This window comes from Gossypium hirsutum, chromosome D08 (assembly GCF_007990345.1).
Source record: "Gossypium hirsutum isolate 1008001.06 chromosome D08, Gossypium_hirsutum_v2.1, whole genome shotgun sequence".
Classification (NCBI taxonomy): Eukaryota; Viridiplantae; Streptophyta; class Magnoliopsida; order Malvales; family Malvaceae; genus Gossypium; species Gossypium hirsutum.
The window spans coordinates 38657612-38729700 of record NC_053444.1 but is presented as its reverse complement, the minus strand read 5'-3'; the positions used below and the strand labels follow the sequence as shown (position 1 = coordinate 38729700).

The window sequence follows — 72089 nt, the reverse complement described above, 5'->3', positions numbered from 1 at the left end:
CCCTCTGTGGAGCAATCTGTACCCTTAAATTATCCCTCAAGCTATCCTCAAAACGGACGTATTTCTCATACCCAGACGCTACCATGCCTCGAGTGTAACGACTCAACCTCAGAAACTAGGCCACTGATCTCTCACATTGCGTGAAATTCATGAACTCACGCCTACAAGCATCCACATAACTCACCCCCACAGACTTCCTCTAAAAAGCAGTGTTAAGGAAGTCCCAATTCAAACGATCTGGCTGAGTACCCTCCTCAATCGATAACCACCACTGATATGCCTCGTTGCGAAGCAAAGAGACTACACCCTTAAGTTTCTGCTCAAGAGTACAGTCTATGTCGTTCATGATCCTTTTACTGGCCTCTAACCAATACTCTGCCACAGTAGGGGAGACTCTAGTGACACCCCTAAACAGCCCAGCACCATTAGACTAGAGTTGTTCAATTATCAACCCCCGGTCCCTAGATCTAGAATGGGGTCTAGCAACCCTTTCCAATACCCTCAACATGGCTTGGGACAATGCTTCGTCCCCAGTCGAGTGGCTTTGAGACCCAGTCTTAGTAGTAGGTGAAACCGGTGTCTAACTCGTGCCTAGGTTTGGCATACTGCCCAAAGAGGAAGACTCAGCCTGAGTCCCTCTGCGGCCCCTACTGCCCCTGCGAATACCATGACCGCGACTTCCATAAGTGCTCATCGTATATTTCAAATTTTATTTGTATTATAAAATTTTATGTATCAGTTCCAGTATTTATTAGCAGATACTTTATGGGTATATCATCAAAAGTTCAGAAACATTTTCAAAGTTTTCAGTCTTTAACTAACTCATTACAGTTTCAAAAAGTACTAACTACAGTGTTTTTAGAGTATTCTATCTAAGTTCAAAAATACTTATAGGATCGACGCCGGAGACTCAGTGTACCACATACTTTCTTAAGATTATCTAAATTTTTTGAAAATCAGTTCTTTTTGAAACACAATTTTGGAACCCAAAATTCACAGCCCGAGTTTTGCAACCTGGCTCTGATACTACTAAATGTAACACCTCAAACCCAGCCTAGATGTTACGGTCGAATCTGTAAATTTCACGAAGAAAGGTTTTAAAAATATAGTTGTTATGATAAATCCTTCCGGCTTTATAACTCATATTCACTTATATCTACTGTCAAAAGCGTTATTTAACTATTTTATTTGCCAAAACGTGATTTACAGTGAAAGTTCTAGAAAACGTTGTTTTTTATTTTGAAAATCCTATTCGTAATTTGTAAAACCTTTATTTTAGTAAAAACCATGATTTTAGGTATTCGTCGCAAATAAAATGTTTAAACAAAAATCCAAATCCCCAAAATTAACCAAATAGTCCAGATAGTCCAGTTATTTACAAAACTCCAAAAAATAATTCTTAAAAATAAAAATAAAAACCATAAACTTAAACAATTAAGAACTCGTGGTCACTGTTAGGCTTTGTCACACTGATCCGCCTAAGTCTGTGGATTACCTGAACAGAACAGACAACAGATGTGATTTTTCGTAAACTCAGAGTGTAACCCAATAGAATTAGACATGCAATACATACAGAAATCTTATATATAGTTAGATACAGATTCAGACACTTGTCCTTTCCAAATACGAATAACAGAATCAGATAAGTAGTAGAGATATGCAGAATCCTACCCCCATCCTCTACGCACTATCTCTGACCATCCCATCACACCATATGGGGTTAAAAACACCCACCCATCCCTACACACCATGTAGTGTTGATGCGACACATTACATATAATATGCAGTCAAGCTGCCAGAATATAGGCGAAGTGTCGCCATACAAAGCACTTCCTCCACATATACAAATACGAAAATAATAGATATAGTAATATCATGCATAACATGGTCATGAACAGATATCATATATATACTTAATCAGAACAGATATACTCATCAATATCCTACATAAGGCGAACTATTAGAATATCAGATCACATAGTTTAGGGTTTGGTTAGCCTTTACCGACCATATAGTAGGCTCACAATCGATTGGAATGAACCGTACGACCCTAGGTAAAATTTTAGAATTATGGGCCCACAAGCCCGTGTGGCTTGCCCATGTGGCCCATACACCTACCCTAAAACCCACATGCCAGTTGGCATGCCCGTGTGGGCACACACACCCAACTTGGCCTATCTCGTGTGGCCCACACGACCATACCCACACCACCATACGATCGTGTCTTGCACACGGCCATGCCCTTATCAATCACACGGCTATGTCTCACACACGACCAACTACACGACCAGGCACATGCCCATGTAGCGTCGATAGTAAAGTTTTTCTACTTTCGTCGAAGCTTAATTTTCTACGTTTTGGGAACACACTTGGTTCGATTTTGATGCAAAAACACCTCCGAGCCACACAACACCTAAAACTGACCAATAAATCACTGAATTAGTAAGTTAAATTGATACCAAACCGAACTACATCAAAATAGAAAACCTCTTAAATCCACTAAAACCCTTTCCTTCAAACGGGTAATGGTGATTTCATACAAGTAAAGCGCCGAACGGAAGCCCCCAGCCCATTGATCTTCTTCTAAACACCAAACAAACCCAATTAACCAACGATTCACTAACTAAAACAATAACCGCACTTACCACACTTACCAGAAACGCACAATGAACACTAAAAAATTGAGATACGAAAATACGACAGCAGATAGAAAAACAACAAAAAAATAGAATTGCTGGAAAGGAAAAGGAAGGAGAAAGTGGCAGAGAACAGAAAGAAAAATTAACGTTAGAGAGGGAATTTTTTTAAAAATAAAATAAAATAAAATAAAATAAAATAAAATATGTTATCAAATCCCAACTCCCTCACAAACCACTCAACCTCAACTACCTCAGAATCCCAAAACTACCGAAATTCTACCATGGAACCGTGTAAAAAAATATAACATCCACGCTCGTGGAGGGATTTGAACACAGGACCTCTAACACACTAACTCCTTGACCACTCAAACCAGCAGACTCATTCTGATATGAATTAACAAGCAATTTTATATAAGCCCACTCAACAAAGGTAAAGTTTAGATTCTAAAATAACAAAATTTTCCAAAGAGTGAAACTTAAATCTAAGACCTCATACATACACCTAGAAAACTTAACCTTTGAAGCAGATACATATTTGTGTCAGAATTTACAAAAACAAAAAAATTAAGCGGGGCGTTACAATTAAAGCTGGTGATGTTCCAAATGCTTCAAATAGTGGACCAATTTAGTGGGATGCCTACTAAAGATCCACATTTGCACAACCATTTATTCATAGAAGTAAGTGACTCAATAAACTAGTCGAAGTGACTAAAAACACACTAAGATTAAGACTTTTCCCATACTCGTTCAGAGATAAAGCATGAGCATGGCTGAATTCTCTACCACCTGATTTCATATCCACATGAAAAGAATTGGCTGAGCAATTCTTGATGAAATACTTCTCAGCTAGCAAGAATGCTATGTTTCAAAATTAGATCACTACGTTCCAGCAACTCGATGATGAATCCCCGTATGAGGTTTGGAAGCGATTTAAAGAATTATTATGGAAGTTTCCTCATTATGGTATTTCACACTGTATCCAATTGGAGACTTTCTACAATGGTCTCAATGCGCATGCAAGGATTATGGTAGATGCTTCTAGAAATTGAGCTATTCATTTGAAGTCCTAAAATGGAGCCTACGAATTTATTGAAATAATTCCTAACAACAACTATCAGTGGTTGACTAATCAAATAGCCATAAGAAGAAGATTGGCAAGAATACATGAAGTTGATGCAGTTACATCCTTATTAGTTCAGGTATCTTCTATGTCCTCCATGCTTAGGAACTTTACTACTAACGATTTCAATGCTAACATGATAGAACAATAGCCAAGCTAGTTTTAGAACATCTCCTGTGTGCACTATGGAGATGACCACAAGTTTGAAAATTTCCCATTAAACCCAAGTATATTTACTACATGGGTAACCAGAATAGAAGTGGGCCAAGTCTATAATCAAACTTCTATAATCCTCATGGAAAAATCATCTAAATTTCCTATGGAGTAATAAAAGAGTTGGACCTAGCAACTCCTGTATTCCATTCAGACCAAATCAAACGTCAAGGTTTCCTTAACAAGTTCAAAAACCCCTACCCATTGAACCATCAAGTAACCTTAAAAATTTGCTGAAGGGGTACATGGTAAAGAATGATGCCCTGATCCACAACCAAGCAACAATATTGAAGAATTTTGGGAATCAGGTAGGACAATTAGCCAATGAACTACGAAATAAACCTCAAAGTGTTTTGCCAATCGACACTGAAAATCTAAGAAGTTCAACTAAGGAGATTGTGAAGCTATCACATTGAGGAATTGAACGATGTTAGAGCCCAAAATTGTCGAGGTTGAAGACGAGCCTATTGTAGTAAAAAACAAAGAGGAAGTTCAACCGAGTGTTGAAACTCTCACTTTACAGAAATCAAATTCTTTGATCCCTGATAAGGTAAACCTGTAATCAGTTAGTTCTGATGTCACACTCCAAAATTAGGCCTAGTAGTTTTGGGGGTAATTTAGGGATTTTAGCTCAAATATGTTCAGAACATCGACAATCAACTAGAGCATCGACCACACGTTGTAACGACAGAACACCCGTCGACAGCCTAGCGGAGGAGATAACCGCCTCAAACTCTGACGGTAATCCCGTGAGCATCACCTCAATCTTCTCTTCATCAGAGAGACGAGAACCAGAGGCATCTAACATAGCACATAGATCTTTAATTTTAGCAACATAAGCTTTAATGGAAAGGTTACCTTTCTTCAAAGAATGAAGCTAATGCCGAATGCGTGACTGCTTTGCACCAGTGTCAGCCGCAAACAAATTTATCGCCATGTTCCACATATCACACGCCGTGGATGCATCATCAAATGACGATTGAAGAGATGTACTTACAGTTGATAACAGCCATGAAGTCAGAAGCCTATCTTGCTGTAGGAACACTTGTGCTGCCGGATTTGGAGCACGCGAACCATCGGGCAGAGGCATAAACCGCGACGGTGGAACAACGGTGCCATCTAAGAATCCTGTAAGTCCATATCCATCCACTATTAATTTGATCTGTTTGCGCCATTGAATATAGGTGCCTTCATCAAGCTTAACCACTTCATGCCGAGGAAGACCAGTCGTGACACGATCGCCGGAGAACACTGCAGAGCTAGACTCACCAGTTACGAAATCAGCGGAAGCCATGATAGACAAGATCCAGAATCAAATGGCGATTGATGCCATGAAAGAACTAGCCAAACAAAAATAAACGAGGGGATAAAATGAATTTCTTTCTCTTGTATTCAAAATTGCTTACTTCTGAATTCTCAACTTACAGTATTTATAGACTTTGTTGACTAGTCTAAACTTCTCAACAACCTTACCAGACTTATAACTAATTAACAACTTCCTATATTCTAATATTCACCAAAAAAAAGTTTCATGTGTATAATTGCATCAAACAAAGTTCATGTATAATTGCATATTGAATCAAAGTTTATGTGTAATTTCGATATTTATCCCTTTTTAATATTATTAGATTTACATTATAGTTGATATTAAAAGTATGTTTGGGTAAAAGTTTTGGAGGAAGACTTTCACAAGATTTTTAAAATTCTAAAAATAACTTGTTTGGGTAAACACAATAAAGAAATTTAAACTTTTTAAGAAATTTCAAAAAATGTTTTGAGCAACTTAAATTCTGTATTTAAATTCTACCTAAAGAGCGATTTTTCAAAATCCCTTTCAGGTCCCACAATAAAATAAAAATCAATATTTTTAATTTTTAATTAATTTCAATATATAATTTATAAATGGTTTTCATAAGTATAGGTCTACCAATAAGTTATAAACATTTAATAAATTATTTTGCCAAACCATTTTGAGTATGATTATAAGAAATGGGATGTTCAACATAGATTTCAGCTAACAAGCAATAATCTTAAAAAGCTTTAGAAGTAAACTCCCCCTGATTCTTTAAATGTACTGACTTGATAGGATGGTAAAAAAAAAACTTGACCTTAGTTTTATAATTTGAACAAAAAATTTAGCAAAAATAATATTACGAGATGAAAGTAAACAAACATGTGACCATTGTGGAGAAGCATCAATTAAAACCATAAAATATCGAAATAGTCCACATGGTGGATGAATAGGGCCACAAATATCTCATTGTATTCTTCATAGAAAAGTGAGAGATTCTAAAGATAACTTAGAAGGCTTAACAATCAATTTACCTTAAGCACAAGAAGTACAAAAGCAATCATTATGCAAAAGAATTTTCTTATCTTTTAATAGGTGTCCACGTGTATTTTCAATAATACGTCGCATCATGGTTAAACCTGGATGATCAAGTCAATCTTGCCAAATCATAAAATTTTTAGGATCTGAGTACTTTCACTATATAAAATTTGATTCAACCATTCTTATCTTTGTGAAAAATATAACCCAGATGAGAAATTTGAAAGTTTCTCTAATACGAACTTCTAGTGTGAAACTGTAAAGATAATATAAAGATATTCTGCATCTTCCTCATTTTTTGTTTCAACATGACACCCATTTTGACATATATCTTTGAAACTTACTCGAGCTCACACCTAAACTCAAGCAAGGAATGATACATTTACAAATCAATCTCTTCACTTTAGTTCTAAATTGTACATGAAAGTTCTATTCATCTTTTAGGTCTTTAAATGGTTATTTAAGGCTTATCAGACCATTTTTAAGATTTCTCTAAAATTTGGTTGCAATCGGAGGTTGTTTAGGGTTTGTTCAGGCCAAATTGAGCAAAATCAGGGTAAACCTATAACAACCTGAATTTCATTGGTACCAAAAAATGCAGTTTTGAAATCTTATTTTTGTAAATCAAGTCCATAAATATTAAATAATAATATTTACGAATTTAATATGAAAATATATTAAATATTTTTTTTGAATTAATAGTTAATCAACTCTTAGGGACTAAATTGTAAAGTTTAATTGTTATAGAGTTGTAATTTTCCAAAGGTTTGTGGACCTAAATAATAATTAGCCAAAGGTCCAAAATGGTTATTAAACCATTTATAATTGAATCTTAGTGGATGATGATGTGAGAAACCATTAGTATTAATTAACATTAGGATTAGTGGAATTAAACTTGATTAAGTTTAATTAAACCAAATTAATTAAATTTTAATCAAGTATATAAGATAAGTAAGTGGAGAGTTCTCCATTTCATGTGTGTGTCATCCAAAATGAAAGAAAAACAAAAGAGAAAAGCTTCCATACCTTTTAAACATTCGTCCAGTAATTGGAAGGTAAATTCAAGTCACTTTCTTGTAATTTTATAGATTTGAGGTCATGGGAGCTTTATTTAGCTAGCACATGCATCAATTTGTAAAATTGTCAAAGTATTAGAAAATTGTTATTGTTGATTTCTTGAAGAATTAGGCTTGTAATTGATAGATTTTAAGCTTAGAATATGAAAGGACTAGATTGTAAAACTAATTTAATTTATTGTTAACTTTGTTATATTAAAGACCAAACTGAATAAATGTAAAAATTTTCATGAAATTACGTTAGAATAGAAAATATAAGGTCCCTAATGAGAATAGATGAATCAAATTTTAATGAGAATATATGAATCAAAAGTAATGCTTATCTCGAGTTCATGGACTAAATTGAATAAAATATAAAATATAAGGGAATCGAAAAATAGAATTATATGAAATCATGTATATTATGGTATAGTATGAAGATTGGTGATATAAAATAATTGTATAGATCAATAATTAGATCGAAGTAAAGTTAATCGAGGAAAAGTTAAAATTGCATATTAGTCCGTAAAGTATCCTCTTTTCACATTTTGAATAGCTAAGTTCATATGGAACTTACTAGCTTATTTTATGTTGTGTGATTTTGTGTTTGATTTCATATATATATGTCCAGATATAATTAAAATTCTAGTGAATTCGGCATGTATGGCTAATTATGAATTGACTTGAAATGACATGTGATTATTGGTTAATATGTAATAGTACAGGGTATAAATGTGAAAGTTGATTGATTACAGGACATGTAAATGAATTATGTGATCATCTACAGGGATTGATAATGACATATATATATGGAAATTATGCTTGTGTGAACTTAGTAAAAGGTTAAGATATGTTTGGCATGCCAATAGGGTTATACGCGTGCTTGATCAGAGATTTTACAGGTTATAACAAGGTCTAGCATTTGTTGTAGATTCTCGACATTTGTGTGAGCAACCTTGATATAATGTCAGCTTGCGTGAGCAACTTAGTCACCCGTGAATCTGAGCCCGTTTTACTATAGTTCGATCGAGCGGTATTCAATTTAATTGAAATGGAAAACTTGAAAGTGAATTGGAAATAAATGATATATGATTATAACTCAATATGTGACATGTGATTTCCTTAATGTTAGTGATATTACTCATGATATATAAGTATGGCTAACCTATTTAGTTGTTAATGTTGATATGTATCTAGTTGTGCCAATATGTGTCAATAATAGACATTTTGAATGCCAAAATGATTGGTAGTTATTATTGGAAACATGGAAATATACACACTTTTTCATGCCCTTTTTAACTCAAATTCATGCAGTTTCGGTAAAATTCTTGTCAAAAATATATAATAATCATAAAATAATTAAATTGCACTCAAATTATGAACATGTTGAATTTTAATTAATTTTATATCAAATTTTGATTATTTTTTATTATTTTCGACAGATTTGCACAAAGGGCGAAAAATGGCTCGGCAAACACTACTAGAAGCGCAAAACCGAGAAACAATTTTGAAGCATCAAGGAAAATTAAATTTTTAGCCTAAGATGGTCCAAATAATGTGTATTAATTCATAATATAATTAATTTTAATTTTAATCCAATTTAATTTGGGTTAAATAAATTATTATTAATTAATTATGAAAAGTGACATGCTGACCCAATCAGCTTGTTTGGCTGATTATTTGGCTTGCAAAATATCCATTGAAGACTCCTTCAAATTGCATTCAAACCCCTCCACTATTTATGCCTTTCTAGATTTTCCCTTACCTTAAAATAGCAAGTTTGAAACCTTCAAACTTGCCACATATGTGGCCGGCTGATTTTTACTAATTTCAGCAGCCTTATCAACCTATAAATACCCCCCTTGGCTGCTCACTTCAAACACATCTCAAACTCATTCATTTCTTCACTTTTCTCTCTTCATTCCTTTCTATTGTTCTTCATTTCCTTCCCTATTCCTTTGCTGATTTCACCTATCGAAAAAGAGTAATTCAACCACCATTTGGAGTAGCATTCAAGTGTTCGTAGAAGCCTCGGTTCAACAAGAACAAGCGAAGAAGGAGGAGCGGAGCAAACTAGTCAAGCCTCGGAGAAACACCAGATTTAATTCTTGTTCCCTATCCTTTTAATTTTGTTGTTGTTATGATGAACATGTCTATGAATATTTGTGATGTTGATATGTTTAATTTAATTAATATAGCTTAAATTTAATTCGTGCTAGGTTAATTTCATTTCATCTGCTTGAGTTATTAAAATTGTTTTGGTGTTGTTATAGATCTCAGTAAGATGTTTGATTAAGTAAAACCTTGACTAAGTTATTCTTGCATTACAATTGTAAGGTAACTAATGAATACATTATTTAAACGGATTGAAATTGTAATTATTTGACACGATACTTAATTAGTGCATGTTTAATCATCTAAGGTAGCTGAGAGTTAAATTAGCAACGGTATCTAACGATACATTAGTCTTGCATAACTTGCAAGATTATTGTGATTAAACTATTTCAAGGTAGAAATACATTGTTACTTCACGTAATCTTTTATGTGCTTATGAGATTGAATTAATTGTTTGAATTGGCATAGTGATATGTACAAAAGATTATTTTAATTTCATAAGTATGTATGTGCATTAACACATTTGCTTATTAAAATTTGTTTAATCGGTTGAATTGACGTAGAGATATAGTCAAGAGATAAATGGATTTTGGTAGGTAAATATGTTCATAAGTTAGCAAATTACCGAGTTGCCGTGAATTTTTTTGGTAACAACATGAGCATGAGTTTAATAATTCTATGTTAAGAAATGTAATTAATCTAACACAATTATGTCATCTTGATTAAAATCATCTTTTGAAATCCTTTATTAGAACTTTTATTTTATTTTTATTTATTCTACTTCGTTAAAATCCTAGTTTTTAATCACCTCTTCAAATCAAAATATTTTGCTTCACCAAAGTGTTTTTAAAATTGCATTCATAAATAATTCTTTTCACGGTCCCTGTGGGTTTTATAACTTGACATTTACTTGTCACTTTATTACTTGTTGCGATTGTGTACACTTGCACATTTCTATCGTTCCAATTATACTTTAAATGATCAAGGTAAGTATAGTAATTCCATTTGAGCTTACTAAGCATTTTCAATTCTTACTCTAGTTGCTTCATTTCCTCATAGATTGTCACCTTGCAAAAATTGCCGAGCCAAATCATGCAAAGAACACACTATCAACGAGACAGTAAATATAAGTTCAATTTGGATCTAGACATTGTGGCATGTATATAAGGGCTCTTCAGTGTGCAATTTTTCATTCTGGAGTTGATAGTTAAATGGTAAATGTGGTGATGATTGATTTTGAATGCTTAGCATGGTATATAACTTAATGATGCATATTTTGGTCATGTTGATACTATGAGAATGATAATCTTGCTTTTGAATGGTTTGTCATGTTAAGGTTTGCAATTGGACTAATTGAAATAATTAGATTGGTTAATGAATTAGAAAGAAAAGTTGAATGTTAAACTTGATACCTAGCTTAGTGTATGTATGAATAGTTTAAGCCAAGTTCATTGGGTTGCTTTGCTCCTAAATTTGCAAAATGAAATATGTTTGAATTGGTAAATGATGTGTTTTGGAAATGGATAGTTGATATGGGATTGCATATGGCAAATGTTGGATGGTTGAAGTTTACAATGTTGAATGGTTGAATTGGATGATTTCCTGCTTGAATTGGTTTAAATTGGCACGGGTTAATAGCATTATACTTGTGAAGGGTTGAATGAAACCATTTTTATGTTGGTGTGAACCAAACGAATATATATTAAAGTGTTAAGTTACCAAAATAGGGGCAATGTTGCAACCTCTAAACTCCGATGTCGCAACATGGGTCGGCAGTAAGTGACATTCAGACGTCGAGATGTCTAAATTAGTGACGTGACTCTTTGTTTAACAGTGTCAGGACATGAGTCTTCACAATTTGGTCCTTATTCATTCTCGGGTTAGCAAAAGAGCTTTCGTAAGCTCATGTGGCGCCCTGTGTAACACCCCTAACCCGTCTCCGTCGCTGGATTAAGGTTACGAAGCATTACCATACAATCGGAACATTTAAACATCATAACATTCAATAACCTAAATATATTATCATTCATTCTCTTACATTTTGTCCCTAAATCGAGCTTTCGAGGCTGTAACACCCCTAACTTGTATATGTTGCCAGAATAGGGTTACGGAGTATTACCATACAAACGGAACATTAAAACATTCATTTCATACATCATTTCAAACATATTATAACTACATTCAATCACATACATAACATCCCTTAATCGAGCCCTCGAGGTCCTAAAAATACATTAGAATCAATTTGGGACCAAATTGGTAGCAATTATAAATTTCAGGAAAAAGTTAGAAAAATATAGTCTAGACTTGTTCATGGGTCTGGCCACCCGGCCCAGACCGAAGGCCCACCCGAAATGTGAGAGGGTTTGGGCAAAAATATAGTCTTGAAAAATGGGCTTGGAAAAAAAATGAAGCCTGCTTAAAATGGGTTAGGCCTCGGTTAAGGCATTTTTGGCCCGGCCCGGCCCGAATTCACTAAAAGACAAAAAAATCTATTTTTTTGTTTTTTAATATTATTTTCTTATTGTTTTCTCCCTATTTTGCCACCATTTTACTATTATGTTGCTATTGTTTTGTTGTTATTGTTTGGATATTGTATAAAACTTATTTTATTTTTAATTTTGTTATTTTTTTAAAGATATTTGTTAATTTTGTTATTATTTTAGAGGCATTTGCTTGTTAATTTGCATCTATCTTAGTGTTATGTAAGTATACATATTTTTTAAAATTTATTTTCAATTTGTTGGGAAATATTTATTTTGATGTTTTTAGTATTTTTGATGTAATATACATTTTAAAATTATATAAAAAATAATATAAAAATTAATATGGTCTGGCCGGGTCGGGCTCGAGTTTTAACATTTTTATCCGGTTCGGGCTTGGGCAAAATTTTAGGCCTATTTTTTGGGTCGGGCTGGGGTTGGGCCTAGCAAACGAGAATAAATTTTTAGTTGAGCCCGGCCCGACCCATGCACACCTCTACCCGTGTCTCAAGCCGTGTAACAATCGAAATAGGGACACATGGCCATGTCCCCGCCTGTGACCTTACTTGTGTAACTTTTTGAGTTGGGTTACATGGCCAAGCCAGATGTTTGTGTGCTAGGTTTTGTAACTCTCAAAACAGCCACACAAGCCCGTGTGCCAAGCTGTGTGCTAGACCGTGTAACAGCCTGACTTGCATGCCATAAAACCTACAAGGAACACATGGCCATATTGCCTGGCTATGTGTCACACACGGCTGAGTCACACACTTGTGTCTCAGGCCGCGTGGACATGAATTTGCCCAAAAACAAGCCATTTCCAACACCAAACCATGCAACCACCTAAAGGTTTTTAGTACACCATACTAAGGCATTAAAACATGACCCAAAACCTATACAAAATGACCAAATCAATAGTCCAAGATCATTCAACCAATATGCCATACAAGGCACCTCAATGTCAACAACCAAAACCTACCAAATCATGCAAACTTTACCAAATACATTCATCAACTACAAATTCCAAAAACATACTAAACATATAACCTATAGTAGCTCCATGAATCAAACCATCAATTGATACCAATAAACCATTCTCATTCATTATCAAAAGTGACCAAAAGTACCTTCTAAAGTAAGCATCATAACCTATTATGCATATATGGAATCAAAACACAAACAAATTTAGTGATTATTTACTTATTAATCAAATACCATTTTATAATATCCTAAATACGTTTCAACCTAAATTTAACTATTTAAGTTTATACATGCCACTACCCTAGGAGATACAAAAACTACCAAAGTTGGTGGATAGTATAAGCTGAAGATTTGATCCGTCCAACGTGTTAGCAACAATGATCTACAAAACCATCCACAAAAATTAATAAGCTTATAGAGATTAGTAAGAACGTAGCATATCATTTAATCTGTCAATAAATTGATTACAGTTCATATGTTATTCAATTCAGAATTACCAAAGTCTAAACAGAGTACAAAAGCACCTCCAGGGGTACCAAAGTACAAACAGGGGCACGTTTGTGCAATTCAAGGGTACCGAAGTAAAAAAGGGGACGCATGTGCAATTCAGGGGTACCGAAGTACAAACAGGGGCATGCATGTGTGATTTAGGGGTATCGAAGTACAAACAAGGGCACATATGTGCAATTTAGGGGTACCGAAGTACAAATAGGGGCACTTATGTGAAATTCAGGATTATTCTTCTAATAACGTAATAATTAAAGCATCACAATACAAGTACAAAAATAGAAAATTCATTACGTATTAAAAATACTACGAACTTACCTCGACAATTAAAGTGTAAAAACGGAATCGATTATTCCGATGCTTTAGCTTTTCCACGATCTAGATCGGTACGTGGCCTATCTTGATCTAAATAGAAAAATTCAATCCATTTAATTCTTCTACTATTCAATTTAGTCCATATTCCATATTTCAAAGATGATACCTTTGTTTTCTTTATTTTTTATTTATGATAATTTTACTAATTACTAAATTAACTTTGGCTTTTAACATTAAAATTACTTAATCTTATGTCCATCTTTGTCCACTAACATTATAAATGGTCTAAGTAACATCTAAGTACACTCAAATTTAAATTTCATACCTAATAGATGCCTTTAAGTAATAGAACTCCAGTTTTGCACCTTTTACGATTTAGTCTTTTTTACGCAATTAAACATGCAAACGTCAAAATTTCTTAACAAAATTTTAATATAACCCTACTAACATTCCATAGACATTAAAATAATAATAAAATAGTAATTTACTTGTCAGATTTATGCTCTCAAAACCACTATTCTGATTTCACTAAAAATGGGCTATTACACCAAAAAATTATTATGTAGTGTAATGTGAATGTGGTTTATAGTTAGTTGCATGTATGAATGATTGTATGATGCTTATGTGATGTTAGTTTCACTGATAACGGTCATAACACTCCATAGCTCAGACCTGACGATCGGGTTGGGTATGGGGTGATACAAAACTAGGGAACTTGTACCTATACTCACTATTCCAAGTATCAGTAGACAATGTTCATTTTTTCTCTAAGGAGTACTTGTAACAATACAAGTTATGCAAGCATCGATTATTTACAAGGAACCTAAATTATGCACAAAACACTCATTTTCATGCTATAATCAATCTAATTCATCCCCAAACATCCATCAACCAATTAAAACCATAAAACATCTCAAATTATCATATATATCATCATATTTTTAAGGCATAACCCAACTAAATTTCCTACACTATCATATTTTTTAAGCTTCTTTAAGCAAATTTCACTAGTACTCATAAATATACCTAGCAATACCTATGCACATGCCATAAATAATTCCAAAAGAAATATTTTATAATAAAATTAATATTTTCACCTAAGCTTTAGAAATATTTTATAACACATTAAGTGATCTGTCGTAATTTGGTATGACAAATTAGGCTTCCCTAGTACACTTGAGGATCTTGTTTTCAAGCATAGTAGCGTCTTTTCTATAGTTTTTTGTAGTTTTTAGGTTTTGAGTTAATAAGTACAAATGCCTTGTTTTTCTTGTTTTTGAGACCCAAATTGGCCAATAGTGCCATTAGGGGGCCTAACATATGATTGAGTGTTGTAGAAATGTGTTGGAGGCCGGAATCAAGTGAGAACATCACTAAAGGAGAGGGTATCTCCTTACCTTGGAATCACAATAACTCCAACTGGCCCCAAGGATGGAAACCACATACAATGATGCCACGATATCCACCGTAGGGTATCGCAATATCCACATACTTTGGCAACCCCTATTTCAAGACTGTCAATGATGTCGCAGCATCCATCCCATGAGTATCGTGATATCCACATTGCGAAGGGACAAAAAATGACACAAAGAGTAGTCTTTGTCCAATCGAAGCACCAATCATTGAAGGCCCATTCAAGGGCACTTTGGGCACAAAATTAGGTCAGAGATAGCTGCTTAAATCAACTAAAATTTGGCTGATACAAAGGAGGCCACATTAGAGTAGTTTTAGCTTGGGGTTTCTTTAGTTTTTCTTCCTCTTCTTTTAGGGTTTCTTAGTTCCATGTTTTTACATGTAGATTTATACTTTCCTGCAACTTTTCTTCCTGTTCTTAGTGTTCTTTTAGTTAGTTAACACTGTGACTTGGTTTATTTGCACTTTCAGTCTCTATACCTTGGTTGTAATGACATTTTCAATTTTAGTTAATGCGTTTCAGTTTCTTCTAAGTTTAATCTGTTAAATTTTGTTTCTTTTATGTTTCTTTCTTTAGATTTTTATGTTGTATGCTTCTCTTTACATTTCCTTTAAGTTTTCTTGCATAAAAATCCAAACTTTTATATTTTTCTTAAGCTTCTCTTTAATGGCTTCCATGTTCTACATTTTTATGTTCATTAGCTTTAATTTTAGTATGGGTAACTAAACTTTTCACTGGGTTACTTGATGGAGATGTGTTGAGCTGATTTTTGATTGAGGGACCAAATTGTAATACCGCTGTCCACTAAGATTATGTCATTGATATCAAGTTTATTTTGCACTAACTAGTAATAGAAAATTATATTTCAATAATTAGAGAGAGAGGTAATAGAAAATATGCAATACAATACTGAGTCATATTAAAAATTGAACTTAAAGGTATTAAATATGAGAAAATAAATATTTTTTAAGCATTTCTATCGTCAATAAAAAAATCAACTTGCCTCAATAGTTCTCAAAAAAATAAATCAAAAACATCAAAACCAACATTTAAAGAAGATTCATAATTAGGACTAGTAGGTTTAGATAAATTCACTTCAACATTATTTCTTTTTTCTTTTAGTGAAGATTTGTAAAGATCAACTTAATGTTTCAGAGTGCGACATATTCGAGACCATTGATGTAATACTCTATACTCGATTGCAGGGTTCGAGCTACAGTGTGTCACATTCATTGCCAGAGAAACTAAGATCAATTCACAATTAAAGTTTGCAATTTGTACGATAAAATCAAATTAAATATACATTCCTTAACATACCAATGCAAATCTAAGTTTCATTTATGTAAGCACCTAATAACGCACAACAATCCACCATCTATTAGGGTTGTATAAATATTTCAATTAAGGCATCATCACATATCTCACATTTATTAGACTATAAGAATTATAATTTTGATATACTTTTATGCATATGCATATCAACCATATATATATTACTACTAGAATATAAAATATAACATTTGATTATAACGTTATTCAACTACCACAAAACCTATCCTATTAGGTATATGCCAAACATAGGTTGTAACATCCTAAATTTTAGCTTGATAGAATGAGAAATTATTTTAAAGATGTGGAAATAGCCTAGTGGTTAAAAGAAAAATAAGGAAGCAATGTAATTAGATCAAGGTCTCAGGTTTGAATTCCTTCCCATACAAAATAGCTCAATTTTGCAAAATTTCTCCTTTTCCTTATTTTTGTGCTTCCCATACCTAGTAAAACTAGGTATAAATATCACTTTTTACTTTTTTAGCTTTTAGTCATTATTTTTCACCCTAGCCGCCCCTCCCTCTTTCTCTCCTTTTCTTCCCTTCAAAATTTCCCTTCGTTTCCTTCGTGTAATGCTGCCCAAGTCACCAAGATCTACCATCCCGTTTTTCTTTCTTTTGGAATGGGTTCTTGCACCATTTCCACTCCTCTCATTTGCTACCATTTTCTATATTTTCCAGCCCTAAATCTGTAATTTTTAACACCCAAAATTGATCTCCATTACTGCCCAAGGAGCTCTATTGCCGTTTCTTTCTTTTAACAAGAGTAAGTGTCATTTTTCTTTCATTTTCTTGATGAATATTTCAATAAAATACCCAATTTTCTAGATCTGTAATTGGGGTGATTTTTTATGATTTTATAAGTAATTTTCCATCCTTTAAAAGTTTTTTTAATTGGCTCTCAAATCAGCCCCGATTTGCCATGTTGGTGGTGGTGCGTTACGCCTAGAAGCACCAAAAGGGAGTTGCTATTTTTATAAAATTTACCATCTATTTCCAGTAAGATCTTGGTCTCGTAAAACCCTCCTAATCAAATTTTAATCATATGTGACTTAGGGAAATTTGATCTTGATTGTTCGTCCACTCAGACCTGACAATCGGGAAGCATAAGTATGGTAGTTGCGGGTTAATGTGAGATTTTCAATTTTATTATTGGGAGTGGTATTAAATGATTAGATTAGGGGTTTAAATAATAATTTAGCGACTTATTTTTAGTATTTTAATCATGTTAGGTGCTGACTTAAACACCACGAATCAACAGTGAAGTCGTTAGACGTTCGCGCGTACGACTCACATCAAACTAGTGTAAGTAACCTACTTGTTTTTGGATTAGAAAATTTGTATGGTAGTTTCGATTTGATAAAAATCTTAAGGAAGTGTTCTAAGGTTGTTTTGAAAATGTTCTAATACAATAAAATAATTATTTTAATTTAGGTTTGATTTAAGGTCTGAAGGAGAAATTATGAGTTTCGCAAGTGGTACTACAGTAGTGCGAAAATAAGGTGTGGGTTCTAACCTATAAGATTAAGTGTTAATTAATATTTGTAATATTTAAAAAGGTGTTTAAGCTTGCTGGTCAGGCTTAGCTAAATGGCTAAGTAAATGACTTTAAGGTACCCGAATCAGGTATGTTTCGAGCCCTAAGTATATGGCATGTTTGCAAAGTTACGTTATTGACTGAATGGTTGTATGTTTTGTACTGTTATGAGTGGCTTGTTAATATAATGTATGATGGTTGTATGTATAGCATGTATCAGAATGAAATTAAAGCTTGTGTATAGAAATGTTTGTATGGGTGAAATGCAATGAAATGTACTGAGTGAAAGTCTGCTATACATGTACTGGGAAAAAATTATAAAATGATATGGAAATTGTGGCATGATTGAATGATACCGTACTAAGGGTGAAGTTGAACATTCGATAAGTGATCTTACTGAACATAAGTGAATGATATTTTGAGAGCATGTTGAACATGTTACAAAAATGGAAAAAGTAAGGGAAATATGATTTGATTGTAATTTGTATGACATATCGCATGTGCAAGGGGTGGGATTTTTGTGGATGATGGCATATTAAGTCCACATTGATATGTAGTCAGTGTAGTGCACTGGGAGTACTGTCAAGATTGGTGATTCTATCACATTTTATGTTAAATGGCAATATAACTGCATTACATTTTTAAGGTGGTTTAACCATATCGAGCTTTGCTCACAATGTTTGGAGTTTCGCAAATGAGTTCTAGGGAACTGGTGGTGTGTAGTGGATGGTTGGGCTAGGAAATAATTATGCATTACGATATATCTATAACACATATGAGTGATACTGAATATGCTATGATGGTATTCCAATGCTGTTGTGGATGTTTGATCTTAAATAAATGTTTTATGTACTCATTGATTAGAATCACACTGAGCTAGTTAGCTCACCCCAAAGTTTCAACCTTCTCAAGTAAAAAATGTGTTTAGGATTTAACACGGCATGCCAACATACGACGGACTTTAGACTTAGTTATTATTTTGCTTAAGTTTCCCCAAAATTCTTTTGGTTTTTGGAATGTAAAGTTACTTGAACATTGATTTGGGATTTTACTCTATTTTGGGGTTTTCATGCATGCATATTACACATAGCTTAAATTGGTTTTTTAGGCAAAAACTGAAATTGGACATAGCATAATACTTGGCTTAATGAGTAACTAAGTTTGTCGCTATAACTAAAGATAATAAGGTTCTACAAAAGCAATGATGAGTAAAGTGTTTTCTAGACCACACTAATGTTAATAACATGACTTAATAAGGTTGATTTTTATTAATGAACGTTTTCCAAAAATAACAAGGGTAACCATGGTTTTTCTTAAAAATGTGAGTACTTAAAGTTTTTTTCAAACAATAGACTAACTTTGTCGCATAGGTGGCTAATGTGATCTTCACGATTTAGCCATAACATTTAGGCCTAGTTTTGGAGTTTACATTTAGTGGTATCAGATCTAAGGTTAAAAAACCTCGGACTTTATTTCTTTTCAAAAATGAGTCTGCATGCTATAACGTTGGGGTTTGTGCAAGTTACACAGTCGTAATCAAGTAAGAAGTAAGTAAAAGAGCAATGATGAGTAAAGCGTTTTCTATACCACACTAATGTTAATAACATGACTTAATAAGGTTGATTTTTATTAATGAACGTTTTCCAAAAATAACAAGGGTAACCATGGTTTTTCTTAAAAATGTGAGTACTTAAGGTTTTTGTCAAACAATAGACTAACTTTGTCGCATATGTGACTAATGTGATCTTCACAATTTAGCCATAACATTTAGGCCTAGTTTTGGAGTTTACATTTAGTGGTATCAGATCCAAGGTTCAAAACCTCGGACTTTATTTTTTTTCAAAAATGAGTCTGCATGCTGTAACGTAGGGGTTTGTGCAAGTTACACAGTCGTAATCAAGTAATAAGTAAGTAAAAGAACAATGATGTGTAAAGTGTTTTCTATACCACACTAATGTTAAAAACATGACTTAATAAGGTTGATTTTTATTAATGAACGTTTTCCAAAAATAACAAGGGTAACCATGGTTTTTCTTTAAAAGGTGAGTACTTAAGGATTTTGTCAAACAATAGACTAACTTTGTCGCATAGGTGACTAATGTGATCTTCACGATTTAGCCATAAAATTTAGGCATAGTTTTGGAGTTTACATTTAGTGGTATCAGATCCAAGGTTCAAAACCTCAGACTTTATTTCTTTTCAAAAACGAGTCTGCATGCTGTAACACTGGGGTTTGTGCAAGTTACACAGTCGTAATCAAGTAATAAGTAAGTAAAAGGGACAGTGTATGTTAATAAATTAATTGTAAAATTAAAGATTTCCAAGTTGGTAGAAAAACAAAATATTTTTTAGGTGATTGAAGTTTAAATTAAATTAAATAATCTAAATGCAATTTAACCTAAATGCAATGTATGTAATAAAATGTATGAGATGGATTTAGCAACAAATCCACAAGCTTCAACAACAATAACATGAATAGGCTACAATAATCACATCAATTGACTTGATTCATCTTCATTATGTTTAATAATGTTCCGAAAAATATTCCATGGCAACCCGATCTTTTATGAACTTGAAACAAATATTAAGTCTTTTCAGAATCTTTTACTTAGAAAAACATGCATACTACCATGATCATATTTAACTAAGGGTTTCTTAGAATTCATGTGAAGTAATAGGGATTGGGTTGATTTGAAACAATTTGATCACGTAAACCTAAAAGCTATGTAAGGTAATAAAGCTCATTCAAGTTATTACGAACCTTCAATTTATTTTGGGTCAGATATAAATTAAGCATGCACCTTTCAATTATTGTGTCCATTAATCACCATTTGATTCGGATTAAGCAACTAATTATAATGCATTCAATCACATTTTAATGAATGAAATACATGTATGGTTTTAATTGAAAGCATGAACGATTGCGGCACAGAACACCATGAACATGAATTAAAAGAACTTCATCCAATTGATGTAATCATTCTAACTAAACAAAATTAAGCTACCATTTTTGATGAAGAAAAAAATTACGAACATTATTAATATCAAAATTAAAACAAAGATAATGAATAATAAATTCTAATTGATTCGGTAGCCTTTTAGAAATCGATTGTAGTTGCTAATGATTATTACTTTATACTTAAAGTCGAATGAGAAGGATGAGTTATTGCAAGTGCTGAAGGAACACAAAAGAGCTATAGCCTAGAAAATTTCTAATATTAGAGGGATCAGTTCTTTTTGCACCCACAAGATCTTAATGGAAAATGAGTATAAGCCATGTGTGTAATCTCAAAAGAGGTTAAATCCCAACATGAAGGATGTTATTAAGGCTAAGGCAATTAAACTTCTAAATGCTGGAGGTGTTTGACCCTATATCTGATAGTACTTGGGTGAGTCCTGTGCAGGTTGTTCTTAAGAAGGGAGGCATGACTGTTGTGGCTAATGATAAAAATAAGTTGATTCCAGCAAGAATAGACATAGGATGGGGAGTTTGTATTGAGTAAAGAAAGCTAAATGATGCTTCAAGGAAAAACCATTTTCTGTTGTCGTTCGTGGATCAAATGTTAGAGAGGTTATCTAGTCAAATGCACTACTACTTTTTTGATGGACTTTCTGGTTACTTTCAAATCCTGATAGCTCCCGAGGATTAAGAAAAATAACACTTACATGTCCATATGTTACATTTGCTTACTAAAGAATCCCTTTTGGATTATGTAATGCTCCTGCTACTTTTCAACGTTGCATGTTAGCCATTTTTGATGAAATCATAGAAGACATTATGGAGGTATTTATGGATGACTTCTCGGTATTCGGTAATCTTTCCATCCTTTCCTTAAAAATTTAAAATGAGTTTTAATGAGATGTGAGGAAACGAACATTGTGCTTAATTGGGAAAAATGTCGCTTCATGGTTAAAGAAGGGATTATTTTGGGTCACAAAATTTCTACTAAAGGGATTGAGGTTGATAGAGCAAAAATTGAAACCATCGAAAAACTACCTCTCCCTAATTCAGTTAAAGCTATCAAAAGTTTCTTAGGACATGCTGGGTTCTATAGGCGATTTATTAAAGATTTTTCTAAACTTGAGAAGCCTATAACTAATTTGCTAGAAAAAGATATGCCATTTAATTGCAGTTAAGAATGTTTAGAGGCATTTAATGTTCTAAAGTAAAAATTAATCAATGCCCCAATTATGGTTGCACCTGATTGGAATTTACCCTTTAAACTAATGTGTGATACCAGTGATTTTGTAGTTGGTGCAGTCCTTGGACAATGAAGAGATAAGCACTTCCACCCGATCTATTATGCTAGTAAGACTTTGATAGATGCACAAGAGAATTACACTACTATAAAAAGAACTGCTAGCTGTGGTTTTTGCATTTGATAAATTTAGATATTATTTAATATTTTTTAAAGTTATTGTGTACACTGACCACTCTGCTCTTCGTTACCTTTTTAATAAACCAGATTGAAAACCTCGAATTATAAGGAGGATTTTACTGTTACAGAAATTCAATTTGGAGATTAGAGACAAGAAAAGAGGCAGAAATCTTGCAGTAGACCATCTCTCAAGGCTCGAGAATCCACATCTTGAGAAGCTAAATGAAGATGTGATAATTGACTCGTTTGCTGAAGAACAACTTTTTGTGGTAACTAATTCTGAAAGACCTTGGTTTGTAGATATCATGAATGACTTGGTTGGTAACACTTTACCAAAAGGTTTAACTCATCATTAAAATAAGCAATTCCTTGTTAATGTGAATTTTTTTTGGGAGGATCCTTTTCTTTTTCGTGTGTGTGCAGATTAGATAATTTGAAGGTGTGTTATGGTACTAGAAGGGAATAAAATTTTGGAGCATTGTCATTCGAGACCGATGGGAGGACATGTGACAGCCCAAAATTGACCCTAGTCGGGAAGTGGTTTCGGGACCGCTAAACCGAGTCACCGAAATGTTTGAATGTGATATTTATTGTCTAGAATATGTAATTATGAATGTGTGAAAATTTCAAGCTTCGATTTAGTCGATTGCATGTGAATTTAGTCAATAGGACTTATGTGCGACATTTTTGAAATGTGATAGGTCGAAGCATAAGGACCCATTAGTGCATGAAATAAAAAGGGGGGACTTGCATGTCAAATTCCCCCCCTAATTAGTAGTGGCCGGCCATGACAAGCATGGTAGACCAAGTGTGATGGGCAAGACATGTCATAGACATGTTGTGTTGGTGCATCATGGGTGGAAAAAAATAAAATAAGGAGCATGGGCATAAAATAATGAAAGGGAATATGATGAAAACAAAAAAAAAAGTGTGTGGTTGTTCCCCCCCCATTGCCGTGAGTTAAAGAAAAGAAAAGAGAAAATTTTGTTCATCCTTTTTCATCTTCATTTGGCCGAAAATTCTAAGGAAGGAGGAAGGAGTTCTTGCTTCATGTTTGGTTTGGAAGAGGATTAGGAGGAGGTTTGGCCATACTTGTATCTAGATCAAGGTATGTTTGAGGTTGTGCCATGAGATTCATGCATGTTTTTAGTTGCTAGCTTGAGTTCTAATTATCCCATGGTTCAAATCTTTGCTATGTCATGGGGATGATATTCGGCCTAGGTAGATTTTGTGTTAATGCCATTGCATGCTAAATATGAAGCTTGTTAATGATGCATGTGATGGTGGATTGATGATTCTTGAATCTTCTTTTTAGCATTTTTGAGTGAGCACATATGTGCATTGGTTGCTAGATGGAGAAGAATCGGCTAGCAAGTTGTGTGCTAAGGCCGAATATAATTTTTGTATATTAATGAGTAATGCATGTGTTAAATTGATGGAAAGGGAGAGGATGCTTTACTAGTGTATATATGTGTGTATTAGCCAAGTTTTGAACTTGAAACAAAAGGGTGTTTAGTCAATACAAGTGACCATACTTGTAGAATGTATAAATATGGGCTAAGTGCCTTGTGTTCCTCTTTTCGATGCTCAAATGATTAAATCAATTTATTTGTTTAATTAAGCTCAAGAGCAAAGGGGAACTAAATCCGATAAAGGGAAGGAAAAAGTGGTCGAATAGCTATCGGAATCATTCGACAACACCCGAGGTAAGTTCTTGAGTAAAAGAGCTTAAATTATGATTTGATTAGATCATGTTTTAAGCAAATCAAAATCATGCTCTTTGTGTGTGGCTATTGAGCCGAAATTGCAAGAATGATAAGTGTCTTGTGTTTGAGTTTTGTTAACGAAAATGAAATACGAATGTGCCATGATTTACTGTTAAATGTGCATGGTTATTTGAATGATGTCCGGGCTAAGTCCCGAAGGCTTTGTGCTAAGTGACCATATCCGGACTAAGATCCGAAGGCATTTGTGCGAGATACTAATTCCGGGCTAAGCCCGAAGGCATTTGTGCGAGTTACTAAATCCGGGTTAAGTCCCGAAGGCAATTGTGCGAGTTACTATAACCGGGCTATGTCCCGAAGGCATTTGAACGAGTAGCTATATCCGGTTAAATTCCGAAGGTACGTGATTTGGGAATGAATGATCTTGCTGTAAAAATTTCAGTAAATACTCTAGAAACATCCCAACATTGAGGTATGTTTCGTATGTGCTTGAATTTAGTTGAGCCCTTACAAATAAGTATTCGCTCAGTTGATAAACGAGCTACCGGCCTTTGGCTAAGTTGATCTTTTGTGTATGTACATAAGGGTTGGTAATGTGAAGTAAGTATGATATCGAAAATTTGTGCATATGAAATTATCCGTTTAGCTATATGAATGCTATACTTTTGCTGTGCTGGAATTCCTTGCTCAAAACTTACTAAACATAAATTGCTTACTCCGTTTCTTTGATCCTCTATTTTATAGATTTTGGTTCTCCAGCTATCGGACTCGGGATTTTGAAGTCGAAGTCGCCCACACTATCAAAGCCCCCCCTTTTTGGTACAATTTTGGTTGAACTTCGAAATGGCATGTATAGGACTACCCGTTTGTTGTGGGTCATGGACCCTTTGGACTTGTATAATTTTGGATAGCCATGCGAAAATGGCTTATATATGTTGAGTATAATGTTATAATCATTTGGTGTGGATATGCTTGACAAGGATTGGCCATGGGAATGGTTAATCACTATCATAAATTGTGCTATTTATGCAAAAAGGGCTAGTTGAATCATGGAAACTATGAAATAGGTAAAGTCTACCTTAAAGGCAGATGCTGACAGCAGCAGTGATGTAGATTTGGAAAATCACTAAAAATAGTAGGAATGGAATTAAATAGTGAATAAATTATGTAAACGAACCTTGATGAATCTATTTTCATAGGAAAGTAACGAAACAATCATACGGACAGTATGTTAAGAGATATTCAGGTTCTTGTGAGACAGGGCCAGAACGGTTTCTGGATTTCCTGTTCTGACTTTGGAAATTCATTACAAATTAACCAGAGACAGTTAGGAGTCAAGCCATATATGTATAGATTCCTCTCTGAGTATAGTTTCTATAGAAACAAACGGCATCAGTATTGAAGTCCTGTACAGGCAGATATCCAAGTCGTAATGTGAAAAGGTCAGTATAGTCGATCCCTGTAACATGGGAGACTTTGACTAATAAACTGTACTAATTGCCCCAACCAAAAATTCTATAAAAAAATACGTAGATGGGCATATGAGTCTAGTTTCAGGGAAAATTTATGGAACTAGATTCCGAGTTTCTGAACTCAAGATATGATTTTTAAAGTGACTAGTACGCAGATTGGCAGTGTCTGGGAAATTATTTTTTAAAGTCTGTTAACACCTCGTGTTCGACTCCGGTGACGGTCTCGGGTTCGGGGTGTTACAAGACACTTCAGTGGGATTAGAACAACACATAAAGTCTTTGAATCAAGTTTTTATTGGCCCATATTATTTAAAGATGCTAGAAGGTATGTTTATTCTTGTGATGGATGTCAAAGGACAGGTAAACGTGATGAAATGCCTCATTAGTGATAGGGATAATTATTTTTGTAATGCTCAATTTGATAAGATCCTTAAGAAATACGGTGTACATCATAGAACAACTACCCCATATCACCCTCAAACTAGTGGTCAAGTTGAAGTGTCAAACTGAGAATTGAAATGCATCTTAGAAAGACCATAGAGACAAATAGGAAGGACTAAGCATTAAAATTAGATGATGTTTTATGGGCTTATAAGACTGCGTATAAAATACTCATAGGAACGTCCCCTATAGACTTGTTTATTGGAAGGGTTGTCACTTACCACTAGAAATCGAACATAAAACATTTTGGGCAATAAAATTTCTGAATTATGATCCTAAACTTGCAGGTAAAAGAGAATGTTGCAACTAAATGAGTTAGACGAATGGCAGAAAATGCTTATGAGAGCTCGAGATTGTACAAAGAATCAATAAAGCAATGCAACGATGCTCGTTTAAAGTAGCCCAAACAATTCACAATTGAAGATCGATTACTTTTATATAATTCAAGGCTCAAATTGTTTCATGGAAAGCTAAAATCGAGATGGTCAGGCCCATTTGTGGTAAAAACTATTTTTCTAAACGGTACAATAGAGGTAACACATCCTGAATACGTCACATTTAAGGTAAAGGTCCTTGACTCAAATCTTATCTCGGTAATGATATTAATAATGAGAGAGAGGAGCTATGGCTCCAAAGTCTGGATTAACCATGATCATGAAAGGGAAAATCGACCTTAGACTTTAAATAAACGCTTCTCGAGAGGCAAATCGAGTGTTTAAATGTTTTTATTTCTATTAATTTTGTGTCATGTTTAATATTAACTCAAAAATAAAAAAATAAAAAAAGGTCCACATGGCTTGGAGACATGACCGTGTGGGACACACAGCTTGGACATACGGGCGTGTCCTAAGCCGTATGCATACTGGAGCTAATTTTTTAAAATTTTGTGTCAACCTACACGAGTACAAAGATTTCATAGCTTGGCATATGGGTGTGTGCGAGACTATGTGCCCCACTTGGCCTCGCACATGGGCGTGGGAGAAGTGAAGGATCATCGCACACGGCTTGGCACACGATCGTGTGGGACACATGGCCTAGACACACAGACATGTCCTATTCTGTATGGATACCGAGTGTGTTTTTATTATTATTTGCAGCATCACATGAGTTAAGAAACACCACACGACCTGGCAATATGGCCGTCTAAGGCACATGGACTGGACACACAGGCGTGTCCTGGACCGTGTTAGTCCTAAAGCTAATTTTGTTTAGATTTCGAAATGGCACATGGCCTGGGAGGACTTACATGGCCATGTGGCCCAACACGAGCATATAAACGACCATGTCTCCTTCAAAAATACTAAAACCCTTATTTTATTTTGTCCTTTTCTTCCCCAATATCTTCACGCCGTTGACTCACTCAGCTCTCCCTTTTGAACTGCTTTACCAACCGCTGCTCCTTCCTTTCTTTACCTTCCACCCTCGTTGTCAGTCATGTACCCTTCTCTTCTTTATGCCCCTTGCTATCGATTCCTTTCTTTACCACTCACACACCAGCCACCTGTGCGCACCCTCAAATCATGTATCCATTTTCCTCCACCACTCCTCACGAAGCCGAAAAAAGCCCTCCATCTCTGCATCCATTTTTGTCCATTCTCCTTAACCACCGTCCATGTCTGCCTCCGTCGATCGCACCTATGCCACTGTATCCCCAACCACCGTTTGGTACATAATGACTAACATAAGAGGTAAATCTAAGGTTTCTTTCCTCGCTTCAAAAAAGCGGAAGACATCGGGAGTGACCTCATCCTAGGCCCCTCTTCTAGTCGTGAGACATCTATGTCTCCAATTATTATCAGGTCCACATGAAGACCAATATTAGCAATTAAAGGAACAACCTTTTGGTTTGGGTTGTTGCATAGACTAGGAGGCATTACAAGCGATCCACTTAACTGATAGAGTGTGAGCACTGATTGATACAGCTCTATGGGACTGAATTTTCACCATCACCCAGCCTACCTATTTAGAACTCACATTAGAGTTTTGTTCGAATTTCTCTCTACAACATGTTATGTCGCAGTGAGATGAGTCACGCATTGTTTCCTTCAGACTAGGTAGTATGACACGTTACCTGAGCATCCCGGGTTTCGGAGCCGTCCTTGGACTCTATTCCGAGGAGTTCATGAGTATCGAGGAGTTTTAAACATTATCTCAGGACATCCATCAGTCAACCACTCTTTATTGAACTGATATTGCTGCGATTGCATCACTGTATAATCCAAGCCATTCCAATGCGACTTATTTACCTCTGACTCTGCGTTACATTCATGCCATTCTGGCGCACACACTTATCAGTCGAAGGGAGAGTATGGGGGTTGTTGGCACGTATGACGCTTATTTCCTTTGGAGTATGGCAATGCAACACCCCATCAATGTTGCCTATTTTGTGGCCTTCACTTGTTGCCACCATTCCAATTGAAGTAGGAAGGGTCCTATCTATTTGGGGCCTTATGTCACTCGATTTGGCAAGACATTTTGTACTGCTTGAAATTTTGGAGCAGACATCCTAATTTACTTTGGTTAGACAGATGATCCCGCAGGGATTATCCATTATGAGTCATATGAGGATGATTGAGTGCTTACACGGAGCAGGTCCCCGTTGATACACGCTATCTCATTCGTAGCCTCGGGATGAGTATAAAGAGCTTATAGATGATGATCTTGCTCAACACGAGAATCTGGTTCACTCCCTTCCTTTTTGAGTCACCCTACTGCCGTGCATTTTGCTTCCCGCAACGATATTTCTGAGCAGTTTGACCGTTTTGAGCAGCGATACTTTGATTAGATTGAACTTTTTGAGCAGCAACAGTCAGAGTGGATCAATCACATCGAGGCATATCTGTAGCGGATATACCAACATTTACATATATCTCCTTCTGATCATGCACCTCGTGAACACGACACCTCGCATGACGCCTATCACTGACCTGATTTAGTTTTCTGCTTTATTTTTTATTTTCAGTTCTACTTTTATTTTTATTGCTAGTTGTTTTTATTTATGAGACTTTATTTTATTTTATTTTTATTTTGAACTTTATCTTTTCTAGTTATATCGGTTTATAAGTCGTCAGCTTGCGGTCTCTTTCAATTTAGTCCCTTATTCATTATTATTTTCAGGTTTATTGGAAATTGGGTGTTACAAAACCACCAGGTTCTACTTGGAGTTTCTTCTTCCCTTTAATCTTTATTTTGTTCTAAGTTGAAAGACATGATTGTAATTTACTCTATTGATTTTGATTTAATAATGATGACTTAGTTTTGTTTATGCTAGAATGATGGCAAATTCTTGACTTATGTTGTTCATAATATGTTTACAATGTTCTATGCCTTAATTGTTTATTCATTCAAATAAAATCATAGACATATTGCTCATGCATGATAAATGTTTGACTGCATTTGAACTAGTTATTTAATCAGAACCGGATGGTAATGAGTGGACACAACATTTGAATAGTGCATGTTTGATCTTTTAATGATAAATTACGTCCTAACCATTTGGGGTTAAAAACACCCACCCACCCATCACATTAATCCTAACCCCATCCTCTACACACCATCTTCGACCATCCCATCACACCATGTGGGGTTAAAAACACCCACCCATCCCTACACACCATATAGCGTCGATGCGACACATTACTGATAATATGTAGTCAAGCTGCCAGAATATAGGCGAAATGTCGCCATACAAACCACTTCCACCACATATACAAAACCCACCCCAGTCACAAATACGGAAATAACTGATACAGTAATATCATGCATAACATTCTCATAAACAGATATCATATATATACTTAATCAGAACAAATATGCTCATAAATATCCTATATAAGGCAGACTATTAGAATATTAGATTACATAGTTTAGGGTTTGGTGAGCCCTTACCGACCCTATAGTAGGCCGATAGTTGATTGGAACGAACCGTGCGACCCTTGGGAAAATTTCAAAATTATGGCCCTACATGCCCATGTGGCTAGCCAGTGCGGGCTCACACGCACGTGTGACCCACATACCTAGATTGGCCTTGGCCGTGTGGCCCATACGACCTGGCCCAAAACACACACGCCCAACTTGGCCTAGCCCGTGTGGGCCACACGGCCACAGCCACACCACCACACGGTCGTGTCTTGCGCACGGTCATGCCCTCATCAATCACACAGCCAGGCACACGCCCGTGTTGCGTCAACAGTAAGGTTTTTTTACTTTCATTGAAGCTTGATTTTTTGTGTTTTAGGAACACACCTAGTTCGGTTTTGATGCAAAAACACCTCCGAGCCACACAACACCTAAAATTGACCAATAAATCACCGAATTAGTCGCTTAAATAGATACCAAACCGAACTACATTGAAATAGACAACTCGTTTAATCCAAAAAAACCCTTACCTTCAAACAATTAACAGTGATTTCACACAATTAAAGCACCGAATGGAAGCCCCCAGCCCTTTGATCTTCTCCTAAACACCAAACGAACCCCATTAACCAACGATTCACTAATCAAAAAAATAATCGCACTTACCACACTTACCAGAAATGCACAATGAACACCAAAAAATTGAGATACGAAAATACGGCAGTAGAGAGAAAAACAAAAAAAAATAGAATCGCCAAAAAGGGAAAGGAAGGAGAAAGTGGCAGAGAACAGAAAGAAAAATTAATGTCAGATTCTTTTGGGAATTTTTAGAAGAGAGAGGAAATTTTGAAAAAAAATAAAATTAAAAATAAAATAAAATATGTTATCAAATCCCAACTCCCCTACTAACCACTCAACCTCAACTACCTCAGAATCCCAGAACCACCAAAACTCTACCATGTAACCGAGTAAAAAAATATAACATCCACGCTCCTGCAATGATTCAAACAAAGGAATTCTAACACAGTAACTCCCTTACCACTCGAACCAGCAGGCTTATTCTGATACGAATTAATAGATAATTTTATATAAGCCCACACAACAAAGGTAAAGTTTGGATTCTAAAATAACAAAATTTTCCGAAGAGTGAGACTTGAATCCAAGACCTCATACACACACCCAAAACAATTAAGCATAGAAGCAGATACATATTTGTGTTAGAATTTACAGAAACAGAAATAAATTAAGCGGGGTGTTACAACTCTACCCCCTAAAAGAAATTTTGACCTAAAAATTTACCTGATCCGAACAGATGAGGATATTGCTAATGCATCGAGTCCTCAGGTTCCCACGTTGCTTCCTCCGTACCATGATTCCGCCACAAAACCTTTACTAACGGAATGGGCTTCCTCCTTAGAACCTTAACATCTCGATCCAAAATCTGAACCGACTCCTCCTTAAAAGTCAAATCTGGTCTAACCTCGATCTCCTCAATAGAGACAACGTGAGATAGATCAGACCGATATCGCCTTAACATCGAGACGTGGAACATATCATGGTGTAACTCTGGAGGTAGCTCCAAATGATAAGTGACTGATCCCACATGTTTTAGAGTTCGATACGACCCAATGAACCTAGGGCTCAACTTGCCCTTATGACTGAATCTCAGAACTTTCTTCCACGGAGAAACCCTAAGAAACACGAAATCACCCACAGAGTACTCAATATCTCTTCTCTTCAGATCTGCATAAGACTTCTGTCTATCAGAAGCTGGCTTTAAACAATCCCAAATTAGTCTAACTTTATCTTCAGTCTCGAAAATCAAATCAGGTCCCAAAATTCGACGCTCACCCAACTCAGTCCAACATAGTAGAGTACGACACTTACGACCATACAAAGCCTTGTAAGGTGCCATCTGGATACTAGACTGGAAACTGTTATTGTAGGCAAACTCAACTGCGGCAGAAAGTCCTCCCAAATACCTCGGAAATCTATCACACAACTCGAAGCATATCCTCTCGTATTTGAATCACCCTCTCAGATTAACCATCGTTCTGAGGATGGAACGCGGTACTGAAGTCCAATTTCGAACCCAGGGCCTCGTGTAATTACTTCCAGAACCAAGAAGTGAAGTGAGGATCTCTATCAGAAATTATCGAAACAGGAACCCCATGTAGTCTTACAATTTCGAAGATATAGAGCTTCACTAACTTTTGTAGAGAGTAGTCCATCCGAACTGAAATAAAATGAGCAGACTGGGCCAATCGATCCATGATGACCCACTAATAAAGTCCATCGCCACTTGTTCCCATTTCCATAAGGGAATCTTAACGGGATGGAACAGACTCGAAGGCAATTGGTGCTCAGCCTTAACTTCCTGGCATGTCAAACAATGAGCAACAAAATCTGTAACCTTACGCTTCAAACCCGACCACCAGTACAGCTCACAGAGATCCAGATACATCTTATTACCACCGGGATGTATAGCATAAGGACTACTATGCGCCTCCATCAGAATCGACCGCGTTAGATCAGAATCATTTGGCATACAAATCTGACCTCGAAAACACAGAACTCCATCTTTATTTAGCCTAAAATCAAAAGTACTACCACTTTCAATCTGACAAAACCATAAACCCAGAGACTCGTCCCCTTATTTTTTATCCTCAATCTAATTAATCCAAGTCAACTTCACTTGCAAATCGACTAACAAACCTCCATCATCAAACAGACTAAGACGACCAAACATCGCCCTCAAGTCAGTCATCGCTTTACGACTAAGAGCATCGGTCACCATATTGGCCTTACCAGAATGATACTCTATCGAGCAATTATAATCTTTGAGTAGCTCAATCCAACGATGCTGTCTAAGATTCAACTCCTTCTGAGTAAATAGATACTTGAGGCTCTTTTGATCAGTGTAGATGATACACATCTCACCATACAGATAGTGCCTCCAAATCTTTAACGTAAAAATCACAGTAGCCAATTCGAGACCATGCATCGGATAATTCCTTTCGAGTCTCTTAAGTTGACAAGAAGCATAAGCCATAAACTTACCATCTTGCATCAATACACATCCTAAACTGACATACGATGCATCGCTGTATACCATAATTTCTTTACTAGATTCAGGCTGTATTAAAACAGGAGCCTAAGTCAAAACAGACTTGAGCTTCTCGAAACTCGATTACTGCGCATCAGTCCAGACAAAAGGAACTCCCTTGCACAGAAGCTTATTCAAAGGAGTTGCAATCAAAAAGAACTCCTCGAAAAACTGCTGATAATAACTTGCAAGAACAAGGAAACTGCGGATTTCAAATACATTCTTAGGCTCAAGCACAGCCTCAATCTTTCTCGGATCAACTCGAATCCACTCCGTAGAAACCACGTGACCCAGAAAAATTACCTCGCGCAACCAGAACTCACACTTGCTCAACTTAGCACAGAGTTGTTTCTCTCGGAGTATCTGAAGCACTACTCTAAGATTTTCATCATGCTTATCCTCAGTCTTAGAGTAAACCAGAATATCGTCAATGAAGACTACGACAAACTGTTCCAGATATGGCTGAAAGACTCGATTAATCAAATCCATGAATGCAACCGGAGCATTTGTAAGACCAAAACGCATAACTAGGAACTCGTAATGTCTATAATGAGTCCCAAATGCAGTCTTATGAACATCAACTTCCTTCACTCAAAGCTGATGATACCCAGATCGGAGATCTATTTTAGAACATTGAAGCTCCTTACAACTGATCAAACAAATTGTCCATCCTCGGAAGTGGATACTTATTCTTCATAGTTAGTTTATTCAACTACCGATAATCGATGCACATCCTCATGGTTCTGTCCTTTTTTTACAAATAGAATCGGTGGCCCCCCACGGAGACACACTAGGATGAATGAAACCACAATTCAGATGCTCTTGAAGTTGAGCCTTAAGCTCTGTAAGCTCCTTCGGTGCCATACGGTATGGAGCAATGGACACCGGAGCTGTACCTGGTAAAAGCTCAATGCCAAAATCAACTTCTCAATTTAGAGGTAAACCCGATAACTCCTCAGGAAAGACATCTGAAAAATACCTCACTATTCTTATATCCCTGACTGAAAAGTCCTCAGAAAATGAAACACTGACAAAAGCCATATACGCCTCACACCCTTTTCGAACCAATTTCTCAGCCACAAGAGCGGAGATCATATTAGACAGATAATCCTGACGCTCACCGATCACAACCATCTCCTTATCATCTTCAGTCCTCAGAACAACCCTCTTAGTTACGCAATCCAAGCTAACTCAATGCTCAACTAACTAGTCTATACCCAAATTTAAGTCGAACTCCCCAAACAATAACTCCATCAGATTTGCCAGAAATACAGCCCCTTGCACTATTAACAGAACATTCCTATAAAGTCTATTAACCCGAATAGACAGCCCCAACAAACTCAACACAGTAATTCCACTAGAAGTGCTCTCAACAGAAATCCCTAGGTTTTCAGAAACAGTACTAGTTACATAGGAATGTGTAGAACCTATGTTTATTAGAGTAGTATAAGGTAGATCAAAAATAAAGAATGTACCAGTGATAACATCAAGAGCATCTCTATCCTCTTGGCGTCGAGCAACATAAACCAGTGTAGGCTGCCTCGCCTTAGTCTGATTAGCATATTTTCCCTGTGCTCTCTATCCTTGGCCCATACGATTACCACCCCTAGCTAGTCCACGGCCCCTGCTGAATTGCCCTCTGAGGTTGTACAGAACCTTGTCCTGAAGCTTGCATCTGATCAACCCGCTGTGGACACTCTCTAATACGATGCTCCAAGGATCCACACCTCAAACAAGCCCTAACCTCTTCCAACACTCACCCGGATGGAGCCTACCACAGTTATAACATGGCTGAATCCTAGTAGGAGCAACAGGAGCCCCCACTCTAACAGGCTCAACAGGTCTAGCCTAGTTTTTAGGCATCTGAACGGAACTAGAAGGCTCCGAATCCCTCTTATTCTTGCCTTTCTCTCGGTCCCTATTTTAGTGATTCACGCGCTTAACCTCTTCGACGATCTTCACCTTATCTACTAAAACCGTGAACTCGCGCTCCCTCTGTGGAGCAATCAGTACCCTTAAATTATCCCTCAAGCTATCCTCAAAACAGACGTATTTCTCATACCCAGACGCTACCATGCCTCGAGTGTAATGACTCAACGTCAGAAACTAGGCCACTGATCTCTCACATTGCGTGAAATTCATGAACTCACGCCTACAAGCATCCACATAACTCACCCCCACAGACTTCCTCTAAAAAGCAGTGTTAAGGAAGTCCCAATTCAAACGATCTGGCTGAGTACCCTCCTCAATCGATAACCACCATTGATATGCCTCGTTGCGAAGCAAAGAGACTACACCCTTAAGTTTCTGCTCAAGAGTACAGTCTATGTCATTCATGTTCCTTTTACTGGCCTCTAACCAATACTTTGCCACAGTAGGGGAGACTCTAGTGACACCCCTAAACAGCCCAGCACCATTAGACCGGAGTTGTTCAATTATCAACCCCCGGTCCCTAGATCTAGAATGGGGTCTAGCAACCCTTTCCAATACCCTCAACATGGCTTGGGACAATGCTTCGTCCCCAGTCGAGTGGCTTTGAGACCCAGTCTCAGTAGTAGGTGAAACCGGTGTCTCACTCGTGCCTAGGTTTGGCATACTGCCCAAAGAGGAAGACTCAGCCTGAGCCCCTCTGCGGCCCCTACTGCCCTTGCGAATACTATGACTGCGACTTCCATAAGTGCTCATCGTATATTTCAAATTTTATTTGCATTATAAAATTTTATGTATCAGTTCCAGTATTTATTAGCAAATACTTTATGGGTATATCATCAAAAGTTCAGAAATATTTTCAAAGTTTTCAGTCTTTAACTAACTCATTACAGTTTCAAAAAGTACTAACTACAGTGTTTTTAGAGTATTCTATCTGAGTTCAAAAATACTTATAGGATCGACGCCGGAGACTCAGTGTACCACATACTTTCTTAAGATTATCTAAATTTTTTGAAAATCAGTTCTTTTTGAAACACAATTTTGGAACCCAAAATTCACAGCCCGAGTTTTGCAACCTGGCTCTGATACTACTAAATGTAACACCTCAAACCCAGCCTAGATGTTACGGTCGAATCTGTAAATTTCACGAAGAAAGGTTTTAAAAATATAGTTGTTACGATAAATCCTTCCGGCTTTATAACTCATATTCACTTATATCTACTGTCAAAAGCGTTATTTAACTATTTTATTTGCCAAAACGTGATTTACAGTGAAAGTTCTAGAAATCATTTTTTTTTATTTTGAAAATCCTATTCGTAATTTGTAAAACCTTTATTTTAGTAAAAACCATGATTTTAGGTATTCGTCGCAAATAAAATGTTTAAACAAAAATCCAAATCCCCAAAATTAACCAAATAGTCCAGATAGTCCAGTTATTTACAAAACTCCAAAAATAATTCTTAAAAATAAAAATAAAAACCATAAACTTAAACAATTAAGAACTCGTGGTCACTGTTAGGCTCTGTCACACTAATTCGCCTAAGTCTGTGGATTACATGAACAGAACATACAACAGATGTGATTTTTCGTAAACTCAGAGTGTAACCTAATAGAATTAGACATGCAATACATACAGAAATCTTATATACAGTTAGATACAGATTCAGACACTTGTCCTTTCCAAATACGAATAACAGAATCAGATAAGTAGTAGAGATATGCAGAATCCTACCCCCATCCTCTACACACTATCTCTGACCATCCCATCACACCATATGGGGTTAAAAACACCCGCCTATCCCTACACACCATGTAGTGTTGATGCGACACATTACATATAATATGCAGTCAAGCTGCCAGAATATAGGCGAAGTGTCGCCATACAAAGCACTTCCTCCACATATACAAATACGAAAATAATAGATATAGTAATATCATGCATAACATGGTCATGAACAGATATCATATATATACTTAATCAGAACAGATATACTCATCAATATCCTATATAAGGCGAACTATTAGAATATCAGATCACATAGTTTAGGGTTTGGTTAGCCTTTACCGACCATATAGTAGGCTTAAATCGATTGGAATGAACCGTACGACCCTATGTAAAATTTTAGAATTATGGGCCCACAAGCCCGTGTGGCTTGCCCATGTGGCCCATACAACCTACCCTAAAACCCACATGCCAGTTGGCATGCCCGTGTGGGCACACACACCCAACTTGGCCTATCCCGTGTGGCCCACACGACCATACCCACACCACCATACGATCGTGTCTTACACACGGCCATGCCCTCATCAATCACACGGCTATGTCTCGCACACGACCAACTACACGACCAGGCACATGCCCATGTAGCGTCGATAGTAAGGTTTTTCTACTTTCGTTGAAGCTTAATTTTCTACGTTTTGGGAACACACCTGGTTCGATTTTGATGCAAAAACACCTCCGAGCCACACAACACCTAAAACTGACCAATAAATCACTGAATTAGTCAGTTAAATTGATACCAAACCGAACTACATCAAAATAGAAAACCTCTTAAATCCACTAAAACCCTTTCCTTCAAACGGGTAATGGTGATTTCATACAATTAAAGCGCCGAATGGAAGCCCCCAGCCCATTGATCTTCTTCTAAACACCAAACAAACCCAATTAACCAACAATTCACTAACTAAAACAATAACCGCACTTACCACACTTACCAGAAACGCACAATGAACACTAAAAATTTGAGATACGAAAATACGACAGCAGATAGAAAAACAACAAAAAAATAGAATTGCTGGAAAGGAAAAGGAAGGAGAAAGTGGCAGAGAACAGAAAGAAAAATTAACGTTAGAGAGGAAATTTTTTTAAAAATAAAATAAAATAAAATATGTTATCAAATCCCAACTCCCTCACAAACCACTCAACCTCAACTACCTCAGAATCCCAAAACTACCGAAATTCTACCATGGAACCGTGTAAAAAAATATAACATCCACGCTCGTGGAGGGATTTGAACACAGGACCTCTAACACACTAACTCCTTGACCACTCAAACCAGCAGACTCATTCTGATATGAATTAACAAGCAATTTTATATAAGCCCACTCAACAAAGGTAAAGTTTGGATTCTAAAATAACAAAATTTTCCAAAGAGTGAAACTTAAACCTAAGACCTCATACATACACCTAGAAAACTTAACCTTTGAAGCAGACACATATTTGTGTCAGAATTTACAAAAACAAAAAAAATTAAGCGAGGCATTACAATTAAAGCTGGTGATGTTCCAAATGCTTCAAATAGTGGACCAATTTAGTGGGATGCCTACTAAAGATCCACATTTGCACATCCATTTATTCATAGAAGTAAGTGACTCAATAAACTAGTCGAAGTGACTAAAAACACACTAAGATTAAGACTTTTCCCATACTCGTTCAGAGATAAAGCATGAGCATGGCTGAATTCTCTACCACCTGATTTCATATCCACATGAAAAGAATTGGCTGAGCAATTCTTGATGAAATACTTCTCAGCTAGCAAGAATGCTATGTTTCAAGATTAGATCACTACGTTCCAGCAACTCGATGATGAATCCCCGTATGAGGTTTGGAAGCGGTTTAAAGAATTATTATGGAAGTTTCCTCATTATGGTATTTCACACTGTATCCAATTAGAGACTTTCTACAATGGTCTCAATGCGCATGCAAGGATTATGGTAGATGCTTCTAGAAATTGAGCTATTCATTTGAAGTCCTAAAATGGAGCCTACGAATTTATTGAAATAATTCCTAACAACAACTATCAGTGGTTGACTAATCAAATAGCCATAAGAAGAAGATTGGCAAGAATACATGAAGTTGATGCAGTTACATCCTTATTAGTTCAGGTATCTTTTATGTCCTCCATGCTTAGGAACTTTACTACTAACGATTTCAATGCTAACATGATAGAACAATAGCCAAGCTAGTTTTAGAACATCTCCTGTGTGCACTATGGAGATGACCACATGTTTGAAAATTTCCCATTAAACCCAAGTATATTTACTACATGGGTAACCAGAATAGAAGTGGGCCAAGTCTATAATCAAACTTCTATAATCCTCATGGAAAAATCATCTAAATTTCCTATGGAGTAATAAAAGAGTTGGACCTAGCAACTCCTGTATTCCATTCAGACCAAATCAAACGTCAAGGTTTCCTTAACAAGTTCAAAAACCCCTACCCATTGAACCATCAAGTAACCTTAAAAATTTGCTGAAGGGGTACATGGTAAAGAATGATGCCCTGATCCACAACCAAGCAACAATATTGAAGAATTTTGGGAATCAGATAGGACAATTAGCCAATGAACTACGAAATAAACCTCAAAGTGTTTTGCCAATCGACACTGAAAATTTAAGAAGTTCAAGTAAGGAGATTGTGAAGCTATCACCTTGAGGAATTGAACGATGTTAGAGCCCAAAATTGTCGAGGTTGAAGACGAGCCTATTGTAGTAAAAAACAAAGAGGAAGTTCAACCGAGTGTTGAAACTCTCACTTTACAGAAATCAAATTCTTTGATCCCTGATAAGGTAAACCTGTAATCAGTTAGTTCTGATGTCACACTCCAAAATTAGGCCTAGTAGTTTTGGGGGTAATTTAGGGATTTTAGCTCAAATATGTTCAGAGAATCAAAGCATGGTAAACCAGAAATGTCTTCATCTATGGATTTAGAAAATTAAATTAATTTTTGAAAATGATGTACAAAAAACCTTTAATTTTGAATAAGGACTATTTTGAAAATAGGGTTAAATTTAGGAGTACTAAAAGAGTAAATTTATCAAAGTTTGAAAATTAACCTATTTCTTCCCCCCACATACAACAAAACTCACGAGAACATATTTCCCTTACCCTTGTTGCCGTCCCCTTACTTTTCTAAACACCATTCATCCAATTTGGTTTTTCAAACTACAATTCTCTTGATTTCCATCACCTTCCAAGTGTTAAATCTTCCCAAAATTTCAAGAAAAACACCAAAAACACTATTAATTTTGCCATCTCTCAAACTTGTGGGTTTTCTTGGATTTGCACCAAACGTTCGTGTTTCTCTCATCAAAGGTAATGATTCATTTTTCCATTATTTTTTATGACATCTAGCCTTTTAAATTGAGTTTCTATCTATTGAATCGAAAGTTTTGAATAAAAGCCAAAAATTGGGTTGTTAATGGTGGAATTTGATATTTTGAATGAAAATGATGTTTCAAAGTGTTTTTCAAATTTTTTTAAAGTGATTAGAAGGTTTCTAAACTTTCCTTAAAGTTTCATTAAAGAATTGTATGGTTTTATTGAATTTTCGTGAAAATTGCCACTGTATGTCAAAATTTTGGAACAACGAATTTGTGTAGTTTTGAGTAGTTTGAAGGTTGGGAATTGTGCTTAGGTGTATAATTAGGTGATTGGAATCAAATTTATGTGATGGGAACAAGTAGGTGTTGAGATTTTTGTGTTTCGACTAAGCTAGTCGAAATATCAATTTTATGAGGAACTAGCTTAGGCTTGTGTTTCTGGTTGATTTAGGTGGGTCTATGGCTAAATGTTAATTGTGTTAATTGTGTGATTTACTTTGGTGAATCTTTAGATTCGTTAGGAACTTCTTCGAGTAAAGAAAAAGGTGACGAAAAGCTTGTTTAAGCTTTCGGCGTCTAGGAGAAAGTGTGAATGGTGAGTGTTTAGAATCGCTGCTTGTAGACGCGATTCATAGCGTTAATTGGGAGCTTAGAAGTAGCCTAAATCCCTATTATAAGTTCTGAGTGTAAGCTATTTTATGCCCCTTGCTTAATTTATGGAATATGTGATTGTGTGTTTTGGAATTGAGAATTAAGATATGATTAAGTGACATGTGAAATATGCTAGTGATGGTTATTTTTAATGTGTTAATTGAGGGTATGTTGTACATATCAATTAACAGTGGTAATATTGTGCTTATAATGTGAACATGCAGTGAAAAAATATAGAAAACGGTAAGTAAAACGTGTGTTTAATTATGGATATTTTGGCCTTGTGATATTTGAGACCACTGGATATAGTTGGCATGCCATAGGATTGTGAGTACTCACCCATGTGTTGTGTTTTTGAGTCATTAAGGCCCAAGAAAAATTTGGAGAGGTAAGGGAATGTGAGCTCGACTCCATTCACCATGATATGTTAGTGCGTTGGAGAGTGTTAGCTAATGCTACACTTTTGGGACATGTTCAACTCATTGAGTCATTGGTGTGTTGGAGATCCATGTATTCGATGTGTGGTGATAAAGCTCATTTTTATGTTTCATAGCTCAAGTGCCAAATTATCGTTAAATGTGATTTTATAAAATGTGATATTACGATATGTGATGTATGCATAAACATGTGAATAATACGCTAAATGAGTTAATAAATATTGCATGAATATGTTAGCATGTCAGCATAGTAAGTTGTGTATGTAATTGTGCTTTGGTCATTTTCATTTAACGTGTGAATGCATGTCTATTTGGTGGTTATTTTGATAATTCACTGAGCTTTTTTAAGCTGACCCACTCTTTTAAACCTTTACAGATAGTTAGCGTTACGGTGTGAGCGGTGCAGAAATTCCAAAGGAGTGATCCAATTTAGATTTAGTGCTTGGGTAGGTGATTTTATAGCTATTATTTGAACTATGGGAATAAGGCAATGTGGTAGATTTACTGGTTGACTATTGCCATGATGTTTTAGATGATCGCTTGATTTTATTACTCATAGAAAGAAGTCCAATTTAAAAAGTTCTTGGATGTACTCAAGCAACTTCATATCAATATCCTGTTGGTGGAAGCTTTGGAGAAAATGTTGAACTATGTCAAATTCAGGAAGGATATCCTTTCTAAGAAGAAAATATTCAGAGAATTTGAAACAATGGCAATAACAAAGGAGTGTAGTGCATTTTTACAAAATAAACTTCCCCCAAAAATGAAAGATCCAAGAAGCTTTACCATTCCTTGTAATGTTGGAGATTTATTATGGTATGGCTATGTGTAACTTGAGAGCGAGCATCAATTGATGCATATTTTTGTATTCAGACGATTGGGAATTGGTGAAGTTAGGCCAACTACAGTTACACTTCATCTGGAAGGAAAAATCAAAGATGTTTGGTACGTGTTAATAAATTTATATTTCCTGCTGATTTTATTATTTTAGATTTTAAAGCAGATAAAGAGGTACCAATCATATTGGAAAGGTTATTCTTAGCAACCGGCAGGACATTAATCGATGTGTAGAAAGGCGTACTCACTATGAGAGTTCAAGAAAATTAGGTAACTTTTAATGTATTTAAAGTAATGAGTTTCCTAATACAATCGAAGAATGTTCTGTAGTTTCTGATGAAGAATCATTAGTCTCTATAGAATGGGAACTAATTCTTTATATGACCCATTAGTGTGTGTTTCTAATGTCTGATCTACCTAGTGACAATGAAAAAGAAGAACATTTGGATTTGTTGGAAGCCAACTCAAAGGAATTTATCCCACGACCCCAATTCGAATCACTGGAATTGGTACCTTGTGAACATGATCAACAAAAAGCGTCAATTGAAGAGCCATCCAAACTGGAATTAAGCATACTTTCATCCCATCTAAAATATGTTTTTTTGGGTAACTCTTCTACTTTGTTTGTCATTATTTCAGTAAAGTTAACTGAAAGTCAAGAGGAAAAGTTGATAGATGTTCTGAAAATGTTCAAAAAAGTAATTGGTTGGACTATAGCTGATGTGACAGCCCTAAAATGACCCTAGTCGGAAAGCGGTTTCGGGACCGCTAAACCGAGTCACCAAATTATTTGAATATGATATTTATTGTCTAAAATATGTGAATATGAATGTGTGAAAGTTTTGAGCTTCGATTTAGTCGATTGCATGTGAATTTAGTAATAGGACTTATGTGTGACACTTTTGAAATGTGATAGGTTAATCCATAGGATCTATTAGTGCATGTAATCAAAAGGGTGGACTTGCATGTCAATTTCCCCCATTTAATTACTAGTGGCCAGCCATGACAAAGGGTGATGGGCAAAACATGTCATAAAACATGTTGTGCTAATGGTTTATGGGAGAAAGGATAAAATAATAATGGGAAGGTAAATGATGACAAAAAAAATTGTGTGTGGTTGCCCCCCCCTTCCATTGCCGTGAATTGAAGGAAGAAAACAAAAGAAAAAAAATGTTCATCTTCTTCTCCTACCTCTCTCAAGCCGAAACTAACCAAGAAATGGAAGAAAGCACACCTAAGGCATTCGGCCATCTTGTGTGGGGGGAATTAAGGTATGATATCATGTGATTCTTTTGGAATTTTTGTGAAGTTGAGTTTGTTTTGGTGCTCATAACATGACCCATGTGTTAATTTTTGAGTTTGTGTTGCAAGAAACATTTGGTTATGTCCTTATATGTCAAATTGATGATAAATTTTTTATATTTGGTGAATGAATATGGGTTTCGGTCATGGTAGATAACAAAGAATGTGGTTGTTGTTCTTGTTAATTTGGATGAATTTTCGGTGGATAGGTGCTTGAATCAAACAAATGATCATGTGTGTACACTAGGTGCTAGTTTAGAAGAATCGGTCACTATATTGGAGGCCATTGCCGAATATGAGTTTAGTTATTGAGTTGATGGAATAAAAGAATGCTTAAAGATGTGTCACAACAAATTATATGTTAAGCTAAGGTTGTTAAATTATCAATCTTTCTTCCTAGCCGAATATGTGTTTATAAAGTTGAGTTGTTAAATAGATTTTGAAGTTAGCCCATGCATTTATTTTTGAATTTAAGAAGAATGATACATTCAACTATGCTTTGATGTGCTTGGATTGTTGTTCATTGAGTAAATGATTGAGGAATGGTTAGAAGAATTTGAATGCTAAACTAGTTGATTTGTTTGATGATATATATATGTATTCGGCAATGGGATAAAATGTGTATTAAGGTAAGTTTCGTGGTGATTATGCTTGTGATGTTGGGTTAATATTCGGCATTGAGTAATGTGGGGTAAGGTGATTAATTGGCTATGAAATTAGCTAAATTGAATAGGTATGTTTAATAATATGCTTAGTATAATGTATGATCTTATAACTCAGTTTGGTATTGAGATAAAGGTTAGATGTATGATTGGATTTTGGTATGTGTTAAATTGGTCAATCAAAGATTAAATGATATGTGATTGCCAAATGTGATTGTTAAGTGAATAATATTAGTTAAGTACTTAAGCAAATCTATTGTTTTACTTAAGCTTAAGAGCAAAGAGGATCAAAGTCGGATAGGGGAAAAGAGAAAGTAAACGAATAGCCGTGGACATCTAATCGTCGACCACTTCCGAGGTAAGTTTTAAGTGATTAAACGTTGAGTAAATTCAATCATAATAGGACATAATGAGTTGATTTAATAAGATATGATGTGGCCATGATATGTCTTAAACTCAAATGGTAAGTTCATATGTGTTTGGACTTGGAAAGTTAAGAGCAAATTGTAATAATTTGCTTTGGACAGCAGCAGTAATGTGATTTTAGAAAATCACTATAAATTGTTGGTGTGGAGTTATAGGCTGAATAAAATATGTAATCAAGGCTTAATTAGTCTAGTTTCTTATAAAAGAGACCTTGTGAGTAAAAAAATTTCCTATAAAGAGATATTTAAAGTTGTGTGAGACGGTGTCAGAATGACTCCGAAATCCCCTGTTCTGTATTTAGAAAATCATTATAAATTGTACAAAATGGTTATAAGATAAAATTTATATGCTTAGACTCCTTAATGAGTCTAGTTTCAAATGAAATCAAATACAACACATTTTGAATTCTGTAAAATGAGAAATTTGATTCGTAGTGAAGAGTGGTCAGATTAGTCAAACAGTGAAACAGGGGAAACTTTAAGAAAAATCTGGTATTGATTGGCCAAACCTAAAATTCTGAAAATTTTATGGATGGAAGATATACGAGTCTATATTCAGGGAAAATTAACGGCAAGTGATTTGGAGTTTTGTATCTCCAGTTATAAATAATTTAGTGACTACTGCTCAGGAAAACAGCTCGTAGTGAATATGTGATTTTGTTGTAAACATGGATAAAACTTGTTTTAGTTACTCATAAGCTATTGATTAAACCCATACGTGAATTCTAAATCGTGATATTGTAAAACGATACATGAGTGTTAGATGGATCTTTGATATTAAAATTTGTGAAATTGTAAGTTTATGAGTATTCGAATATGAAATGATAGTATGGCGTGAAATTGAATTATTCATTGGGAAATGATTAATGTAGATTCGGCCAAGACAAAGTGTATACATGATAGTATATGTGATATGTGAAGTATATTTGGATAATTGTGATGTGAATGTATATATATGTGATAAGGCCTAATGGCCGGTGTGATGAATGTGAAAGTGTATATATGTGATAAGGCCGAATGGCCGATGTGATGAATGTGAAAGTGTATATATATGTGATAAGGCCTAATGGCCGATGTGATGAATGTGAAAGTGTATATATATGTGATAAGGCCTAATGGCCGATGTGATGAATGTGAAAGTGTATATATATGTGATAAGGCCTAATGGCCGATGTGATGAATGTGAAAGTGTATGTGAAAGTGTATATATGTGATGAGGCCTAATGGCCGATGTGATGAATGTGAAAGTGTATATATGTGACAGAGCCGAGTGGCCAACGTGATGGATGTGAAAGTGTATAAATGTGATAAGTCTCGAAGGGCAATTGTGTCAGTACTATATCCGGGTTAAAACCCCGCAGGCTTTATGCGAGAGTATTATCCTGATTAATGTCCGTAGGCTTCGTGCTCGTACTATATCCGAGCTTTAAAGACCCGACGGCTAAATGCTAGGATTCAAGTAAGACTTTGATATTGAGTATCTGCATTAAGTTACCATCAAATAAGTATTATGTATTCAAGATGTTCAGGTACGTATTACTTACTCATCGGTGGAGTGATTTCGAGGTGAATTATCAGTATCAAAGATGTAGGTAAATGTGATTAATATTATAACTCCAAATGTGAGAATGTGCTTTGGAAATATTTGACCATCTAGGTCATTATTATTCGAAAGTATATATGTGGCAGCCAAGTGTTGCGTTTAATGATATTATAGATCGAGATGAAGCTCTAGATTAACTTCATCGAACAGTTGAAATGAATGACCAATAATAGTGATTGAGAACACTTTGTCTTGCTTAAAACTTACTAAGCATTAAATGCTTACTCCGTTCTTTGAATCTCTGTTTTATAGATTTTGGTTCGTCAGCTATTGGACTCGGGATTATTGAAGTCGAAGTCGCCCACACTATCAAAGCCCTTTTGGTACACTTTTGGTTGAACTCTAAAAATGGCATGTATAGGACTACCCTTTTGTAGTGGGTCATGGACCCTTTGGATTTGTATAATTTTTGATAGCCATGCGAAAATGGCTTATATATGTTTGAGCATAATGTTATAATCATTTGGTATGGATATGGTTATTGAGAGGTGTGGATATGCTTAACAAGGATTGGCCATGGGAATGGTTAATCACTAGCATAATTTGTGCTATTTATGCTAAAAGGGCTAGTTGAATCATGGAAACTATTAATAGGTAAAGTCTACCTTAAAGGCAGATGCTGACAGCAGCAGTGATGTAGATTTGGAAAATCACTAAAAATAGTAGGAATAGAATTAAATAGTGAATAAATTATTAAAATGAACCTTGATGAATCCACTTTCATATGGAAGAAACAAAACGGTCATATGAGTGGTATGTTAAGAGATAATTAGGTTTTTGTGAGACAGGGCCAGAACAGTTTCTGGATTCCCTGTTCCGACTTTGGAAATTCATTATAAATTAACCAGAGATAATTAGGAGTCATGCAATATATGTATAGATTCCTTTTTGAGTCTAGTTTCTATAGAAACAAACGGCATCAGCATTGAAGCTCTGTATAGGGAGATATCCAAATCGTAATGCATGAAGGTCAGTGTAGTCGCACCCTGTAATAGGGGAGACTTTAACTAATAAACTGTACTAATTGGCCCGACCAAAAATTCTAGAAAAAATATGTAGATGGAAATATGAGTCTAGTTTCAGGGAAAAATTACAAAACTGATTTTCGAGTTTTAGAACTCAAGATATGATTTTTAAGGTGACAGTGACACTGTTAGCCAACTGCCTGGAAATTTTTAAATTGGACTGCAAAGAAGTGATTTAAGTCTACAAACCCCTCGTGTCCGACTCTGGCGACGGACTCGGGTACGGGGTGTTACAGCTGACATCCAAGAAATTAGCATGTCCTTGTGCATGCGTAAGATTTTACTCGAGGATGGGAAAAACATCAATCGATGGGAAACTGAGGCTAAATTTGATCATAAAGGATGTAGATGAAAAAGAAATCATAAAGTGGTTAGATGCCAAGATCATTTATCCCATTTTTATTAGCTCGTGGGTAAGACCAGTCCATTGCATATCGAAAAAAGGAGGAATCATGATTGTGGAGAGCGGGAATAACTAGTTAATTTGAATAAGGATAGTCACAGGTTGGTGAATCAATGTGGACTATAGAAAGTTGAACAAAACAACCCGGAAGAACCATTTTTTGCTACTATTCATGGACCAAATGCTAGATAGACTTGTGGGAAAGGACTGTTGCTACTTCTTAGATGGGTACTCGGGGTACCATCAGATAGCTGTAACCTTGAAGGACTAGAAAAAAACAACTTTTACTTGCCCGCACAATACATTTGTTTTTAGGTGAATGCCTTTTGGTTTATGCAATGTGTCAACAACCTTTCAAAAGTGCATAATGGAGCTTTTTACTGACATGGTTGAATGTTTTTTGGAAGTATTCATAGACCAGATTTTCGTCTTTAGAGATTCATATGATGACTGTTTATAGAATTTAGCTAAGGTACTAAAGCGGTGTGAAGAGACGAACCTTGTCCTTAATTGGGAGAAGTGTCATTTCATGGTTAATGAGGGGATAGTTTTGGGTCACTGAATATCAAGGCGAGGAATCAAAGTCGATAGAGAAAACAATTGACATAATAGAGAAGTTGCCACCCCCAGTGTTTGTAAAAGGCGTTAAAAGTTTATTGGGGCATGTCGGGTTCTATCGGAGGTTTACCAAAGACTTTTCAAAGATTTCCAAGCCACTATGTACTTTTTTAGAGAAGGAAATGACCTTTAAATTCGATGAAGTGTGCTTGAAAGCTTTGATAAGATGAAAAAATGGTTAATTTCTACACCCATTATTGCTACAACAGATTGGCATTCATCTTTTGAACTGATGTGTGACGTGAGCGACTTTGCAGTTGGAGCCGTAATGGGTCAGCGAAGGAATAAAGTTTTTCATCCAATTTACTACAAAAGTAGAGCTTTGATAGGAACCCAGTTAAACAATACGGTAACTGAGAAAGAATTACTTGCGATTGTTTTTTTTTACAAGTTTCGATATTATCTTGTAGGTACAAAAGTGACCATTTATACGAATAATTCAGCAATCAAATATTTACTTGCCAAGAAAGATGCTAAGTCGAGATTGATTCGATGAGTGCTTTTACTCTAAGAATTTAATCTTGAAGACCAAGATAGGAAGGGGTAGAAAACCAAGTGGCAGATCATCTGTCTAGTTTGGAGCAACTAGGGGAAACTCACTCCCCTGTTCCTATTAATGAGCATTTTCCAGACGAGCACATTTTTTAGGTAAGTCATGTTTATAATATTCCTTGGTTTGCTGATTTTGCTAACAATTTGGATAGTGGAATAATGCCTACTAAAATTTCGTATCAACAAAGGAAAAAATTCCTTCATTATACAAGGTATTATTTTTGGGAGGAGCCATTTTTGTTTAAGTTGTAACACCCCAACTCACTCGTTCGCCGAATTTGAGTATGGAGCATCACAAATGAACCTAAACTTAATTTTGCTAACTTAACTGCTATAAAGTAGACTAATAATAAAACCAATCTAATAATGAAATTTAAAATAAAAATTCCTACAACTAAGGCTCTAATCCACTGAATACTTAATCTTTCACATTCCTAGTTCAATTCAAATTGTTTGTTTACAATACAATTCTTAAAATATTGCGAAGGACTGTTTGACCTAAAAATCCAAATTTTAGGAAGGTTATTTGGCTTCGTTGTTTTTATCCTAAGGCTAAGCCTCCAATGGTACCCCCTTCCTATGTGCATGACCCTATATGCCTATTATCCCCGAACTTGCCATTCCATCTTGGTTGGTCCCTCCTCTAAGTCCATGATCAACTTCACAAATCCTGTGAACATCAGAAAAATGCTTGTAAGTTCAAAGGAAATTAGTGAGCTCCTTCGCTGCGTCTTGTTCGAACCCTATCACACGAGGTAAACAATGTAAAGCTAGAGTTAGGAAGTTTTAATTAAAGTAGGATTTCGACCTTAAGCAACTAGAAGAGCCTATTAGGGACCTATTTTAAAATTAGGGGTAAAACGGAGGGATTGACATGCCCAATTATTCAAATTTGGAGAAAATAAAGGCGGTTTCGTGATACCGAACCTCAGTGCTGTGACACTTAACTTTGAAGCTCTCAGGAATTTTGAAATTAAGGCAGTGTTGCGACACCACATCCCCATGTTGCAACATCGCACTTCGAACCTAAAATCTTTTCAAATTTTGAACCTAAAATAATTTTAAATTTTGGGCTCCTGTCGCGACACCATGCTTTAGTGTTGTGACATGAAACTTCAAACCAAAACTTGGAGCAATTAAAGTACAATGTTGTGACACCAACACCCAGTGTCACGACATGGACTTCGAGTCTGCAGTTTTAGACCCGAAATTTTGCGTGAGCTGGTTGATTAGTATATATACTAAATAGATTTAAAACCTTAATTTTCACTTTTAATCACTCTCTAAACATCCCTTAAATACTCCCAATGGTAGTCGTACCCCTCTCTTGTAACACCCTATACCCGGTCCAATCACCGTCCTGTGCTATAAGATATTACAGTAATAAAGCTTTAACATAATTCATAAATTAAATCAAACATAATCAAAATAATTCATCGCTAATAATTTCCATGCTTTTCAAAAAATTTGAAACCTAAATTGAGCTAGCAGAACATTTAAAACAAATCGGGATCAAATTTGGATTAAATTGAAAATTCTACAAAATATTAACTGAAAGTGAAAACAAGGGTCACACAACTGTGTGAAAATGGCCAGTCTGTGTGGCCACAAACACGACCATGTGGCTACCCCACATGCCCGTGTGGCAACCCCCTTATGCCCGTGTGCTCAAACCGTGTAACTAATTGTTCCCGTGTTTTTTAGGGTCACACTACCGTGTCCCTAGGCCATGTAACTTACTGTGCTCGTGTGAACCACCCTGCAATGAAAGATAACAAGACACACAACCGTGTGTGACACACGGTCATGTAACAACCTGTGTCCTAGGCTGTGTGTACCTAAAAATGACTTAAAAATCAAGGCAACTTTCACATAATACTTGGGTAACAAACTAAAACTAAAACCAAACATTTTTATACCTTCAAATGCATTCAAACAAGTTCAAAACATAAAAAATATCCAACCTAAGTGCCAAACCAATGTGCCCTTAATGACAACATAATTCAATTGCCAAACCAAGCATTTACATTTCATACCAAATTCGTTTGCATACAAAGTTCTCAGATCCATTCATTTCATCCATTTAGATATCATGAACCAACAACATTAACAACAAAGCTTTACATCATATGCCAACCAAAGTACCATTACAAAAATGACTATTAACATACATTACCTAAAGGACACCTTCATCAAAACATATATCAACTTTACACCTAAAGACATTTACAACCAAAATACCAAGACATTCAAAACCTTAACATAACAACATCCTATATGCATGCCATTTATAACCCTGCCAAAATTAACAAATAACTACCGATTAAGATGCTAGATAGTGTGATCTTAAAAACTTCCAGTCAATAGAAAAAGTCTAACAACCTACAAGGAAATACGACAAAAAAAAGTAAGCTTTCATATATCTTAGTAAGTTCATAAAGCAACCATCACAAACCTTTTTCTTAATTATAAATATACAAAGTATGTAACTAAAATTTCTTACTAATATACCATAGTTTCAACTTTCCGAAACATTTAAACCTAGATATTAATACCATTAAATATAATTGTAGTAAAATTTGTAATAAGTAAAAATCATTATAAACATTAGAATAATAATAATACGAACTTACCTCAAGTACAACAGTTGTTACGACAAATTCGAGAACTAATCCAAGACTTTCACTTTCCCTCGATATAAGTCCAGTTCATTCTTTTCTTAATCTAAATAATAATTTCATTCAATTCAAATAGCTTAATATCATTAATTTTAACTTATATCCCATTTTAATGTGATATACGAAATTACCCCTAATATTTTAACTTTTATGCAATTTAGTCCTTAAACCCGAAACTTACAATTTAACCATAGTTAACAAAATTTCATGCTAGTTGATCTTTATAGGGTTCCTTAACAGCCTATATTTATCAAAATTTCACATTAACTCCAATGAATTTTACCATTTAAACAATTTAATCCTTAATATTTAAAATCACTAAAATCTCTTAACAAAAGAAGCTTAGTCTTCAATCAAACTTAATATTCTATCAACCAAATTCACAAAAACATGAAAATTATTCATGGAAAGTCCCTAAACATTCAACAGTTTTACAAATTGACCCCCAAGCTAGCTAGATTAAGCTAATACGAACTCAAAAACATAAAAATTACTAAAAACGAAGCTAAAAAACATATCATGCATGGAAAATATCCTTGATCGAAGCTTCCCCCTTCTATTTCCATGGTGTTTCAGTTTTCACTTAACAAAAATGAGGAAGATGATGATTTTAGCTTACTAATTTTATGTTTAATTACTAATTTACCATTTTACCCTTATTAATAATTAAAAATTTCTACTAAACCTTGTCCATAACTATCCACTAACATATTATATGGTATAATTACCATCTTAGTCCATTAGATTAAGATTCTGCATCCATTTGATCCTTTTAACTATTAGAAATCAACTTTTGCACCTTTTTCTATTTAGTCCTTTTTACTTAATTAATTATTTAAACCTTAAAATTTCTTAAAGAAAATTCAATACGATCCTAATATAACCTTATAGAAATTAAATAAATTTTAAAATACTAATTAACTCATCAGAATTATGGTCTCAGAACCACTGTTTCAGTCACCACTGAAAATGGGTTGTTACAACACTCACCCCTAAAGGAATTTTCATCCCTGAAAATTTTACTAGAGAATAGGTTCGAGTATTGCACTTTCATAGCTTCTTCTGATTCCTAGGTAGCTTCCTCGACTCCGTGACAGTGCCAAATAACTTTAACCGAAGCTGTATATTTATTCCTTAATTCTTTAACTTCTGAGCCAAATCTCTAACTGGTTCCTCACTATATGACATATCAGGTTGAATTTCCACTTGGACAGGTGCAATCACGTGTGAGGGATTAGATCTGTATCGTCGCAAAATTGATACATGAAAAACATTATGAATATTCTCTAACTCTGATGGTAAAGCTAAACGGTAAGCTACCAGTTCAACATTTTCGATAATCTCATACGACCCGATGAAATGCGGACTAAGCTTCCCTTTTGGGCCAAAATGGAGAAATTTTGTCTTTTCTTTAAAATAAACGTATGAATTTTGACAATCAGAAGTAGTCTTTAAACAATCCCGTATTACTTTAAGTTTTTCTTTTGTTTCATGGACCAAATTAGTTCCAAAAAGCTTCTTCTCACTCAATTTAGTCTAGTATAATGGAGTTCTACATTTCCTACCATACAGATCCTCATACGGTGTCATTTTTAATACTTGACTGATAACTATTACTATATGCAAATTCAACCAACAAAAGAAATTTTCCTCAACTACCTTCAAATTCCAAAATGCAGCATCAGGGCATATCTTTGAATATCTAAATCACCCGTTTAGACTGACCATCAGTTTGAGGATAGAATGCAGTACTAAAATGTAATATGGTGCCCAAAGCTTCGTGTAATTTACTCCAAAATCTGGAAGTAAATTGTGGATCATGATAAAAAAATCGACAACGGTACTCTGTGTAACGTTACAATCTCATAAACATATAACTCTGCCAACCTCTCGAGTGAAAAATTCATATGTACAAGAATGAAATGTGCGGATTTGGTCATGTGATCAACAATGACCCAGATGGCATCTTTCTTTTTTAGACATAACAATAATCCTAATACGAAATCCATAGTAACCCGCTCCCATTTCCACTATGGAATCATAATAGGCTGTAGTAATCTTGAAGGTACCTAATGCTCAGGTTTAACTTGCTGGCAAACCATACATTTCAACACAAACTCTAAAATCTCACATTTCATACCTGACCACCAGTACATTAGTTTCAAATAACTGTACATTTTATTGCTATCAAGATGAATCGAGTAACTGCTACTATGAGCTTCTTGCAGAATCTTCTGTTTAATATCAGAATTTCTTAGAACACATAATCGGTTTTGGAAATATAAACTGCTATCCACACTAATATAAAATTTAGTTGCCTGACCACTTTCAACCATTCTTTGCTTTACTAACAAATTTAAATCATCAAGTTGTAGCTATTGTATATTCTGTAAAAATAAAGGTTTAGCCCTTAACTCAACTAAAATAGAACTGTCATTCTCCAATTGAAGCTAAGGGTTCGTTACTCGAAGAGCAAAAAGCGATTTACTACTCAAAGCATTAGCAATGATGTTCGCTTTGCCCGGATGGTAACCTACAAGATCATAATCTTTTAGTAACTCTAACCACCTCCGTTGTAACACCCCTAACCCGTATCCATCTCCAGAATAGGGTTATAGAGCATTATCAGAGTTTACAAATTAATTTACAGAGATTTCATTTCATCAAGCATTCATATTTAAAATCAATCAAAATCAAAACATTAATGAGCTAACGTTGGCCAATTTAACTCACACATGCCATTATAACCAGAATCAAAACATCCAAAATTACCGATAGAATTAATGGATAGTGTGATAAACATTCATACATCCATTCAATGCATTATTCCCCTTTTTATCAAATATATCAATGTTTCATCAATTTTCATACAATGAACATTCAAATCATATTCACATCAATAACATACATTTCAAGCATTTAAGAATATAATTCAAGTTACACGAACTTACCAGACTAAATTGCAGAAATACCAAAATTCAAGGACATGTTGGTAATTTTCTATTTTCCTCAAATTTCCACCCAATCTTGATCTAAATTAATATTTCATTCAATTTATTAATTTAAATAATAAAAAAATTCATTTTATGCAATTTGGTCACTTTTTAACATTTTTACCAATTTACCTTTAAAATATTTCTTTTATTCAATTTAGTCCTTGAGCCTAAAACATGCAAATTGACCATTTTTAATGAAAAATCATGCTAGTTGAATAATCATTTATTTTCCCCCTCCTCCTCTCCATTCCACATCCTTAATGTATAATATGCTTATATGTAACATTATCTATAATTCCACCATTTATATATATTAATTCAAAGCTGTCCACTTGAGTCATAGTCACTAAATTATTTATATCTTGAGCTACGAAACTCCGAATTAAGATCCGCTAAATTCCTATGAAACTAGACTCACATATCTTCTTACCATAACATTTTCAAAATTTTTGGTTTAGCCAATAAGTGCAATTTATTCTCTAAAGTTTCCCCTGTTTCACAATTTGACAGTTCCGACCCCTCTTCACTAAAAATCAATTATCTCTTTGTACAAAATTTGGATGATGTTCTTGTTTGTTTCTATTGAAAATAGGTTCATTCAAGATTTTAAACATATGAATTTAAGCCTCCAATTTTTTTATTCAATTTTTGATGATTTCTAAAGTCGGAACAGGGGAACCCAAATTCATTTTGACCTTGTCTCACAAAATTTATTATATCTCATGATTTACAACTCCATTACTTACACCGTTTCTTCTATGAGAAACTAGACTTAATAATATTTAATTCCATATTTTTTTCATCCTATAATTCGATTTCCACAATTTATGGTGATTTTTCAAAGTTAACCTACTGCTGCTGTCCAAAACTGTTTTAGTGCAAGATGTTGATTACTAAGTTTATAACTCCCTTAGTCCCTTTCTCTATAATATTTCCCATCACTTTCACTTATTTCCCTTCACTAATATATCAAGAACATAAGAATTTATTTAAGAAAACTCCACTATAACATCATTTCCATGCTTTTTCAACAATAACAAACTTAAAAATATATTGAAATCTTGATGTTCTTACCTTGTGCTATTGATTTCAATCTTTAACTTGATTTTCTCTCTCCTCCAGCTTCTATTTCTTGAATCTAACTTGACATTCTAGTTACCCATTGTCTCCTTATTATTTCTCTCTCTTGGAAGCTATGGAAATTCTTTTGATTTCTAGGTGAAAATAGTGAATTTTTGGTGAAAGGACCAAATTGTAAAGAAAGCAAAACTTTCTTTCTTCTCTTCTCTCCTAACGTTGGTTGCATGGAAAGATGATGATTTCTCATCATCTTTCCTCCCTTTTATATTAACCATTTAATAATAAAATAATACTAAAAATCTTAATAAAATATTAATTAAATAACATTTATCTAATTAATTAAAAATATCACAAACATCATCATTACCTTCTAGAATTCTCTCTCTATTTGACCATTTTGCCCTTCATAATCTTTGAAATTCCATCATTGAGTCATCACTTAATTTGGTAAAATTACAATTTAACCCTCAAAATTCTTCATCTTTTCAATTTGGTCCTAATTCATCCATTTTCCTTAGTTTCTAGATTATTCCACTCTTAAAATATTTACACTATTGGTCCTTCAACTTTTTTGTATTTACACTTTAACCCCTCAAATTTTGAGTATTTACTCTTAGGCAACAACACTTTTCTCACTTTTACGATTTAATCCTTTCTTGAATTAATATGTCATAAATACTTCCCAATGTTGACATAACTCAAAATTACCCTTTTTATCACTTTATTTCCTTATTTTACTATATCAGGGATATTATCTTACTTTCTTACTGTAGTAATTTTTGGGGTATTACATCCGTTGTCGTAGATTCAACTATTTTTCTGTCATCAAATACTTCAAGCTTTTAAGATTAGTAAAAACATGACATTTCTCATCGTAAAGATAGTGATGCCAAATCTTCAATGCAAAAACAACTGTACCCAATTCAAAATCATGAGTCGGGTAGTTCTTTTCATTAGTCCTAAGCTATCAAGATGCATATGTAATAACTTTGCCCTCCTGCATTAAAATGCATCCCAAACCGCTCAGTGAAGCATCACTGTAGATAACAAATTATTTTCCTGATTCAGGTTGCGTCAAATCGGTGCCTCTGTCAACATATTTTTCAACTGATCGATACTTTGCTGACAATTTGCAGACCATACAAAGCTAACATCTTTCTGTAATAACTTTGTTATAGGTAATTCTATTATCGAAAAGTTCTTAACAAACTGTTGATAATAACCAACTAAACCCAAGAAACTACGTACCTCAGAAATGTTTCATGGAGGTTTCTAGTTTAGAATATCAGAGATCTTGCTCGGATCAACTCGTATTCCTTCATCTAAGATTACATGAACCAGAAATCTGACTTCTTTTAGCGAAAATTCACATTTACTAAACTTGGCGAACAATTTCTTTTCACATAGGGTTTTTAATACAATCTTCAAATGTCGAGCATGCTCTAATTCATTTTTAGAATAAATCAAGATATCATCAATAAAAATAACAACGAAGCAAGATGTGGCTGAAAAACCTGATTCATCAAATCCATAAATGATGCTGGTGCATTCACCAATTCAAAAGGCATAACTAAAAACTCATAGTGTCCGTAACGAGTTTTGAATGTTATTTTTGATACATCAACATCTTTTACTCTCAACTGATAGTAACTGAATCTAAAATCAATCTTTAAAAACACTATGACACCTTTCAACTGATCAAATAAATCATCAATACGAGGTAACGGGCAATTATCCTTTATCATAACCTTGTTCAATTACCGATAGTCTACACACAACCTCATCAACCCATCTTTCTTCTTTACAAACAAAATAGATGCACCCCATGGTGATGTACTCGGCCGAATAAAACCTTTGTCAACTAGGTCTTGCAACTTAGCTTTTAATTCTTTTAATTTAGTCAGGGCCATTCTGTACAGAGCAACTGAAATCAAAGTTGTTCCTAGCATTAGCTCTATTACAAATTCAACTTCTCGCTCGAGTGGTAAACCCGACAACTCCTTAGGAAAAATGTTTGTAAACACGCATATTGTAGGCACTTGATCCACTTTCTTTTCTACTATTCTATAATCTAAAATATAAGCTAAAAATGCACCACAACCTTTCTGGATCAATTTCTGTGTTGAAATCATTGAACTTATATTTGAATCAAAATCAGACTTTATGGATTCAACTGAAACCATTTCACCATTTTGACATCGTAAATCAATCCATTTTTTACGACATTTTACAACAGAATTATGAATAGTCAACAAATCTATTCCCAAGATAATGTCAAATTCGTTAAATGGCAGTAACATCAAATAAGAAGGAAAGTCGTAACCCTAAATTTTCAGTGGACACTGTTTAGATATCAAATCAACAATGACACTCTAATCTAATGGATTCGTTATTTTAACAACATGATCGGTTGACTAAACTGGTAAATTATTTTCAATTACTAACATAGTGCATATATATATGAAGGCATCGATCTAGGGTCAACTAATGCATACATAGTAACATCAAAGATAGAAAAAGTACCAGCAACAACATATGGGGTTGAGGCCTCCTCTTGTGCACGTATCGCATAAGCTCTAACAGGACCCCAAACTTCAGATTGAGCAGTTGTATCTTTGTTTACAATTCTATTAACTCCTGCAGCACCAACAATTATTGGTTTTCTGCCTCTAATAGATGTAATGATAGGTTTTGCATTCTAATCTTCGTTTGACTCAGTTCCCTTTGGGCAATCTCTTTTGTAATGATTAGGTGATCCACAAATAAAGCAGAATCTACCTTTCAATCTACATTCACCAAAGTGTTTTCGGCCACAATGATTACATTCTGGTTTGTTTATATTTTGAATGCTACCCACGCTAGTTATTAAAGGCGCTGATGATCTCATTATTTTTTGTCTAGATCGATCTCTATTGAAAAATTGGGATGGTTCTGAAACATAATCATTAGATTCTTTCATCTTCTTCTGTGGAGGAGCAAAAAATGTTCGATTTGAATTTCATTTATGGAAGTCACGAGCTTTCATTTGTCTTTGTTTCTTACGATTGTGCACCATTTCCATTTTCTGAGCTTTGTCAGACAAAACCACAAATTTTTTGATTTCCATTGCACCTATTAAAAGCTTTAATCTCATCGTTTAAACTGTCTTCAAAACGAATAAACATTTTTTCCTCGGAAGATACAATTTGACAAGCATACTTTTTGAGTTGCAGAAACTCACGCTCATACTTCGCCACTGATATATTACACTACGTTAACTCAAAGAATTCCCTCTTCTTCATATCCAGGTATCTTTTTCTAACATATTTCTTTCAGAACTTAGTTTTGAAGAAATCTCAGTTTACTCGTTCCTTTGGTACAACCGCAGTTACAATGGTCCACCAGTAAAAAGCTTCCTCTTTTATTAGAGATGCTGCAAATCTCAAACAATCCTTTGGAGGACATAACATTTCATCTAAAACCCTTTGCGTGTGCTCTAACCAATATTCAGGTTTAACCAGATTATCACTCACATTACCATAGAACTCTTCAACCCTACACTTTCAGATCTTATTAATAGTAATTCTATGAGTATTTGGTCGTACAAGGCTTGGAGGACAGGGGTGGAAGTTGTCGAGCCGTAGGATTAGCTCACATATAAGCATTAAACATGTCTTGTAACATATGGAAGAAAGCATTAGGAGCCTCTTATCTAGGCTCTTGAAACTCAGGTACGTTACGAGAAGCCCCTTGATCGGCAGCTAGAAAATTACTTAGTGCTTCATTAGATACTGTTCAATCGAAATTAGTTGACATTTTTAATCTATCAAAAATCAAGTCAAACTGATCAGGAGTCATTACACTATCACAGGTTACAAAATGACATGTATATCTAGACTCAATAAATGCTACACTTACTCTTAGAATCGACTAAACCGTAACTCTGATACCACTAAATGTAACACCCAATACCAAGTCTAATTACCATCCCGAGCCATAAGATATTATAGCTATAAAAATTTAATATAATTAATAAATTAAATCGAACATAATCAAAATAATTCATCACCAATCATTTCCATGCTTTTCAAACAATTTGAGACTTAAATTGAGCTTGCATAACTTTAAAAAAAAGTGGGATCAAATTTGGATTAAATTGAAACTTCTATGAAATATGAAGTGAAAAGTAAAAACAAGGTTCCCACAGCTGTGTCGCTATGCCGTGTGAAAATGGCTAGCCCGTGTGGCCACAAACACGCCTATGTTGCTACCCCCTTACTCCCGTAAGCTCAAACCGTGTAACTCACTATGCCCGTGTTTTTTAAGATCACACGGCCATATCCCAAGGCCGTGTAACTCGTTGTGCCTATGTGACTCAGGATCACATGGCCATGTCCCCAGGCAGTGTAACTCACTATGCCCATGTAAACCATCCTGCAATGAAAGATAACAGGACACACGGCTGTGTGACAGTCCGTGTCCTAGGTCGTGTGTACCTAAAAATGACTTCAAAATCAAGGTAACTTTCACATAATACTTGGGTAACAAACTAAACCTTAAACATAACATTTTTATACCGTCAAATGCATTAAAACAAGTACAATAAAAAAGGTGACTATTAACATACATTACCAAAAGGCCACTTTCATCAAAACATATATCAACTTTACACCTAAAGACATTTACAACCAAAATACCAAGACATTCACAACTTTAACATAACATCCTATATACATGCCATTTATAGCCTAACCAAAATTAATGAACAACTAACGATTAAGATGCCAAATAGTGTGATCTCCAAAACTTCCAATCAATAGCAAAAGTCTAACAACCTACAAGGAAATACAACCAAAACAAAGTAAGCTTTCATATAGCTTAGTAAGTTCGTAAAAAAAGTCACAAACCTTTTTCTTAATTATAAACATACAAAGCATGTAATTAAAATTTCTTACTAATATACCATTGTTTCAACTTTCTGAAACATTTAAACCTAGATAATTTATATCATTAAGATACCACATGATAAACGATTATAAATCAAAGCATTGTTATAATAACATCTCATTTTAGATAGTCAAAAGAATAATACTTAATCGAGTTAGCTTTAGAAATTTAACCGACACACGATGCTACTCACACAAGCTTTAAAATATCCGCAAGACATGTAGGATCTCAAACCATTGTTATGGTCTATATCACCAGTACATAGTACCTGCTAAATAATCATTGGCTCAAATCCTGCTAAATAATCATCGGCTCAAAGTCTGCTAGATAAACACTGGCTCAAAGCCTGCTAGATAAACATCGACTCAAACCCAACTAAATATTTACCGGCTCAAAGCCTTCTAAATAAACGCCGACTTAAAGCATGCTAACTATCCACCGGCTCAAAGCCTATTATACAATCACCGGCTCAAGGCCTACTAAATAAAGTACATCTCGTATCTACTATATTCATTTACTATTTATTTTCCAATCAATCAATAGATATTAATAACAATAAATTAATTGTAATAAATTGTGTAATAAGTAAAAATCATTATAAACATCGGAAAATCATTATAAACATTGAAATAATAATAGTACAAACTTACTTCAAGTACAATAGTTGTTACGACAAAGTCGAGAAACTAATCTGAGACTTTCGTTTTCCCCGGTTCAAGTTCGATTGATTCTTTTCTTGATCTAAATAATAATTGCATTCAAATAAGTAATTCAAATAGCTTAATATCATTAGTTCTAACTTATAACCCATTTTAATGTGAAATTACGAAATTACACCTAACTTTTTAACTTTTATGCAATTTAGTCCTTAAACCCGAAACTTACAATTTAACCATAATTAACAAAATTTAATGCTAGCCAATCTTTATAGGGTTCCTCAATAGCCTATATTTATTAAAATTTCACATTAACTCCAATGAATTTTCTATTTAAACAATTTAATCCTTAATACTCAAAATCACTAAAATCTCTTAACGAAGAATTCTTACTCTTTAATCAAACTTAATATTCTATCAACCAAATTCACAAAAACATGTAAATTATTCATGGTGAGTCCCTAAACATTCAAAATTTTTACTAATTGACCCCCAGACTAGTTAGATTAAGCTAATACAAACTCAAAAACATAAAAATTACTAAAAATGAAGCTAAAAAACATACCATGCATGAAAAATATCCTTGACTGAAGATTCCCCCTTCTATTTCAATGGTGGTTTCAGTTTTCACTTAAAAAAATGAGGAAGATGATGATTTTAGCTTACTAATTTTATGTTTAATTACTAATTTACCATTTTACCCTTGTTAACAATTAATAATTTTAACTAAACCTTGTCCAAAACTATACACTAACATATTATATGGTATAATCACCATCTAAGTCCATTAGATTAAGACTCCACATCCATTTGATCCTTTTAACTAGTAGAAATCAACTTTTCTTTTTTTCAATTTAGTCCTTTTTTACTTAATTAACTATTTAAACCTTAAAATTTCTTTATGAAAATTCCATACGATCCTAATATAAAATTATAGACATTAAATAAACATTAAAATACTAATTCACTTGTCAGACTCATGGTCCCAAAACCACTATTTTTGACACCACTGAAAATGGGCTATCACATCTCCACTTTCCATTGCTTCAACTTTTGCCATTTGCCGCTAGTCTACCTCTCTTCTTTGCGCCATTATCTCTACCAATGTTGTTCTCTTCCTTGATAATTGACTCCATAAAAAAATTTTGGTGAAAAATTTCTTTCACTTTTATTTATTTATTTCTAATTCATCATTGTTTTAATTGTTATATTAGTGTTTATATAAAATACATTACCAATGGCTCCAAGAAAAATTTACCGAACCACAAATTGAAAAAATCAGAAGAATTCAATTCTACCCAATTCCGGAGTCAAGATGTTAGAAATCCAAGGAAAAATTTTTATCTAAGAATGCTAGTTTGGCCCCTCGTTGAATTTGAATGATGACATTTAGGATTTAATATGAGTTAATCAATGGATTAACTTTTGTCTAAGATCCAAAGAGTCAACGATCGACTTGATGGTGTAGAAGTTCTATGCCTTGTTAATAGAGCGGGAAAATAATATATTCTAGCATGACATGCACTCACGTTATCATCCGAGGCAAGGAGGTCTTATACACTCCTTGAGAAATTTGCAATTTTTATAATGCCCCATACTTTGTTTCCAATGTGTCAGATGCACTAGAGATTGATTATTTTCGAGACATAGATATGGACGAGATTATTACTTATTTAACTGAGGGGGTGTTTAGAAATGCCAAACGAGCACTAATATCCCTTTGTCGTTCAATCAGGCAATATTTTTCCGATTGCCAAAATGTGGATGTAGTTCATCTATACACGAATTTCTCCAGCTCTTAACATGCCTAACGTCAATGCTTTTCAATATGTTCTACTCTACTGTATTCTACAGTGTAGACAAGTGTGCATCGCCAAATGGATCTACAAAGCAATGTTCACCTGCAATAGTGGAAAGAAGTTCTAGATCTTTTTCCTACATCTAGTGGCTGCCTTATGCTAGAAGGCCTAGGTCCCAATGTCCACGACCGAGCAGTTTATTAAGCCAACTAAGAGCACCCTTCAGAACTCCATCTACACCCAATATGTCGAGCTCAACCACAAGTATATCAAGGATTGGAATGAACGACGAAAGTAAAATATGGATTTTCTGCCATCCCTCAAGCGGAAGACAAGAAAAGGGTCAAGGGAGCCAAGGGCTTGGTGATATGACCGATATGGGGTGGGTCATTCAGTTGATACAGTGGATGACACTTTTGGCCATAACTACACCCAATGATTCAAAATTCCCATCACCGAGCCATGACCGAACAGTGACCTACCCATGGCATAAGCCAACGAGGAACACGAGGAGGCGAAGGAAGAAAACGGCGATGACGAAGAAGAAGAGTTAACCCTTGATAATGATCTCAGCGAGATGTTTCGACTGGAGTAGCCATCAGTTAGAAGAGTTAAAATTTACACACCGAGTTGCACGGACCCTACTAGTTCTACGGGTGCAAGGGTCGCCACTCTGGACTCATGTCAAGGGAAGGACCCGATGATCGAGGAGAATCGGTCGAATCCCAATTCTGATTAAAACTTTTGAAACTTTTAATTTTATTTTTTGGAGGGACTTGTAACTTTTTTGCATAAGTTTTCTTTTAGTTAATTTATGTATAGGAACCCCAAATGATCTGAGGCACTACATTTTGGAACTAAATCGACACGATGAGGATCACCAGATCACATCAAAGGACCTTCAATGCTAAAATGGGGTAGTCCCTTCTTCTATCTTTGGGACGCACATTAGGAAAAATGTGCAAAATAAAGTATGGGCGTAACATAGAATTGTTTTCAATTTTTTATGTTTTTATTAATTGTTTTTCGTTTATTTTCATTTCCATTTTTGTGTTTTTTTTTGTGCCCAAGCTTGTAGCAATATAAGTGATTGGTTAGGAGCATGTAAATAGGATTTTTTGTTTGAATTATAAATTTAATTCGTTAGTAATTGCTTTTAAATTGTTTAATATTACAATATTTAGCTTATTTTATTACTAGTGTGTTAGGTGCACCAAGTGACTAATAGGTATATGAAAAGTGTTTTCTTGAATAACAAGTGTTAGTGTAGTAATATTTAGTTAATTGTAATCCATGAATTGAGACATTTAGGGATGACCTAAGGTGTTGTTTGGTAGATATTTTTGAACCAAAAAGCCGGCCTTAATTTAGAATCCCTAGTATCCTAATTTTGAGCCTAAATCCCTATTTCTTGATGAACTATAATGGAAGACCTATGCCTTAAAACAAAATCTCTTGATTCAATTTTCTTGGTCCTTGCACGAAATTAGACATTGGGCCATTGATATTGGGGGTTAGGTAGATACGACAGAAGGGTTTTCAAAATAAAGAAAAATAATAGTGAACCTAAGGGATAGTATAGTATAGTGTATAAGATTCTTACAACCTTGTGCGTAAATAGAAAACTTCATGAATTAATCAAAAGAAAAAAAGGTTTGAAAAGGCTAAAATAGCCGAGCGAGAAGTTCTCAAGAAAATAGAATAGAAAAGTAAGTGACAAAGAAAAGAAAGAGAAAAAGAAAAGAAAAAATTCCTCATTTTTTGCACATTAGTCTCACTAGGACAATTATATTCACTAATACTTTCCTATACCTTAAGAATCAAAGAGAAAGGGTAGGTGAAAGAATGGAATATAAGGTGGTGAGCTAAAGGGTTTAATCAGGGAAGTATTTGGGTCAATATAATATGCCAACTATTTTCGTTCTTTAACCATTTTTTGTGTCTATTCCTTGATTCTGAACCAATCTAAGCCGCAAAATATCACAAGCCAAAACGACCCATGTGAATACAATTTATGGATGAAATTTGACTAAAATTTGACATTTCTAATTACTTGTGTTCTTCGAGCATAAATGTACATTTTGTGTACCTATTTCGATGGGTCAATGTACTTAACACTATTGACTTTGTTTTGTAATTTTATGAACTAATGTGTGTGATATTGAAGGTCAAGAGTCGATTGATACCGTGTTAGAGTTACATATTTGTTCATATCGTTCTATGTCTATAGCTCCGATCTAGTCCTTGTATATGGCATGCTCAAGCATTGTTTAATTTTTGTAGGTTGTGGACAAGCAACAACTTAATTGTATGGGAGTTTGATCTGTCACAATTCATTATGGAAAATTAAGGTCTTTCCAGCACTTAACGAGCTTGTTTTATAGTGTTTTTATATATTTTTTAGTTCAATTTCTATTTTTCTTGTTTTGTGTTTAAATTATGCAAAATAAACTTTTTTTACACAATTCTGAGTTATGTAATGACCTAATGGGCCACTATGGGCCTAAGGATGGTCTAACGGCTCTATCTAGTCTGTAGGACAATATTTTCAGGTTTAAAAGGTGAAGGACAACTATAACATCACAACACCGGTGATTTGTGTCACAATATCAAACTTCGAAGCCAAAATAACCAAAATTTGAAAATAGTGTCGCAAGACTAAGTGATGAGCAAAATTTTTAATTAAGGGTATTTTAGTCCAGGTAATGTACTTTAATAAGATTTTTGGGATGTTTGCATTCCTAATTAGGTCTAAGCATAAACTCTATAAATAGGCATGTTAAGTCTCATTTGAGGAAGCTTGGCCAAGTGAGTCGTTTTAGTATTTTAGGATTTTTAGTTTAATTTTTATTTGTTTTCGATTTAGTCCTTTTTATAATTTTATTATTGTTTTAACTTGGATTCGATTTTGATCCAAGGCTTTAATATATTAGCTCTTTTGTTATTTCAATGTTGATTCTGATTGCAATTGAGGTGATCTTCACGACTGTTGCAAGAGATTTCACTTTCGAGCTCAAATCGATATCAAAAACGAATTTATTTATCTACTTCTTACTTTTATTTAATTTTTTGTTTTGCATATTAAATCTGAGTTTAGGAATTATTGTATTTAGATCCATGAATAGCTACTTTCCTTAGGGAGATTAACCAACAGATGTGTGAATAATTAACGAATGAACAAGGGTTGAAATCCGGGTTAGTTGGCTAAAATTATGTGTGATTAAACCCTAGAAAGTGATGCCCCTAGGAAGTAATTTAGGATAAATGAGATTGAGAGATAATTTTACTGAGTAAGTCATAATTTATTCCTAACAAAAAAGTGAGGCCGAGAGGTAAGCGTGCATTGGCCAATCAGTTAATTAGTTAGAGGTCGGGAGGTAATAACTAGTTAATTAATATCTAACTCGATAAAACCCGAGTTTTGAAGTTCATTAGGATCACTGAAGTGAGTTGATCTCCTGCCTATTTTATTGGACTAATTTTGATTGTTAAATTGGTTTATTTTTAGTTTAAATAATTTTTAGGTTAACTTGATTAATTGATGTTAATTTTATTTTTCATAATATAATCTTAAACCGATACTATTTAGACTTATTAGTGTAGAGAGTTAATTTAGGATTAATTCAACCTCCCTTGGGTACGATCCTCAGAATGCTTCCCGAAGTGTTTCGTTGTAATACTAATCTATGCTACAATTTGACTAGTATACTTGCAGACATTACTAATTAATTTTATATCTTTTTGCTGCAGTATTTCCAGTCTAGACATTCGTACATTTGGTGATGGTCAAGTTCATCGGGTTGAATTCCTACTGTTAATAGATTTGATGATTGGAAACTATTTTATATGTGATGTATCATAGATAAATTATTAGAATCCTATTTATGCTTGTTGGTACGATGACTTGATATAATGTTGGATAACTTGTAAAGTACGCAAAGTTTTAAGTTTTAAATAAGATGAACTCACCTATCGATGTGGTTGTGGTAACAGGATAAAGCGTTAGTTAACTATTTTGTTAATTAAACTTTGATATTAAGGTATGTTATATAGTTTTCAACCTATGAACTTACTAAGCTCAATTAAAGCTTACTCTGTTTCGTTTTTCTGTTTCTTGTAGTTATCATTTTGTGGAACCCGATGATAGGATCAACTTGAAGATCACACTATCCAACCATCTTTTGGTAGACTTTGAAAATATTTTATTTTGGTTATGTGGCATGTAATAAGAGTAATTTGTATATATATATAAGTGTTATGTAAAAGTAGGTATGTTTTGTGCTTGCACAAATGATGTATGCTTGTTGATTATATGATACAGTTGCTCATGGGTTGATATAGTAATCTTGATTGTGGTATTTGAGCTGGTACATGATGGAATGGGATAAGTAGTTGAAAAGTTATAATATGTTATGAAATAATTGGTTAGGTGAGATTTTGGTTGAAACATATGGCATAACGATTTGATATTTGGTTTGGATGTTATAAAAATGCTATGTACATTGGTTCTTTTAGTGTCAAATGTATATATGGATATACATTGGTATATTGTTTATGGTTGATGATAGAAGTTTCTGTATTTTTTGTGATTCATATGAAATAAGCTTAGTAATGCTCAAACTTGGTATGAAATAGGAAACACTTTGGCATTGAATGTTGTTTGTGATTGTGTCTTATGGCATATTGGTTAGAACTAGGTAAATGACATGTTTTATTATGCTTTTGGTTTATTTTGTATAGGTCTATCAAATGGTTAGTGACATGCTTGTCGTGTAAGTAAGTAGTTGATGTATGTTACTTGTATTATAAGGTACATATTGAGACACGCGGGCGAACACATGGTCATGTGTCACACACGGGCAAGTGACACAGTCGTGTGCTCTATATGCTGTGGGCGATTTTAGGTGAACACAGTCTCAGTCTCTCACACGACCTAGCTACACAGCCATGTGAATGATTGCAAGATTTTGCAATTATGTTCACACAGTCTTATTTTGTTACATGGGCCGGCAACACGGCCATGTGACCCTGTTATACATGGCTTTAGTTTGTGACACAGTTTGGCTACATGACCATGTTATCAAGCTCTACACGACCTCTACTGGATCTAGTGCCCAGTGTAGTATTTTCTCCAATATACACTTGTAATTTTAGAACAGATTGGTTAATACAAAAATTCATGAATTAAATTAATATACTTTGAATTATTTTCCTCAAATGGTTTTTGCACGCAAAGCAAAATAGAAGAAATTGTTGCTTATTGGTTGTCAAAATGTTTAACTAATACTAAATGGTATTACATGGTTGGATCATAGTATAAAAGATAGCTCGTATTAGTAGACGAGCCTAAACATGTCATTAGTCTAATAAAAATGAGCAAATCAATCGAAAGACTAATATGTCATCTATCAAGTCCAATTGGGGGGATGTCTTATTTTGGGCATCAGAGCAAATGACTCCCAGAAGAGGGAGACATAGATACGAGTGACATGAATGACAGTACATCAGACAGGACCTAAGCAAAATAGATCCAAAATCCATTTGTGGATTTTTTAACTTGTGACATACATAGTGTGACATACCTCAATCCTGAGTGGATAACGGAATATGTACGCATAACTCGTACACTTTAATGTAAATAAAAGCCTGAGTTCAAATAGATAAGGAACCGAAAGCTGGTGCGTTGGGTGTTTGACTTTTATTGTATGTAGCGTCATTCACAATAGTAGAATTCATAGCTCAAAACATGGATAAATGATATCCTCTCATTGGAATTGCATGCTTTATGAAAAGTAAATGTAGCCACGAGTCGTCCGTATTTGTGATGGATGGCTTTTATTGTATGAAGATGTAATGGTTACCATATGATAAAACAGGATCATATTGGGAGCACAGAAATTATTCCAAATAGATCAAGGATATCCTATAAGGGTAACACACTTATGACAAGGTCATTGGACGAGAACTGAGTAGTTGCTTTCGTAATGGTATGTCGAGGAGAGTTCAGTCACGATACTATAGTGGCATGACTTCGTGACTGATAGTACTAGAAAGAACATATGTTTTCTCCTTACTTATTCATTAATTTGTTCCCTTTTTAGTTATCATTAGCACATATTTTAATATTTTCAGTTCATTAATTTACATTTTATGACTCAGTGGATCTTAGCTTATTTACCCTCAATTTTATCATATTTTGTTAATAATGTCACTGCATGAGTAATCTCAGATTGCACCTAGAATTGTTGTCGCACCTGACAGATGTCCAAATAAGAACAAAAAGGCATGAATTGTCCAGTCTGGTACAACTAACTTGTATGTACAGAGGTAGCATGATTTTGATGAAAAGGACACCTAGGCTATTTGGGAAAAATGAGAGATAAATATTCACAAAAAGGGGGAGAAAAAAAAAGGAAGGAGAGAGCTTTTTGGATCATCTTCTTTAACTTACCTCATGAAACTTTCAACTATGGGGGCTTAAGCTCCGACGGGTAAACTGACGTGAAAAGGATGCAGACCAACTCTTGACGATGAGCCTTGAGTGCAACACAAGAGGGAATAGATAGATTCAATTCGAGTTGTCTAGGAATAGTATTCTCCACTTGTTTCTTTTATTTTTCTTTTCTAATGCTGGTGATTACTTTCAATTTCATGTTAGTATGGAAGTACACATGATTTTTGGGTTTAATGTTATTTTATTCAATCTTGTTTCTACGATTTAATCTTTGGGTTTGAATGTTTTTAGCATGGAAGTGTTATTGCAGTCACTGACACTGGAAGGTGTAGTGAAAGTTCAAGCTAACAAGCATGACAACGAAAGTTTCTTGAGGATCAGAAGAATTTAATCCACTTGTTCTTAATAGTGTTCCATTGCCATCACCGGAAGGTGTGGCTAATTTGCATGTATAAGTCTTAGATTAAATATAGAAGTTAAGCTTGGTAAGATATTCATTGCAGTTTAATGCACTGACAATCACCTATCCTTTTTACCTTGTGAGCACTTAACATTCTGTTGAATATTCACGTTGGGGATCCTAGTTTCTCACTTTTATATTTTATCTTATTATTTTCAATTTATTGCTTTGACAACTACTCTCACAATTTATCTCATTTTATCTCTTTATTGCACTGACATTAATAGACAAAAGACAACCATCCTCGTGGGATCTATATCCGACAGACTGATATCTGTCTACTATACTTGCATCGACAATTTACGCTTGCACATTATTGTTGTGACGTTAAACAGCCAATCAGGTTTTGGCGCCGTTGTCGGAGATTTTGTTTGTTTAATGTTTATTTTTTTTATTCTTATTTCATAATATTTAGTTGCTACTAACTTTTTTTTTCTTTTTGTTGTTATTTTCACATTTTATTTTAGGTGTTGTATAACCCAAAGAAATTCAAATTTTATTGCCAATTTTGATCCAGAAATTGAAAGAACTGTTCAGAGGGGCTACGAGAACAAAGGAATATGGATTTTCCAGGAAACACTACAGTTATACCCTTGTTGCAGCAAGACGGTAAAATACAAAATAGGACTATACGAGATTTTGTAGTACCTGTCTTGGATGATTTACAACCGAGAATTGTTAGGCTAGCAATCCAAGCTGCAAATTTTAAACTCAAGCCAGTAATGTTCCAAATGCTAAATTCTAATGGGCAATATGTTGGGCTACCACATGAAGATGCACGAGAACATCTCAAATCTTTTTTATTGATTTGTGCTTCCTTTGGTCAACAAGACGTTCCTGATGACGTTCTGAAGATGCAGTTATTTCCATATCCCTTGCAGGGAAGAGCCCGTACATGGTTCTTTGGTTACCTGTTGGATCAATTACTTCTTGGAATGCACTAGTAACACAGTTTGTTTTATGATTTAACCCGTCGACAATGAATGCTCGTCTCCGAAATGATATTATAGCTTATCATCAGCTAGACAATAAGAATCTTCATGCTACATGAGAACGTTATAAATCTTTTCTTTGATGTTCTCCCATGCACAACATTAAACAAGAAACACAAATTGAGATTTGCTATAATGGGCTGAATTCACACACGAGGAATCTTGTCGACGCATCAGCCAATGGTCCTTTTCTGGATTGTACTTATAATGATGCTATTGGAATTATTGAGAGAATTTCTCAGAACGATTATTAATATCCTATCTCTAGAGCTGCACAAGAAAAAGCTACTCCGAGAGTTATTTATTTGGATGTAATATCTGCACTTAGTGCTCAAGTTTCTTCTCTTGCAAATATGATAAAAAATGCAAAGGAACTAGTGACGTTGCACCTATACAAGTCATACAAAAAGTTGATGTTTCTACCTTTTGTTGTGAGATTTGCAGTGACAATCACAACTATGAAGATTGTCCACAACACACAGAGAATGCCTTTTATGTCTATAACATCTGTAACAATTCTTATGGCAACTCTTATAATAATTCCGCACGCAATCAACAGCCTTGGGGAACTCAGAATGCTGGACAAAATGTTGCGGCATTCCGATATGGGAGTATATCCACTCAAGGCAATTATAATTCAAGATAAGGGAATTACAATCCTCAACAATAGAACTACAATCAGCACACTCAGATGCATCTATACTAGACCCAGACGCAACCACAACATTCTTCAATAGCGAATCAGCATGGCCAACAGCATCGACGAAAACAGTACACGCATGCTTCTCCTTTTGACCCTTTAGCAGCTCTTGAAGCTTTAATGCGAGAGCATATGATTCGCACAGAAACTATTGTGCAAGGGAATTCATCTTCTATTCAGGCGTTAGAGGAACAATTAGGACAACTTGCTTCAAATCTGAATACTCGACCATCGGGCACACTACCTAGTGACACAGAAAATCTCAATTTGAGGGGAAAAGAACACTGCAAGGCTATCACGCTTAGGAGTGGTAAACAAACTAGCGGGCCAACTCTTGACTCTATTGTCGCAACTCAAACTACTGGTGAAATGACCGCTAGTGGGAGGTCGAATCTGAAAAGCTTGTCAATGTACCAGAAAAAAAGTCCCACAAATTGTCACTCATATGCCTAATGTCCGACCCTCAAAACTGTCGACGCAATCAAATGTCTCTCCACCCTTACCTTTTCCACAAAGATTTAAGGAGAATGAGCAGGATAAGTAGTACCAAAAATTCCTGAACACAATGAAGCAACTTCAGGTAAATATTCCTTTAGTAGATGCTCTTGTGAAAATTCTAAATTATGGGAAATCTATGAAGGAGCTCTCGTCTAAGAAGAAGAAGCTCAATGACATGGAAACTATTGCACTCACAAAGGGCTATAGTGATCTCTTGACAAATAAGTTGCCCCCTAAAATGAAAGATCCTAGGAGCTTTACTATCTCATGCTCAATTGGTAACCATTATTTAG

The 72089-nt window shown here is 34.9% G+C and overlaps 2 non-coding genes across 2 annotated transcripts; both read right to left on the bottom strand.

Annotated features, from left to right (window-relative positions):
* Nucleotides 1–3499: 3499 nt before the first annotated feature.
* On the bottom strand, nucleotides 3500–3606 carry LOC121220578 (small nucleolar RNA R71). Its single transcript, XR_005917798.1, has one exon. It is a non-coding gene; the product is annotated as a small nucleolar RNA R71 (small nucleolar RNA).
* Nucleotides 3607–38485: 34879 nt separating this feature from the next.
* LOC121220605 (small nucleolar RNA R71) lies at nucleotides 38486–38592 on the bottom strand. The gene has a single exon (XR_005917825.1). It is a non-coding gene; the product is annotated as a small nucleolar RNA R71 (small nucleolar RNA).
* Between the last annotated feature and the right edge of the window lie 33497 nt (nucleotides 38593–72089).